This window comes from Lycium barbarum, chromosome 6 (genome assembly GCF_019175385.1).
Source record: "Lycium barbarum isolate Lr01 chromosome 6, ASM1917538v2, whole genome shotgun sequence".
Classification (NCBI taxonomy): Eukaryota; Viridiplantae; Streptophyta; class Magnoliopsida; order Solanales; family Solanaceae; genus Lycium; species Lycium barbarum.
The window spans coordinates 961,795-1,019,100 of record NC_083342.1 but is presented as its reverse complement, the minus strand read 5'-3'; the positions used below and the strand labels follow the sequence as shown (position 1 = coordinate 1,019,100).

Sequence of the window (57,306 nt, the reverse complement as noted above, 5' to 3'; positions counted from 1 at the left end):
TTCATATTCTAGTTTTTGTGTGAACCCTTTTCTAGGACATGTCTCATCCTCAGATCCTATCCAGATAGAATTCATTTTAGGCTTAGTCAATTCAATCTCTACTCTCACTTTTGCCATGCTAGGCCTTGTTCTATTCTCAGTAGCTAAGTCCAACATTAAAGGGGTTCCTAGAGGTGCAACAATCTGTTTGATGTAATGCCATGAGTGGCAATGGAAGGGCAGTTCCGGTAGCAAAACTCATATTGGGACAATCGGGGAATCTTCCTTCGGTTTAAAATCCGGTGACCACTTCTCCAACCACATCACCTGCCCTTCAATTTCGATCGACCTCTTATACCAAACCGTTTTACAATCGATCTCATTATCAAAATCTAAGAAAGCAATACGATAATCAAAGACCCCAATTTGGACCTTTCCTCGAACTGTAATCTTCTTTGAGAATCGGGTTCTGATCTTATCAATTTGAGGCCGAGTCTTAATAAATTTTCCCACAAGGGTAAGTTTACATTCTTCTGCTATGACTCCATAGAATTCCCTTGTTTTGAATAGCACAGCCGTCTTCCCGTCGTGATTTGCATATAGAGCCTTCACATCAGGGTTTCCATGCTTTTTGTTAGGGATTGGAGTGGGATTGGTTTGAATTACTTTGGCATAATTGTCTTTTTCGTGAATTGATTTGTTTTCATTACTCGCAGTGGCCATAGGATTGTGATTCTTAGTCGGACGCGCTATTTTCGGCCTCTCCGGAGTCCCCATGGGACTGAGCGTGAGCTTACGCGCCGAGAATTGTAGAGAAATGTGACCGTTATTAGTAAAACGTTCTTACTTGTACGGAGAGTGTTTAATGTAGTGTAGTGTTGTTAGCTTGATAAAGATAGTAAACCGAGACTCACGCCATAACTCTGCCATTTCCATATCCATCTCGTCAAACCTTGGCACTAGTACTAGTTGTTGGGCTAAACTAATCCAATGATATAGTTATCATAGTGTGATTTTGACTACCTTAAACCAAGTCCGTACGGTTTCTTCAAAAAGAAAAAATGTTAAAAAGAAATGGGCATGCATGGATTGACTCCTACTTTCCATGAAAATCAACTATCAGAAATTAGAATGTCAAGTTGATCAGCTAATTAAGTGCTAGCAGTGTAAAATAGAATTATCTTATATTCACCGGAAATGTAAAGAAATTTTTATACTATTAATGTATTTGAACTTATAATAGCAACAACCTACTTTATTTTCAGGTTACAAATATCATTATGAACAATTATACGTAGTTATCTTTTAGATGATAGTTATCTTTTAGATGATGTAATAGTATAAAAAATATTTTATAATTGTCACTGTATAGATGTTAAAGCACTACTACCATACAATGCAAGACAACTTTATAGAAAGCCACGATTCTTTTTAAAACGGATTAAAAAGAAATATTGTAACATAAACTAGAAAGGAGATTGTATTATAGCATGCATGTAAAAGATACAATGATAGTATAAATTCTGCGTATGAAATCGCCTTTAATTAGAGAGCGCTTTACCCCATAAGTCTTCCTCGTGCGAATTCAAATTTAATCAGATCTCAATGCGGATACCAAACACCTGATAGAAAACTAAAATATAGTAACAGAAGAATTTCCAAAGATAATTGTGGTCACTAAAAGAATTTCCAAACAACCTGTTTTAGAACTGTTGGAATTACATAAACATTGGACAAGGAAGAAGCATTCTCCATTATTGAAGAAGAAAAAGAAACTTGAACTGCTGGTCTTCATTTGTTTTAGTCTTCATTTCCTCGGAGAAAACAAGGAGTACAGACACATGGAAAGTAAAAGCACATGACTTACACATGGAAACAAGGAGTACAGACACATTTGAAGTAACATCACATGGCTTCCACAATATATTTGAAGTAACAACACATGGCTTCCACAATGTGATATGATGGGTTGTTATAAATATTTTAAGTAAATGCACATGACTTGCACAAAGTGATGGGCTGATCTAAATATTTTTATTTTAAGTACCAGTAGAATAGTGATTTGTTACAGAAAAAATTCCCTTACACTGTTATAAATAGTGGTAATGTAAATATGAAAAAAGAGCAGAAAATTTGAATCCAATCTCTTTATTTATTTCTGCAATATGGTATCAGAGCATTCAATCTGAATCCCTCTGTTTTATTTTAATTTTTTGTTTCCTTGTTTAATTTCATCTGATTCATCTCTGTTACAATGACAGAAAATGCTAATGCTGCTGTTGTAACCCAAGTTCACAATACAGCTGCCAGCAGTACACAGAATGAACTCATTGATTCCTCTCATCCATTCTTTATTTCACCATCTGATTCTCCTGGCACACTGTTAACCAATACAGTGTTTGATGGCAGGAGTTTTGGTGGATGGAAAAGAGGAATGTGGATAGCCTTAACAGCAAAAAATAAATCTGGTTTTGTTGATGGATCTGCCCAGAACCAAGTGCAGGAACTGATCTGCACGGAGCTTGGTCTAGGGCCAACAATATGGTCATTTCTTGGTTATTAAACTCTTTATCTAAGGAAATTTCAGAAAGTGTTTTATATTATTTTACTTCTAAAGATATCTGGGCAGAATTGGAGGCAAGATTTGGCCAAAGCTCAAGTGCTAGACTTTTTCAACTCCAAAAGGAGCTTAGTGACCTTACTCAAGGTGCATCTGATATTGCAACCTATTTTACCAAAATGAAACGACTCTGGGATGAGTTGGATACCTTGGATTCTTTTTCACCATGTCTTTGTATGTTCATGTGGAGCAAAAGAAAAGAATATCAAGTTTAAGCAAGATGAAAGGTTACTTAAATTTCTAATGGGTTTAAATGATACTTACTGTGGTGCAAGAGGAAACATTCTAATGATTGCACCTCTACCTACTGTGTCAAATGCTTATGCACTTTTAATTCAAGAAGAAAAACAAAGAGAAGTCCATAACACACCAAAATATCCAGGGGAATCTTCCTCTTTTGTTGCTACAAATACAAGTAATGGACAGAGGACTTTCTCTAATGAATTTAGGGGACAAAGGATTGGTTATGATAACAAGAAATCTTCTCTCATTTGCAAATATTACAAGAAAACTGGGCACTTGATTGATAAATGCTATAAGCTACATGGTTTCCCCCCTAATTTCAAGTTTACTAAGCAAAAGAATTTTCAGAACAGTGCACAAGGAAATGCAGTTTCAACAAATGATTATGGAGTGACTTTTAAAGACACAGAGGTGCAAGGAAATTTGCTTACCAATGAGCAGCTTGCCCAGGTGATGCAGATGTTACAGCATATAAACAAAAGTGAACAAGGTTCTGTTTCTGAGGCCACAGCAACTGCAAACTGTGCTGGTATAAATTTCAGTCCTAGTCCATTTTCTTTAAATTCTAAAGTCAATCAGAAGATCTTTTCTAGACACACCTGGATCATAGACTCAGGTGCAAGTAATATAAATATTTATTTCTGCAATAAGAACTCAACATTTCGCACTGTAATATAAATTTTATATAGAGTAAATGATTTGATCTGGACATCTAAACTTTGGTGTCCTCGTCAGCTTTCTCTTTTAAGCTATGCTCTCAGTTGCACCAGTGTGTTTAGCGGGTAATAAAAGCGGATTTAACTTATGTATATGTACAATGACACTAGGAAGAATTTAAACATTATCTGTGTATTTTAACAAGTTGCAACAATTACCTGCCTCATTTTCGAAGAAGCTAATTTTGATTATTTTGGACAGTTACCAATAGACGTTATATTTTAGATCACCTAATAATTAATTCTGCAGGATTAGTACAATTGCAGAAACTGATCAATCTCTCTCGTGGAAGGACCAAAAAGATAGCTACTATCTAGATGTCTCTCAAAACATTGGTCTACTTATGCAGGATTTAGGGCAGTTTTGTGAGTTTTACTGATCAATACGTCTATTAGATTTATGCATACATATATAAAAGGGCAATATGATACACAAAGTATGTGTGTTCACTTTAGATCAGACGAACAACCGCACCTCAAGTTATCGGATGTGATGTAGGCAATTTACCCCTAATGCAAACATCAGTGACTAATACTATCGCTCGAACACGTGGTCAGCAGTGGCGGAACTAGAATTTTTACTAAGGGGTGTCATAACATAAAAAAATAAATATACGATGAAATTAAGGGGGTTCAACACATAATATATATACATACAAAGTTCTTTTTTACAGTGTAATTTGTCGACGAAGAGGTGTCGGTTGACATGGCTTGGGTGCATGTGGCTTCACCACTGGTGGCCAGCTCCCCTTCTTATGCATACGTAAATTAATATATATATATATATATATATATATATATATATATATATATATATATATGGAGTAGTATTTATTTTGAATAAGGCCACTGAATATAAATTCTAAATTTGCCTTGTGCCTACATAAGAACATCACTTGGATGATTTTTCAGAAGCAGCAAGTTCCAACATAAAATGTTTCGTTGAATCAACAGACAAAAACATCACTTGGATGATTTTTCTCATAAAATACTTAATTATATTTTGAATCATTTTGTTTCTTTTCATTTTCCCCTTAAAAATCAAAGAAACTATTTAACAAGTGAAACTTCTCTGCTGTTCAGTTTTAATGTGTATATATGTCATTGAGCTCTATGAAGACAGAAAGGAAATAACGAAATAATTTTTATTTTAAAAAAGAGTAGAACCAGGTTTTCATGCTTACCTCTTATTCAGTCTTCTTCCAGGCTAGAGCTTCTTGACCTAAAATATATCAGGATAAATGGACACTTTATGGTGATATTTATATGGATTTAAGTTATATGCCTGACATAAAGGGAAAAAAAAAATTAAAGTTATATGCCTGACCGTATATTTTTGTTTACACATACTATGATTAGTATATTTAACATGTTATAGTAATAGTTTGCATACAATACTTAATTACTAGGTAATCAATCAATATTTGCAATGATTTTTGCATATTACAAACGATCTGATAGCGAAGACAACTTCTGATCTATCTGGTGGAGATACGCCAGGAGAATAATCACAGATCTAGAACAGTCCTCGTCATTTCATCTTATCTGCAGTCTTCAAAAAAAATATATAAAGAAAATCTAACTTTCACCTCTTAGAATTTGGAGAAAAAACAAAAAAATAAAAACAGATCGTAAATAAATCAAAACTGGTACATATATACCTGACAAGAACATTGATTACTGAAAATACAGTAAAAAAACAAAAATAAGGGAAATTTAATTCATTTCATCATCTTTCTCCAGGTAGAACTGAGCAACCGCACTACTACTTTTGGGGAGTACTGAATAATTTCTCCTTTTGCTAAGAGAGTGACAGCCTTAAAAGAAAATAGTAGTACTCGGCAAGGCATGCTAGAGGAACAAAAGGGGTTCATTTAAACCTTTATAATCACACCAGGTGCGGTCTGGGAAGGGTAGAGTATATGCATACCTTATCCCTATCTTTTAGATAAACTGTTTTCGATAGACCAAGCTCGCGTCAAGGACATAAAAGAAAATAAAAACAAAACTTAAAATACACTAATTAGTGAGATCTCAAGGTAAAAATTATGTCTCCGCAACTGGTGGTAGGTTAGATAGTCATTTACTGCTGATGCAGCATCATCAAGATTCCCACCTTCAAAAAAGCCATGGTCATATTCCATTTTCATTCAATCAAGTAGTTTTATCGCCTTGCACTTAATTTTCATGTGAATCTTGATGATGCTACATCTGCAAACAACGACTGCGTTGATTGTTGATCCGATGATAAGCAGATTCAAATCCAGAAACTCTATTTTCTCTGTATGTTTCAATTTTATCAGATGTTGCAGGATCACAAACCCTAATTAACCTTCAACCATTCAAGAATATTATGAATAAAATTAAATAAATGATTAGCATACATGTATTTATAAAAAGGGAAAAATCCAAAGTACATCCATATCTTGTATTAATGGACAAACACTTCTAGCTACAGTAGTACGGATTCAAACAAAGAATCTACTATTTTCACTACCAAGAAATTTCATTTTCAGACTACGAAAATTAAAAAAAAACCTTATTTGTTTAGAAGGTTAAAGTTCTAAGCTCCACACACAAAAACATAAAAATTAACAGAAAAAAACAAGAGAAATTAAAACATCAAATTCTTTTTTCCCCTCTTCCTTTGTTCTTGGGTTTTTAGATTGGATTTTGTTCACAGATTCCAGCCAAAGGCGCAGATGCAGTGTTGTGTCACCGGATTTAGTTGTAACTTGTATTGAACATAAATTTATATGTAAAAATTCACTAAAATTACAATAAATAATAGGTCTGGACCCCTAATTCTAAAAACACAATTGGTTCAATGCTAAAAACGTTAAAAGGTTGAATTTTAAATCCTAGATCCGCCTATGATTCCAGCTTAGGTTGACCGTAATCTTTCTATTGAGGAATCAGCTAAATCAATAATTAAATCAAGAAATAATGAAAACATTTTAAAAAATATATATATAACATCATATAAACATATTTCAAACTAGCAAATAAATATGGACAAAATAGCTAGAAAAAATTGGAAAATAAGATGCAAGATAAAGGGAATTAATTAACAATCCTACATAGAACCAAAAGATTTGTAGTATGTGTTTTTTTTTTTTTTTTTTTTTTTGGGTGAAAAAACCAAGAGAAGCTGCAGATGAGAAAAGAGGGGTTATAAAGCTCACGGATATGGTAACAGTGGGAAAAGGGGAATATTTATACACATAAATGATGCTATGTGTTTGTGGGGTTTCAATTTATTTTTTTGGAGGTTGTTTTTTCTAATATTATTTATGTTTTAAATTATTTTCTTGTGGAACTTTTTGGATTGGTCCATGATAGTGTGGGTTGATGCCTAGTGTGACTGCAGTGACTGCAGTAGCTACCAAACCCTAAATTTTTCCGTTCGAGAAATATTATTGGCAAAAGCACTCTCGTTACTTTAAATTATATACACTGTCAGTATTATTAGATTATCTTTACATGTTATAACAGATAACTTGTCATTCGAGAATTGTAAACAATTACTTTATTTCCTCTATTTTTTTCTTCTTTTGTAAAATGGGACTATTCTTTTCTTTATTTCTTTTTGGTCTATTAATGGCAGTGACCAACATGAAGCTAATGCTAAATTAATTATTCGACCAGTTGGTGTGATACCATAAATATGATAAAGACAACGAAAAGGAAAAAAGAAGGATTTGATAGAAATTAAGTACATAAATAATTAGGAGCGAAATTGTGGATTAGTCGCTAAACAAAATCACAACATTATCATAGTTTCATGGTTATACAAATTAAAAAAATATGAAATTCGAGGTTGGGATTAAAGGCTAACTTACTTGATGAGCTCGCTATTTTTCACATTTGAGATGGATGGTTTAGACCCCATCAATAGGGTAGAAAACTTTATTTATTTGATGTAATCATTGGAGTACAAATTAATTATCATCTCACTCTCTTTTTTAAGCAAATATTAGACGATATTTATCCCGAGTGACTTTTTCATTAATAATAAAAGAAAATGATAGCTTTGGGGTGACCCCATCAATAGCGTAGAAAACTTTATTTATTTGATGTAATCATTGGAGTACAAATTAATTATCATCTCACCCTCTTTTCTAAGCAAATATTAGACCATTTAGATATTTATCCCAAGTGACTTTTTCATTAATAATAAAAGAAAATGATAGCTTTGGGGTGTCGAAACAAGTTGAGTTTCTGAATTTTTTTAATTTGTTGCTTTGGCAATTTGTTACAACGGGAATTCTCATTCCCGTTCGTGACTTTCGATCAATTCACGGCAACTATGGTAGTCTGTCATCTACTCATCTTTTGCAAGAACCCGGAGAAAAATGATCTCTTATCTACACTTAATAGTTGCATAAAAGAAAATAATTCTATAAATTTTATATTTGTTAATAGAGCTCTGATTATTTTGTTATTCATTTCTTGTAAAAATGATTATATGGTAGACGATTAAATTTTAGGGAAAACAACACAAAATACCCTTCAAATGATAAATATTTACTCACTCATGCTTACGTCTAAACTAATTTCGCTTCTTACCCAATCGGCCGAAAATATTTACCCGAGTACTCCCTCGCGCAAAACCCTTCGTCCATGATATCATCACAGTATATTTATATATCATGATGGTATCATGGAGGACTAAGAGAAGGACTAAAACAGTCCTCCGTGATACCATCTCAGTATGTAACTATGTACCACGATGGTATCACAGAGAACTGAAGAGTGTCTCATTGAAGGACTGAAGCAGTCCTCCACGATACCATTACAGTATATTTATATAAGATGATGGCATCACGGATTTTTTTTTCATCTCACGATATTTATATATCATGTTGGTATCATAATTTTGAAGGCATTTCAGCTAAATAATTTTAGGGCATGAAAGTAAGAGGGATATGGGCGGGTAACTATTTTATTTTCAGGGGGCATCGACGTTCTTCCCCTAAATTTTAGTGAAACTTACATAAATAGCTACCTTTTATTGGCTTCTAACTAGATATAACTATAAAATGCAAAATTACCAAGCGTAGCTACTTTTCTTTAAAAACGCGTGTATTTTTTTTTTTTTTTGAAATATAGAGAAATACAGTAAACACGCTCCAGTGAAATCAGCAATGAAATACACGGAAATACAAAATCGGGTTGAGTAAAAATAGGCAATATTTTTGGAACAGATTCTTCTTTTTCTTTTTAAATGGTAAGTTAAATTAAATCAATCATATTTCACGCATTCCATAACAGCTTACGAATCTCTCTTAACTTTAATCACAATTAAAACTTTTTGAATTCAAAAACCACTAAAGATCTGAAAACTTCCAAATATAGAAAAATATACGAATACAATGAAATATGGTTGATTGTTTAAGAAATATAAAGTTGTAGTATGCGTATATACAACGAAATATATCAGAAACTATTTCATAAATTAGAAATACAAAATGGAGAAATACATTGGAATGCAACGAAATACAAAAATCGTGAAAACAAAGTGGAGTTAAAATAGGCTCTACACCAAAAAGAAGATAAATACATTTAAATACAGCGAAATAATACACTGAAATATACTGAAAAATTAGATATACTGTTTGTTGATACACAGAAATATACTGAAACATTTTATCAAACACTTGGTGGACATGAAACTCTACAACTCTAATCACTGGTGTTTCTACAACAACAACCTATTCTCTTGCTCCTAGATGATGCTACAATATCATATTGCTATAATCTATACTATTCTTCCTCACTCATAAGATAAACAACACTACATAGCAAACATAAAAAGGATTTTCCCCTTATTTTGGCCTAGCTTTTCTTGTTGCCACTGGTGTATTTTTTGTTTGGAGTCTCAATATCCGTCATTAAAATGGAGAGTTAGAGCTTGTTGAAGATACTCTAATAACGGCTAAAAAAATTTTAAAAAAAAATTCAATGAAAAGTGAAGGTAAAGACGATGAAATTTATGAACAATTGAAGAGAAATACAACAAATAACATAACGAAAAATTAGTTACTTGTAGAGATTGGGTAACTGATAAGGAAGAAGAAGAAATTGTGCTAATTATGCTTTAGAATAATGAGAGTAAAATACGGTTGTGAATTGAAAATGTGAGAGAAAAATATTTGAAAAAAAGAAGAGATTGTGGGTAACTGGGAGAGAGATACCTTATTTTTAGGGAAATACACTGCAATTACAAAAACAAGTTATAGATAGTAATTTGATAAATAATTAAGCTACCAAAAATAATTTAAAAAAAGGTAGCTATTACTAATAAATAAATTTTAGAGGTAGTTATGGGTTGTAAATTTTCCTAAATTTTATTGATAATACTATCTATAAAATAAGATATATTAAACCAAAAATATTGGGGGCTATATTTTTTTTTCTTACTTTGTGGGTTATATGTAATTGGATTAACTTATTCAATTGAGCTACAAATTATGAGCCCACTTTTTTTAAGTCCAAGATGTCATCTTATTCTAGAGGCTCAATTTTGTGTCAGGTGTCAAATGACGTGGCATGCTAAATTAAATAAAAGAGTTTATGGGATCATGTCACATGCCAAAATGACATAACATGACCAGTCAAATTAGAATGCCAATGAAAATGTGTTACGTGTACAAGTGACATGTTCGAGCCAATAAACTATGACCATGTCACTTCAAGTTGGTTGGTCGAAAAAGAGAGTTTGTCCTCAGCACAACTCTTCCCTCCGACTACTATATAGGGATTGTTATAATCCAAAAAATATACTAAACTTCGTAACAAGAAGCTAGAGACAGGTCGTGAATTTACTTCTGAAAAGAAAAACGTAAGAATTCAGGATCAAGTTTGCTCAAATACCCTTGAATTTACTTCTAAAAAGAAAATCATATGAATTATAGAGATTGTAATATTCACTATATTGAAATAAAGTACTAAACTTGTCATATTATTTTTCAATGTTACTTATGTTCTTGGCAAGGATTTTATTGTCTATACATATAACTAAGGATTGTTTGCGATGGAGGAAAGTCTTTTCTAGATTTTTTTTCTTCGACTTTTAATATTTGGATGGACAAAATATTTTGAAAGAAAAAATTTTTTTAAGAAAACAAGCTCATAAAAATCGAAAAAATAACTTTCTTATTGAAATAGGAAAAAACTTCCGTAAATAGTACTCATTCTAAGTTGATTGTCTCCCTCCTACCGCAAACACTCCGTCCCTGCCACCGCCACAGCCCCCACCCCCAACACTCCACCTCCCTCGCAGCACCCACCCCATCCCAACACCCTGGACACTTCAAAGTTTTTTTGGCTATTGGATACAAATATTGGGCTATGAGGAAAAGGTAGATGCAAGACGAAAAAGATTCTAGACCTCAATTCATTTTCACCTCGTTCTTTTTCCTTGTTTTAGGGTAATTTCACAAAAAAATAGTTGTGGTAGCTCTTCTTCTTTGTCTTTCATCCGGTTTTTTATTTTGAGGTCTAATTAATTTGGATTCACGTTAAAAAATTTCATTTTGCTTTAAAAGAAAACGCTTCCTAATAAAGGTTATTTCATTCTCAAAGATTAAATCCAAGATTAGTAATTAAGTATGGATATGTTGTATGTACTTAACATGTCTAAGTATCTCAAAAGTTGAGTCACCTAACGTATTCTACAAAAGATTAGGAAACAATTGTACTCCAAACCGATCCATTCCTTTTTTTCTTCTTCTTCTTCTTCTTCTTCTTTTTATTTTTTATTTTTTTTATAGAAATAAAAATGTACATTAATCAAATCCGCTAGTTAGATGTACAAAGCAAAAAGAAGCTTAGAGCCTGTTTGGATGGGCTTATGCCTATAAGCTGCAAACAGCTTATAAGCTAAAAAAAATAAGTTGGGATAGTCTAACTTATTTTTTTTGGCTTATAAGCTGTTTTCAGCTTATAAGCTGCTTTAGATAATCTAAGTCAAATGGGCCTAATTATTTTTTTGAGCTTATTTTAAGCACAAAATGACTTTAAGCTGGCCAGCCAAACACTCAAAAAAGCTGAAAACAGCTTATAAGCAACTTATATGCAACTTATAAGCCAATCCAAACGGGCTCTTAATTGACAACTCAAACGGGAAAAGCGTCAAATCAAGAACTTCACCAAATAGTGATAAAGAAAAGAAAACTTAGTTAACTTATGACATACAAGTATTACAGCAACCTGTTATATTTGTAATCTTTAACTAATGTTATTCTTTCTGGATTAGAACAAAGCAATAAAATCAAAAGGAAAGATTAAACAAAGCAAATAATTTCGACAGGAACCAGAAACATGGGAATATTTAAATTAGAATAAAGAATAAAGAAAGCGGATCAAATCTAAGGCAAGATATTTTTCAACAACTGGTCAGAATATTTTGATAAACAAATAAGTTGAACCACTCACTTAGTAAGCTGGTACTTTTATTTGTCTTTATCTCATAAATCTTTTGGACAGTCCCATAAAGATTATTGGATTCGAATCCTACTGTTCAGTAGTGTAAGAATGGAGAGTTCACCACTAATTAAGCTCCTATCCTATGTGATATCCACTCAGAAAGGTACTAATTAATTGGTAATCTATTTGAAGAATAATTAGAATCTTTGAACTTTTCCCTTAACAAGACTTGAAAATGGGTTGTAAATTCAAGAGATAAAATTATCACTTTTTTAGGGAATTTCACACCTCAATTATCACATATTTTTTTTTTCTACCTAAACTATCATCATTTATGTATTAAGACACACCTCAACTATCAGTTGTTCCCTTTTCCACTTGAACGATGGTGATAGATCAGGTAGGAAAAGAGAACAACCGGTAGTGTTTTAATACATAGAGATGATATATAGTTTGGATAGAAAAAAAAATAACTGATAGTTTGTGTGAAATTCTAAAAAAAATGATAATTCAAGTGTGTTTTTTATCATTAACTTTAACGTAAAAAATATATTTTTTGAAATATATGGCCAACCGCCTACTTAATTAAGAATAAAATAATGAAAAGGCATAGACACAAGATTGTGGTTTGATGGTATAACAACAGATAAAACCTGAATGCAATAGCTGGCTAGTTTGATTATGAAGTTAATATAGCTGGCTAGTTTGATTATGAAGTTAATATTTTATAATCTTTGAAGCTTTGAATTCGAGGTGACAGAGAACCTGAATGCACCATTTGCCTCTGTTACAAAAAAGCAAAGAAAAAAAAGGACAGCATCAAAATAAATTTTGGTATTCAATGTTAGATTAGGATAGATTCGGTAAAAATTTAATCACACGCGTATTTGCACTAAATTATACTACTAGCTAGTACTCTATTATAATTAAGTTAAAAAATAAGGTTAGATTTTTATTAATTAACTATTATTTATTAGCAAGCAAGTAAATTAAGATATTGCTATACATTCCTTGAGAGGTCGTTTGTGGGGTGTATTAGGTAAGAATAATGCTGCTACTAAATTTTAATATACTGTAATATTTAATTGTAAATTTAAGTCTGGTACAACTAATATCAATATTGCTTAGATCTTAACAATATCGGTACTGTTTAATATAATAAATCAAATATTCGATAAAAAATAGTGTCAGCATTATAAATCTCAAACATAACTAATCCAAACATTACTAAAATATACACCCTACCAAACGACTGTTGAATGAATGTAAACACGCGATATGGGTAAATTTTTACTTGATTCTCTATTATCAAAATTATCAGCTTTTAAGTCAAAAATAAAATAAAAAATCATCCCCCTGAAGTTAGATCCAGTTTCCGTACGATCTGATTCTGGACATAATCACATCCCCATCTTTTTAATTTAACTTTACTAGTTGCATTCCACTTTCCAATTACTGTATTTTTACTTGTCAGAAAAAGAAAAATAAGTTTATAAATTTGAAAATATTTTTTTCTTTTCCTGTACAATTATGTTCCTCAAATACGAAATAGACCTGTCATTATTATTTTAAAAATAGATCAAAACTTATATTTTAAAAGATACATAAAAGTAGTAGGGGTCATCTGATTTCATTAATAATGTAATGGTTAGCATACCCGATAATTATATCAAGCCAATGTATAGATGCATGATATGTGTTTTCATGTAGATATCTAGTACTTAATCATGGTTAATTTATAGCATGTAATATCACCTTATTAGATCACTTAACTACAATAAATTTACATAATATGATGTAAATACTTGGTGCACGTAAGTATTTAACAAATAAGTATCAATAACAAACGACAGGTAAACTGAAAATTTAAATTTCTTCAACGAAGCGATATCAGTGTTTCTTTTTTATATAGTCAGGCCTCTCTATAACTATCATCGATCCTGTAACAATCATATTTCTGTGTGATCAATCTTTCATGATATGTTATATTATATATGTGCTCTATAACAACATATCGCTATAGCATCCTAAAGATTTCGAAATTCAATTTTGACTATATTAAGGGAAAAATAAAAAGGGGGTCCATAATTTGTGAAATTTAATGTCCATCCCTCTAAATATGGTAGAAGAGGTTGTATTTTGGTCCCCAAGGGGTTGGCTGTAAGGGGAGCAAAAAAGTCATCATTTGGGTTGCATGGAATTAAGTATGTGAGGTCCAATAAAGGGGCTTGGCTAAAAGTGAAAGTGGGGACTATAAGGTACTAAAAGAATAAATACACCATTTTGTATTTTCATGATATGCTTCTTGAAAGTATGGAATTAGTAGGGTTACCTTCATGTGGGAAACACGTGAACTTGTTGGAAGAATTTAAAATTCTATATATGAGGACTAAAATCAAATTAAGCACTTGGATTACCCACCAACCCAACCCCTACTTGCTACGTATAGCAGTGTGGACACGGGGTTTTAGAAATAATTTTATTAATTTTTCGATTCAAATTTATATGACATAGTTTAATTATGCGATATTTCTTTCAATCTGGCTGTAAATTAAAGTGTTACATTTAAAACGCCCGTTAATGGCATCAACCCAATTCCTCGATGGCTCTGCTATCGATGAATCAATATATACTCCGAGCAACAATTCGGCCGGTATACACTTTACAAAGAAATGTGAGGTGAGTAATTATATATATTCAGCACTTATTTGTCAACATTGTTCCTAAGTCCAAATTTAGGTTATGTTTGGTAGGAAGGAAAATGTGTTTTCAAGAATTGTGTTCGGTATGTAACAAAAAATATTACTCCCTTCGGATAAAAGGGAGTGTCCATTTATCTATTTGCACACCACTTAACAACAACATACCCAATGAATCTCACAATGTGGGGTCTGGGGAGAGTAGAGTGTACGCAGACCTAAAGGGAGGCTGTTTTCGGAAGACCCTCGACTTGCACACCACTTAAGAAAATACTAATTCCAAGATAAAAATAAGAAATTTGACTAAATTGCCCCTAATTAAATTAGTATTGATATTTGATCACATAACACTTCATAGAGGCAAATTTGGAAAGATAAGGTTAATTCTTTCTTGATTTAATATGTGGACACTCTTTTTGACCTAAGAAAAAAAAATCTAAGTGGACACTTTTTTTAATACGAAGGGAGTATTATTAAAGAAAAAATTGTATGTAATCTAGACAAATACTATAGGAGGTGGGGGTGTGGGGTGGTGGGAATGGGGGCGAAGCTGAAGTGCGTTAGAGGGTGAAGAGAACACAATCAATATGAAATGTCATTTGTGGAACTTGTTTTCCCTACTTCTAATAGGAAAGTCATTTTCCTCATTTTTTAAGAACTTGTTTTCCTATAGAAGAAGGGGAACCTTGGCATAACTGGTAAAGTTGCGGCCATGTGACCATGAGGTCACTGGTTCAAGCTGTGGAAACAACCTCTTGCGGAAATGTAGGGTAAGGCTGCTTACAATAAATTGTTGTGATCCGGCCCTATCCCGAATCCTGCGCATAAGGGAAACTTAGTGCACCGGAGTGCTTTTTTTTTTTTCCTAGAGAAAATATTTTTCAAAATTTTTATCAATCGAACATTAAAAAAAAACTAGAAAAAATTTCCTAATATTTTCCTCCATGCATAACACACTCTTAATGACTACTATATATTGTTCACTCTCTCATCCCACAACGAAAGATGAAACGTACGCTCACACCAAGTCCACCCTCATTTTATATATAACTAGTACTAGTCAATATCTAATAACACATATACATGTCTTTCTTCCATAATGTAAACCAAGCATTCATCTTAGATTCAATTATATTCGAGAATCAAGCGTCGAAACATCTAGAAGGGTTGACTTATAGTTATTTAAGTACATATACCTCCCTCTCCTAACTGACCCTTTCTATAAATGGACAAATTGATTAGGCTGAATAATCCCTATGTATAGAAATATCAGTATTTGATTGATCTAAGTTTGTGGAACGTAACCCCATGTGGACATGGAATAAGAGTGACAGTTTCTACATTTTTTTTTCCAGTTTCTTTCCAATAAAAAACACACAAGTCCCAGTTAAAGAGTTGGTAGACAAAAATCGATGTGTGGATTACAGCGAAAATTACGTAAGATGGCTTGGACAAAGATAAAAATTAAGGAGTAAATGGTTATGCATAAACAAATTTATGATATAACTCTATTTATTATATACAGCGTAGGGTCAATGCCAAACCCTAGCACCACAAGTTAGTATAGACAGAGTGACAATTTCAGAATTATTCAACTGCGTGTATAATGTATATAACATACTTAACCAAAAAAAAAGGTATATAACATGTACTAGGTATGTAATTTTGTATGTAGATAGAATCAAAAGTAGTTTACATGTCATTAATCAGTCCATATATTTGAAGGATTAAATACTCAGCCTAATCCTCTTAAGTTAATTTTTGACAGGCCCCATTGATATTGAGTTATAATATTTTGTTTAGGAGGTGCCCGATTAGCATAGGTATTAGAATTATCAGAAGGGCTAGTATTAGAACCTAAGGAAGTATATATTAAATAGTTGATAGTCATATTTTTATAATGGTCAATTGTCGGTAGTCCTGTTTTTACAAAGCACTATACAATCAATTATTGATACAATAACTTTTTATATAAAGGAATATATATTCAATTGTTGACATAGTCCTTTTTTTATTTATTTTTTATTTTTTATAATGGTGATGATAGCTTGCCTGCGTATGTCTTGGCTATCTCATCTGATAAAATCACCTTACATTTTTTATCCTTATTAAGATTTGAAGTCTCTCTCTCTCTTTTTTTCTTCAAAAAATTCACTCACTGAATTAATCGATAGGTCATAATCTAGGTACCCTCCATATAGATATTATTGTTCTTGAAATGCTTTTTATTTCTGTTAAACCAGAACAGATGTGAAAGAGGCAAAAACGAATTAAAATAACCTTTTCCATGTGTATTTTAATTTTGTAATAAAGGGAGTATTTTTTTCGTGGAAGAAAGAAAAAAACGTTTTCTTCGTGCTTATGTATTTATGCTTTTTCTTTGCCTGTACTTGCCGACAATTCTTCTACATTTATTTTTTATTGAAAGTGTTTTTACACTCATGAATCCAATATTCTGAAATAATTTCTTATGTAATTTTGGCCCTTTTCCGTATGTGGTCAAGTATATATATAAAATACTTTTTGTTTAATATACATAAGAAATTATTTTATATATAGTATATACTAGTTAATATACATTAAAAATAATATTATATATAGTATATAATAGTGAAATATACGTAATATATAAGTACAAGAATATGGATACTTGTTCAATGAATTGTATAATATATATCATATAAACAGTAGTATACTATTTTATGGATTAAATTGCTAGCTGAGTATATTGAGATGTTTAGAAAATTAATTAATGTGTTTTGATATATATTTAATTTGGTTATCACTAATATAGGAAACTCCTTATTATTAGCCTTTTATTCATAGCAACATTTTTTTATTTATGGTATAAAATCATGCATATACCCTAAATATAGAGTATATATTGTAGATTATGTAATTTAGTTAATAGTTGTAGATTATGAAATATTTTACTTATTTACTTGTATTTATATAACTTTCCCGTTTTTAGTTTTGCCAACTTTTATGGGGCTATCTAGATTTTAGAGTAATTGGGTCGCATTTTAGAAGACAATCCAATAGCTTCTTGGCCCAATAACAGGTGAGATTGGATCCAATTATATAAGAGATCTTTAAACAAATAACCTTTTTTTGGATCCTAAACGGTAGGCCCTCCGACGGTCAATTTTCATAAATATTTGATTTTGGGACTATCATTTAAGTTATATCCGTAGTGTGTCACATTTATTTCATTCATGGTTTGACGAGTCCTTAATACTACTACTATATTTTACATTTTTTTGCGCGGATTGTCCTTCTTTTGGGTGGCCCTTAATTTTTGGCCCTCAAATTGGTGGTCTTTAATTTTTGTCCTTCGCCTAATACCTCTAGGTTCTGGGTTCGAACCCAGCTCAGTAAAAAAAAAAGAAAAGGAATTTCGCAAGGCAGAATTTTACCTTCAAAACGCTGTCTTCCGAATCCAAACCTCTGTCTTGTGATTTTTTTTTTTAATTTTTAACTGAGTGGAAGTTCGAACCCGAAACTAAGGGATTCTAATGAAAGACAAAAATTAAAGACCACCAATTTAATGGACAAAAATTAAAGACCATTCCAAATAAGGCCATTCCTGCGAATTGCCCACATTTTATAACTTGGGCCATCTGCTCTTGCTAAAGCCCATTTGTTTTACTTTTGCGTGTTCCTATTTTTCTCCTCTTTTAACACAAGTTTTATTTCTTGGATTAAATAAAAAGGAACATATTAGTATTAGACTTCATATTTTTTCCTCAAATACAATTATTATGATTTTGTAAAATTGATTCTTTAGATTCTAAGGCGGAATATTCTAGGTGAGATTCTTTTTTTCCCTTAAAACTCTTCTTTGATAAAGCTGTAATAAATAGTGTTTAGTTTTCTTTTTTTTGAGTTTCAAAACTCTTTTTTTCCTTTTTTTTTTGAGGTAAAAAATCTTTGCTTTTAGCTTCTGAGATTATTCTTTTACTCTATGTAAACTGAAATATTTAATTTTTATTTACTCCTTTTGTTATTTCTTTGTAGTTTTTGTTGAAAAAAAAAATCATTTTTACCTAATTCTTTTTGCTCTACTTTTGTGGATCAATTTGGGTTTTTTAAGTTTGGTATTAAAGTTTTAATTTTTATTGAGTTTCCAGTAATTTTTGTGCAGGTGGGTTTTTAGTTTGGTATTAAAGTTTTAATTTTTATATACTTCTTTTCCTATTTCTTTATAGTTTGTGTTGAAAAAAAAAACATTTTTACCATATTCTTGATTTTTTTTCTGCTCTACTTTTTGTGAATCAATTTGGGTTTTTAGTTTGGTATTAAAGTTTTAATTTTTATATACTTCTTTTGTTATTTCTTTGTAATTTGTGTTGAAAAAAAAGCATTTTTACCAAATTCTTGATCTTTTTTTTGCTTTGCCTGTTGTGGATTAATGTGGGTTTTTAATTTAGTATTAAAGTTTTAATTTTTATTGGGTTTCCAGTAATTTTTGTGCAAATGGGGTTTTAGTTTGGTATTAATTTTTATTAGGTTTCCAGTAATTTTTGTGGTTTTATAGTTTGGCATTAAAATTTTAATTTTTATTGGGTTTCCAGTAATTTTTTTGCAGATGATTTTTGTGGTCTGAAGGAAGCTATCATTGTATGATTGAATAGTTAGAACAAAGTTGAATCAGGTTAGTGTAGCTTGTGTAAGTTATATTAGTTCATGTTTTTTTTTTTTTTTGGTACTAATCAAAATTACATTTACAATCAATGCATGTTGATTGTGTAGATCTCCTCTGTGAATGATTGTGTTTGGTAGAGCTTTCTTGATGATTTATGTTATCTATGATGTTTTCTTTTTCTAGCTCTTTTAGGGTTTCCTTTCTTGTGTGGGGTGGGGGGTGGGGGGGGGGGGGAGGGTTTTAGAGGGGGAGCCAAGATTTTTAGTTTAGTTTATATGTGTTAAATAAAATTTTAACACAAATATAGGGGTTTGAGGCTAAGTTATTGTGTTCTGCCGAACCCGTAACCACAATGCTGCATTAACAACATGGTAAATCATGAGTTTTTTGGGTTATAATTTATTGACCTTCCTTTTTTTTATTTTTTACTTTAAAATAATAATAATTATAAATCATTCCATAGAGAACAAGAAACTCATTGCTAAAAGTCATTTGATTCTCTTCTGGAGACTTTTGATTTTTCCATTAACTCTACAACTTCTTTTTGGAGGGTGGCAAAGTAGTTGATTCTTATTTTAGAAAATAATCTTTGTTCAACACAAAGATTTTTAGAGGGGGAGCCAAGATTTTTAGTTTAGTTTATATGTGTTAAATAAAATTTTAACACAAATATAGGGGTTTGAGGCTAAGTTATTGTGTTCTGCCGAACCCGTAACCACAATGCTGCATTAACAACATGGTAAATCATGAGTTTTTTGGGTTATAATTTATTGACCTTCCTTTTTTTTATTTTTTACTTTAAAATAATAATAATTATAAATCATTCCATAGAGAACAAGAAACTCATTGCTAAAAGTCATTTGATTCTCTTCTGGAGACTTTTGATTTTTCCATTAACTCTACAACTTCTTTTTGGAGGGTGGCAAAGTAGTTGATTCTTATTTTAGAAAATAATCTTTGTTCAAGAACCCTATTAGTAATATTTCAAGTTGATAATGTGTAGTTGCCGGTAAGCTAGTTTTATCCACTTTTGGTGGGTTTCGTGATACTAGGGTTTTCCTGCACTTGGAAGAAGTAGGAAAAGGAATAAATAGTGATAATTTGATACTTCGTCAATCACCTGTTTGAAGAACTTTTAGGAATGATAAATGTGTCTCAATTTGCTCTTGGGCTAAAAAGTAATGTAATGGAATCTTGTAGGCACGTGGTGTTTTGTATGATAGATAAGTTATTAGCTCTTTACTCATGGAGAAGGAAAGAGCTTACGTAACATCTGCATTTGAGCATAGTTTCCATGCTTAAATATTCTCCCTAAACTACATGTCAACTAGGTTGATCAGACTCTTTGCAAATATGCTGCCACACCCATGTTGGATCCTCCAAAAAAGCACTATGTTTGGAGGATATAACATGCACCTGTCGACATTTTTGAAGAGTCGGAGCAACATAGCATGTCAAATTGTGGTTATATGCATCTAGTGAGTTGTGAATGTATACTTGCTTTGCATGATAGTGAAGGGTGCACTACTTATCAGGAAAGGGGAAAAAAAAAGTGCAATACTGGCACACTTGTTTCTTAATGTAGGTGGGTGCCTGCAAATTCTGTGTGAAACATACATGTGTGAGAAGGAAACTACTTTAGTGGTTGTTGCATGGGTGTTGGTGTTTTCCATATAATATCAAGATCATAAGATGCTTGGTAAATGTGGCTTTCATTGAAGCAATCAACTTATCTGCCAAGGAGATATGTTGCTCTCCGACTAGCTGTTTTTCTTGTCTGACCTTGAGTACGTGGTAGCTCAGTTATATTTCTAGAAAATTTCTGCCTTTTCATCGTTGATGAGCATACAAAACTCAAGATTTTTTCTTAACCAACTATACTAGGCCTGTTAGTGTCACGCGCATAATGTAAGTAATTCCGCTAATTAAGAACACTCATTCCTGAAATTGTCCAGTTTCTTGTCCTGCCGGTCATTTGTAGTTATACTACACTGACTGTTACTTCTATTTTTTTTCTATCTTAATAACTGCTCATAATTGAGTTTAAACCTCTGCATTATAATATGAACCAGTAATATCTACGGACTTAACATGCTGAAAGGGAGTTTTGAAAGCAACAGGTAATTGTTGTACCTCACTTCCTTTTCGATGTTTGCTTAAAAAGTGTGGATGCTTAAAGATGGAGACCAAAAGAAATAGGCTGAAAGGAGTTAAAATTTGCATCATAGATTACAAATTTTAGTCGGGGCAGGGGATTTGATGGTAACTAGTACGCACAGCTGTCATTAAGGTTAAAAGCATTTATGATAAACATATTTAGTCCTCGAGGAAAGCAGAAGTTTCTTTAATTAGATTGGTCATTTAGTTTAATTATATATGTCTCTGTGTGTTTGTGTGCACACATACAACCACCGCCTCTCGGTGAGAGCCATTATCAATTAACTTTCAGTAAGTCTTCCGTGTAACCACCTTGCTCCTGGAAGGGCATTAACAAAATGAAGAATTCTTGGAATAGTTAAGCTTTTTGTTTCATTGTAAATTAACTAGTTTTGAGATGGTGGTCAACCCACAACGCTCCTCCTTTACTGGGTTTGTGACTGGCAATTTGATAAGCTCACATGAATGGAGTTTAATATGGTCTAAGATGAGCTCCATTTTCCTGGGATTGAGGCATAGTTTTGTTGTTGTTAAGCTTTTGGTTTATAGGAATGAGTTGGAAGAGGGACGAGGGTGTTTAATTGAGTGGAAGAGCTAAACCAATAGCTAGGTGTTTCAACTTTATTAGGAAAAGCTTTTGTGTGGATAATTCTAACTATTTGACATCAATTATCAGAAATATTAGCTGAGTTTTAACTATGGAGTTGTGGTCTTATCTTTGGCAGCATTTTGAGATTGTTTCATCAATGCAATAACTACTGGTCAATCCAAGCTGGATTGCTTCACATATTTCTAGAATGATTTGAGAATATTTGGGATATTGTTGAAGTTTGAATTGCTGCCTATATGGGATTCTTTTATGGAACCGTTGAGACTGTGGTATGGAGTGCAAAAATTAATGAAAGTAGCGCGTAGAGTATGGAATAAGTATAGCTTGCGTACTTGCATACGAGCGTTCCATCTATTTATAAGTCTTGTTATTCCGGTAGCTTCTTGTTTAGAACTATATGTATTTAACCCTATTTAGCATCTCATTGTTTGTGCATGGTATAAGCCATTATGTGGTCATCGACCGATCATGAAGTCGAGATGGAATAGGTCATTGTTTCAACTTATTTTCATGCATTACTACTAGTATAGGGTAGAATAATTTTCTCCCCTAAGGTACAAAAAGTAGCCACCACATTGTGACATGCCATTCATCTAATTTAGCTCAAGACACAGAATTTTACTTGGACAAAAGTAGGATATGCATTCTAAGTTAAAATCTGGAAGATTTTGCGGGCTTCAGTTGCAACTTGGAAATTGGACCTTCTTAAGGTAAATTAAAGTTAGCAAAGTTGATGAATTAATATGGCTAATTAGTAATTTAGTATCTTCTGAACATGAAATTGGCATATAGAGACATAGTGTGCTTCACACAGATTTCTTGGACTTGTGAAGTTATCTGTGTAATTGTCGCAAAGAGGTTGACCTTTTCTCATTTGCTCAATTACTGTAAGCTACTGTAATAAGTTATATTCTCACATAAGTTCATCCTTTCCTTGTCATTATTTTATTTTTGAGAAGATTAGAGACCAGATAGAGTTAAATAAATTAGGTACTTGTGGTCATATCATAATTGGAACTTTCGGTAGACAGTTCACTATACATCGAATTGGGACCCTTTGTGGTATAACCGTTCATGGATTAGCCTTCATTTCTGTGAATTGTTTCACTCATCATTGCTTCAGTTTTGAAATTCCGTATATGTTATTACTAAATGCATGTTGAAAGGTTTATTATCAAACATGGACTATCCTTCCTTGTTGTGGAATGTTTCGTTCATCACGGTTTAGTTTAGGTTTTGGACCAACATATATATTGTTATTATTATTATTATTATTTTTTTTTTTTTTTTTTTTTAATTTTATAAAGGGTGGTCCTGAACCTTGCATGCACCTCGTCTATTCCATCGGTCACTTGCTACCCTCCACCCGCACAGACATCGGGTAACTCCACTTACCAAGGCTTAGCACCATATATTATTATTATTCAATGGATGCTGGAAGTTTCTTTTATGGTTCTCTTCAGTCGGCAATCTCTTAATTGTTTGGTTGTAGAGGAACTTTCATATTAGGATTAGATAATGTTGCTTTGAGATAGCATGAATCAGTTTCAAGGGTCATGTTGATGTTACACCTTATCTTAAGACATTGCAGTGGAAAATGCCTACTCAGGGTGGGGACCCTGGGAATCTTTTCTTTGGAACTTGGAAGGGGAAAAGTTCCCAGTGTCTCTACTTGATATAATCTCACTTGATTATGTTGTTTTAACTTCCAGATTATGTTAATAGCTATTGCAGCTTGGGCACCCAAAGGTATGGCTTAGTGGTCAATGAAAGGGTTGAGAACCATGAGGTCTCAGGTTCAAATCCTAGTAGAGACAAAAAAACTAGGTGATTTCTTTCCACCTGTCCTTAGCCTTGGTGGACAGAGTTAGCTGGTACTTTTTGCTGGTGGGAGGTGGCAGGTATCCCGTGGAATTAGTGGAGGTGCGCGCAAGCTGGCCCCGACACTAAGGACAAATGGGAAGAAATCACCTAGTGTTGTTGTCTCTGATGGGATTTGAACCTGAGACCTGATGGTTCTCAACCCCTTCATTGACCACTAGGCCACATCCTAGGATGACACCACGGTTATCAAAATAAAAAAATAGCTATTGCAACTTGAGGCGATGAAGTTTCCCCTTTTAATGGTCGGGGATTCAAAATTCTCAAGTTTTAAGCTCTAAATTTCTTATTTATGTTTCCAATATTCTGGATAGTTTGAGAATCCCAATGAAATCAATAACAAGAGAAAAACTCAATCTGGCTTGAATATGCTAATTAGTGCTCAATAACAGCATCTAGCGTTCTTTTACAATCATCTTGTTTTCCCACTATACCGGCTGATAATACTATTCACCCTCAATGACAAATATCTGCCCCTATATCAACCTAACTGAGGCCCTTCCTTGCTTGTGAAAGCAATGGAGGTGGTAATGGGATAATGGTGGTCTCTTATTCAATCATATTTTCTGATGCCTAGTGAGGGACACATAATGCTTAGATTGTAGCGAGGTGCATAATTTTTCCTGCTTTCTTTTTTTCTTTGTTTTTTAAACTGTTACTGCTAATATTTTGGGACTGGCAGAGAGGATTTCTTTAAGTGGACTGTAGTTTGCAAGTGGGCCCTACATTTTTCACACGGATTTCTTTCCTTTTTCTACTTCTAAAAATGGAGAATGCTATTGAAGCTCATGCAAATTCCATTTGTAGATTTTTATTTTTTTTTTTAAAAATTCAGATAAATCTAAGTTAAATCTGTTCTGTTCTTTCTTTTCCACCTACCCCCCCCCCCCCCCCCCCCCCCAAACCAAAGAAAAAGAAAAAGGGAAGAAAAGGAAACTTTTTTTTTTTCTCTCTTTTGTGCTAAGGAGAGAAGGTGAGGTGATTCCAAAACCTTCGGGTTTACGTTTGAACTGTTTAAACAAGATATAGTGTAGCTAAAACACCTAAGGGTGTGACCTAGTGGTCAATGAAGTGGGTTGAGAACCATGAGAACTCAGGTTCAAATTCTAGTGGAGGCAAAAAAACATATGTATAAGTCTTGGTGAAGAGAGGTATTAGGTGCTGGTGGGAGGTAGCAGGTATCTCGTGGAATTAGTCGAGGGGCGCACAAGCTGGGGTAGGGGATGGGGGTTAGTTTGTTGCCTATGTTTGGTAGAGTTCTTTGTGATGGCAGAGTTAGAAGCTATCCAATTGATGATACTCTGATTTTTGGATAGGTTGAGGTACCTAGTTGGGAAGAATTGAGTTTGATTATGTTGGAAGGGAAGTTTCCCATATTGGAGTTTAAGGTAGGAGAGTGTGAGTCCGGTGCAGCAACTTTGGTGGATAAGCACATGTCAGCTTGAAGGTTCTAGTGTCAACAAAAGGGGGTTAGTGTGCGCCATTATTTCTTATTTTCAGTGAAACTAATAGAAAGATTTATCTTGTGTAGTGTCCTGTGAAACTCTTTTTTTCTCTTTCTCAAATGTAACTATGTAAGTTCATAATTGCATCGTATGTTGCTCATTTTTACTTGACTTGTTCTTGGAGAAAGCTCGTAGATCTTGCGTGAAGGTTTGAGCCCAGGCGACTGACTACCTTCTTCGGATTCTACATATAGGATTAGGATCTTGTTATAAATATTTATGAGAAGCTTCTATAGTAGAAAAGAAATGCTAGAAACCCTGAATTTGGTCATCTTAAATTAAAAACGATCATTGAACTAGGCCATTGTCTTCCATGGCAGGTGCCATGTATAACCTGGACTGTCTTTGTTCATTTGAATAGCGTAATTCTTCTTTTTCTTGGTTTCCATTTATGACATATTTTTAAGTATCCGTTCAATGTTTTATCTGATTTGCATATATCATTATTTTGCATTTGGTGATCTTATTGTATTTAGCCTCGAGAATATGCCTCCTGCTTTAACGAGTGAATGACACCTAAATGGCTACTAATTAATGCTCTGAATCATGTGCATTAAAGAATTCCGTCTCTCTATTTCAGGTTCTCTTGTCAAGGAGGCTTCCTGTGCTCACAGCTTTTACCATCTTAGCAAGTTTGTGCTACTTGTCATTGAAGCAAACATGAATCAACAACATCAATATGGTGAAGATCAAGTATGTTGTACATTTCACGTTAGCGGCTCTCCTTTTTTTTTTTTCCTTAAACTTTGCCGTAATCTAAGTTATGCACGCAGGATGAAGCCACTGTGGTAGGTTTCGAAGTACCAAGATCACCCGATACAAGTTACAACAATGCACATCCTGGAAACGAAGATGAAGAACGAGAACCACCAATGCTTCCAACACATTTGCACCATACTGTATTAAACCACCGTGTGACTAGAGATCAACCTGCAGATCTTCCATCGCCACAAAATGTGGTTCTAAACCATCTCTATATCGAGAACAGGGAAGCCCCAAGATCTGTTTTGTCCCTCGGTGTAACCCATCGCTTTCGCTCAAAGTATGTTACGGTAGTGCTTTACAAACCAGTTCAAAGGAGAGGAAGTAGCAGCAACACTTGAAACACAAAGATGGAAACAATAGATAAGAGGTAAATACAGAGCAATTGAGCAGTGAAGAACATAGTAGGAACATTAGGATCGTGATCGTCCTTGGACTTGGATATCGAAATCAGATTGTGGTTGGTTTCGAAAAATTTACTTTGTAGTATGGAAAAAAAGTTTTCATGTGTTTTCTGTTAGTTGGGTTTAGCAGAGTCTTATGGTTGTGCATTGGATTGTTGCATATCCACTAAAATAGTGGATAACCTGTTTAGTATTCTATGGCTTAAATTTGGCAACCTCATATTCAACATGTATGATGCCCTTTACAATTATATACTCTTTCATTCGATGATGGAGCTGGGAATTCTAACAAGGTACAACAACATACCCAGTGTAATCCCACAAGTGGGGCCTGGGAGGGTGGTTTGTACGCAGTCTGACCCCTACCTTGTGAAGGTAGAGAAGTTTCCGATAGAGCCTCGACTCAAGTAAAGGATATCAAATCAGGTATGAAAATGAAATAATATGATAACCGAAGCAAAGAAAATAATAGGATATAATAAAATCAAAGAATAGGATAGTAGGAGAGTAATAACAATAATACGACAATTAGACAATGCTCTACTACCTATTATCCTTTCTATCTTGAAATAATTTTGAGCAAACTTTTTTGTTAAACAAGAAGTTTTGCCTATCGAGGAGATTCAAAAATTTATATATATAGAAAAAGAATTCTTTAAAGGAGAGTGAATTAGATAATTGAAAAGTTTGAAGGAAACTGATACTACTTTGTCTTGGATGATGAAAAGGCTCGTAAAGAGGTTTGTTTATACTTTATGCTTTAGAAGTCTTAGATAGATTGGCTTTGAGTTGCAGTTGAAGCTTTTGCAACTATTCACCAAAGGCAAAGAAACATGTGATGATGCCTGCTTTGTGGATGAAGCTATTTTTAACATGATAGCACAACCAGAAATTGTACTTGCAACCGAAAACTGGAGGAGCCATGACTTTAGACAAAGTTTTATTCTTTTAATCAATTTACTGGAAGAAATGAAAATGGCTGCATCCCTTTGACAGAAACTATTTTCTTCCTCCCATTTTTGGTCTCAAATCTGATTAATTAAAAATGGCCACAATTCTTGAACAAAGGCTGGCTCAAGAATGATACAGGGTTCACGAATTTCTTTTTCTGCTTCTTCCCAATATGAACAGCAAAATGTCCCCTTGCAACATATCCTGATGTTGAGGACTTCTGGAGAACTCACTTAGTATTAGCATTACAAGATATGTGGATAGCCATGATTCTATACACTACTTTTATCTGTCAAGTAGAGTGACGAAAGAAGAATTTTTTTCGATAAATTGGATGTGTTTATATAGTGAATAGTAAGTCGGAAGACATCCTGATATTTACTGGTGAATGATTAGAAAAGCATTTATAAGCCATACTAGAACAACAACAATAGCACATGGAATTGCTTTTATACCGACTGACAAGCATTTGGTGATTTTACTTATCAAGCCAAATATTTTGAGAGACTCAAGGCCCTACCTTTTCACATAACCTTAGGTATTAGCTCTTCCTAATTTCTTTTCCAAAAGAGTTGAATTTTGACCAATCAATGAGGTTGAGCATTCTTCTATCTTAACTAATGGCAACGTTGAGGGTCTCATCTATTTAAAAATGTCTTGTTTCTACCAAAAATAAGATAGGAAGAAACCTATCATCTTCCATAACTTCAAACTATAGGTTCATCCACAAATTTAAGGCCCCATATCAAGATGACCAACAGGCAGCAACACATGGCTTTGCCTTCAGTAGTTAGTGGCAAATATTTAAGCTCCAACCTCTTGTATAAATTATCCCCTTTCCATGAGCCATTTCATCATCAACCATAAGCATTTACTACTCAGATTTCAAAGGTCTCTTACTTTATTGTTGTTTCCAATCTTCAAGAGAAAAACAATGCTAAGTGCTAAGAAGCTCATCAAGATGGCTAGGAAATGGCAGAAGTTCGTAGCCATGCAGAGGAAGAGGATTTCACTTTCAAGAAATGGAAATGATGCAGTCAGTTGTAGTACATCTTCATCATTTGTAGCCGGAAAAGGCAAGTTTGTAGTGTATACAACTGATCAAAGGCGCTTTATGATTCCATTGGCTTATCTGGAAAATGAGCTCATTTTGCAACTTTTAAACATGTCGGAAGAAGAGTTTGGTCTGCCAAGTGGCGGCCCTATTACATTGCCATGTAATTCAGCTTTCATGGACTATATTGTTTCACTAATCAAGAAAGGTGCAACTGCTGAAGATCTTCACAGAGCATTGTTTCTCTTAATTAGTTCAAGTTGCTCTTCAACTTCTTCTTTGCACCAAGAATGGAGAAATCAGCAACTCCTTGTTTGTTGAGTCATGTTCATTATATTTAGTAAATGGTAGCTCAAACGTAGGTAGTTGAAACTGTGTATACAAATGGAATCGAGATTTATATGAAATTTAACCAGATTGAAATCTTTCATTTCTCAATTGGTGATTGAAAACTTCTAGCATTCTCATCTTGGGCTGGCACTATATACAGGGAAAAAAAACTTGTTTTTATCCGAGTAGTCAACTTCGTCGATCAAAACTTACAGATATACAAATCATGCCCAGAAAAGTCATATTGACATGAAATTCAACTCTGAAAAGTTCAAATAAAATCATAAAAAGTAGTATTCCCCTTTGACTACTGTTAATGTCATATTTGATGAATCTAGATTGGACTACTGGTGACACAGCCAAAAATATATCAAGATATTGTGCAATTCTAGTAAGCTCATAACTATGTCTGGACCCGTTGTCAGAGAAACCACCTGGCAGAAACAAGTGGTCTTAGTGAGTTAGACTCTGTAATGAAATCAAGTATAATAGCTTGGAATGGCAACCTTCTGTAGACTCACAAGACCATAGTTATATATATATGCATAGATGGAAATGAATACAGAAAGCCTCAATTTCAAATAAATTATGAACCACCTGTACTAAGATGGGTTCTAAGTTACTAAACATTTGTCCATTTGGGTACTTTTGTGAAATGAGCATTTAACTACAGTAACTAGTTTGAAGGAGGGGAAATTGACAAATCTTGAGAAAATCTAGTTTATGTCCTGGAAGCATGACTGTTGCCAAGTTATTAAAATACTAGCGTATATTTTTTTCCACGAACAATGAAATCTTGAAAATATATGAATCATCGTTCATTAGCCATTTACATTTCTTCTAGTTGGAAACTTATTCTGGTATTTCAGCACACAAACAGGAGAAAAGAGACTAAACGTGACCACCATACTGTTACTAATTTATACATATATTTACAGCATTACTTTTAATTGTGTAGAAGTAAACAAGACTGACTCGTGAAATAGAAATTTTGAACAAACACTAACATAGATTTTTCTGTCTCATTTTGGCATCCGACGCTGGAATTGCATGCATTCTCAGGAGTCAGTTAGCCTGAATTTCAATGGACTCGGATAGGCATTATCCTATAGGGTTCTTTTTTCATTTTCAGGCTAGAAATGCTGTATTATTAGACTCTTTAAGGATAGTGAAACACAACTCTTTCTATTTCTGTGCTGACATTTGAGTTGTCTCCCTTCTTCTCTCAATCGAAATACTAGACCTAGATAACTCGTGGGCCCCTCTCTTCTGCCTCTATCAGGGGGCGAGAAGAGGTAAAGAGATTTTAGTTTATGTGGAGACTTGTACTTTTGTAGACATCTTTGATAGGAGTATATTATATTAGGTGAAAGATAAGTCATAAAGCACATTGATGTTCAATAGCGAAGGGTAGACAATACCATATGAAGTATAACATGGTATTGTCCTTTAAATTTTTGACAAGAATTTAAACTGTTAGGCCATATTTGTGGAAGACCAGGAGGTCCTGTAGTTTTCCAGTCCTACTTACCATTATTAATATGTTTGTTCTGTTGTTGAACAAAGTGAAGAAAGGAAGAAACTTATCATCTTCCATATATTCAAACTTAGCTTCATCCACAAATTTAAGGCCCCGTACAAACATGACCAACAGACATCAGCACATGGCTTTGCCTAATTGGCTAGTGGCAAAAATTTCAACTCCAACTCAAAGCCTTCTCCAACCTCTTGTATAAATAATCCCCCTTCCATAAGCTTTTTCATCATCAACCACAAGCATTATCTATTCAGCTATCAAACATCTCTTTCTTGTTTCCAAACTTCAAGAGAAAAAAACAATGCTAAGTGCTAAGAAGCTCATCAAGATGGCTAGGAAATGGCAGAAGTTTGCAGCCATGCAGAGGAAGAGGATTTCACTTCCAAGAAATGGAAATGATGCAGACAGTTGGAGTACGTCGTCATCATTCATAGCCGGAAAAGGAAAGTTTGTAGTTTATACAACTGATCAAAAGCGCTTTGTAATTCCATTGGCTTGTCTGGAAAATGAGCTCATTTTGCAACTCTTAAACCTGTCTGAAGAAGTGTTTGGTCTGCCAAGTGGCGGTCCTATTGCATTACCGTGTGATTCGGCTTTCATGGACTATGTTGTTTCACTAATCAAGAAAGGTACAGCTGTCGGAGATCTTCACAAAGCATTGCTCCTCTCAATTACTAATTCAAGTTGCTCTTCAACTTCTTCTTTGCACCAAGAATGGGGGAACCAACAACTCCTTGTTTATTAGTCATGATCATTATCCTTAGTGTATGATAGCTCAGAATAGATTGTATAGCATATGAAAAGTACGCAATTAAAGATGTTTATTTCTGATGGAATAGAGATATATCTGAAATTTCACCCGATGCAAATCTTTCAATTTACAATTTAGAGATTCAGAACTTCTAGCATTCTGGGATGGCATTTGGGACCTTTTTTTATGCCAGTAGTCAACTTAGTTGATCAAAACCAACAGATATATGAATCATGCAAATACAAGTCTTGATGTCATGAAAATTAACTCTAACGAGTTCAAAATGAAGTGAAATCATAACAGGTATTCCTCTTTACAGGATATAGTTGTTTTTGTCCGAGTAGTCAACTTTACTTACAGATATATAAATCATGTCAGAAAAGTCTTAATGACATGAAAATCAACTCTGAAGAGTTCATATGAAATGAAATCATAAAAGGTATTACTCTTTCACTGCAGTTAAATATCAAACTTGATCAATCTCGATTGGATAAGAAGCCACAGATACAAGAATATAATCATTTTGGAATGTAAATAAAAATCTCAAGAGTTCACTCTGCGGCATCTTACCCCATCCAATCTTTCAGGCACAGATACTCTAATCCAGTTAGCCACTGCGTTTATGTTTAAGAATATAGATGAACCCCTTAAGTCTTCCTCATCCTTCAAAACCAAAGTCCATATTCTTGGTATGAAGAAACTAGAAACTTGAAATTTACTGGTGACACAGCCAAAAATAAATAATATGAACGAACAAGTCTTTAGGATTCTACGAAGGGAAAAGTTATGCAATCCAAAGAAAATAATCCTTCCTTCCTGCACTGAACAATCTTGTATCAAGAGAACAAGTGAAAATCCTTCTTATAACTTGCATTTTTAACTCTGCTTTTGATTTGCTTGGCTTCATTTCCTGATATACTTGTATATATTGACCAATGTTGATTAGACCAGCTATAACGGCTAGCTTTGCAAATATCCTAAGCTAGTTTGGTGTTGATGGGCTAATTTCGCCGATGGTCAGTAAACTTACTCTTTGTAACAACATAGTTACTAAACTAACTATAGTAATTATAATACTGAAGTCACAAAACTAACTACTTATAATACTAAAGTGACAAAACTAGTTTTGAAATTAAATGCAGTGTCGAGTGATGACTACAAACAATGAATATAGAACTTGAGAAATGCACAGAAAATGAAAGCTTTGGAGACTCTATGTGTATATGTATAAGCTAATGGCAAGTTTCATATCTTGATGTTTAGTGGTGAAGAGGAATTTCGTGATAGCTGGTGAGAAACATTGGCACATGGAATTCCACATGGGTTTGCCTTCTCTATATAAATTTGTTGAAGAACAAAAGCTAGGCCCCAATGCTTCTCATGACTTGTGACAGTGACCTCCTTAATTTTTGTAAGCAACAAGAATGGATAAAGTTGGTGACTTAGAAGGGTGAAATTTGACATATAAGAACTTTATCCCTATTTGTTGTTATTCCACAGAGAAAATGGAAGAAATGCATCAACCTCTTTGCCTAAAACTAGACAACCAGCCATATCCACAATTCCAAAGCTCCCAATTAGACAGCAGCACATGATTTTGCTTTGCCTACCTAACTGAGTGTGGAAACTTTGGAAATAAATCAACCAGACAGCAATTAATCAAACATTTTAAAAGGTAACAAATACAGTCAATCTAGATTCATCCACAAACTTGAGGCCCCATATCAACATGGCCAACAGGCAGGCATCAGCATATGGCTTTGCCTAATTTGTAGGAAAGAATAGGAAGAGAATATTTTTCTTAGAGAATGCTCAAGTTTTATTAGGCTACTTAAGGCCACTTGAGATGATTATAATCATCAATTACATCTCTATTTATACTACTCAAAAAACCAATTCAAAAGTCTTGCACAAATAATTAGATACATGTATCACAATTCACTAGATACATGTATCACAAACTTTTAAAAGATTTCTTGAAAAACTAAGAGATAATATTGAAAGACTAAATGATATTCTTGAAACAATAAAGAACTCCTAGAAAACATAAAAGTCCTTGTGAATGCATTAATTCCAACATAATTGTGGTTAGTGGCAAAACTTTTAGCTCCAACCCAAAGCCTCTTGTATAAATAATCCCCTTCAATAAGCTTTTTCATCATCGACCACAAGCATTATCTATTCAGCTATCAAACGTCTCTAACTTTCTTGTTTCCAATCTTCAACAGAAAAATCACTGCTTAGTGCTAACAAACTCATCAAGATGGCTAGGAAATGGCAGAAGTTTGCAGCCATGCAGAGGAAGAGAATTTCACTTCCAAGAAATAGAAACGATGCAGAGAGTTGTAGTACATCTTCATCATTTATGGCTGGAAAAGGCCAGTTTGTAGTGTATACAACTGATCAAAAACGCTTTGTGATACCATTGGCTTATTGTTACGTCCCGTATTTTTATACATTGGGACAACCGGATTAACTATGATAATTTGAGGCCAAGACTATTCCGGGATTTGAAGTCGGGACTTTTTACCATTCGATTTTATTTTGAGACATAAGTTGAATATGAAATTGATGGCATCGAACACTTAGGAAAAATTGGGACCACAATTCATAAAATTGGAATTAAAAAAATCTTGCCCAAAAATGGCCTTGTAGCCGTGTGGTCCACAAAAAGGTCCCACACATTGTGTGGCCAATTTTAATTGGTCCAACACATGTGTGGGCATAAACTAGTAGAGATATTTTGTGGACTTAAAAAGATGACTTCAAGTCATCTTTCTATCATTTTACACTTAGACAAAAATAACAAAAGTTGAAGAGCTCCAACAAGGAGGCTCACGGCTAGAGCCATGGAAAATCAAGTCTCATTTTTGCCTCTCTAAAAATTATTTCTTTGGTATAAACCCACTATTTGGAGGTCCCTAAGTGGCGTGGAAGTATCGTTTGGGTCATCTAACCATCCGTTGTGTCAAATAGCAAACCCTAGCCATTTGTGAAATTGAAGAAGGAAAGGTAAGTTTTGCTCTTGTTTATGTGTTATGGACGTTTAATTCATGTTATGGTATGTTAATATGGATGAAAATCATGAAATATAGTATGTTGGAAGTGGGGTGTGTGATGGGTGTGTTAGCCGTGTGTATGGGTGTGGTTATGTAAATGGGTGTTGTGACAAAATTGATGAATTAAATTCCTTGTAGCATGTTTGATTGTCGTAGAGCGAAGAAATAAATTAGAACCATCTATATGTATATATGTGGGCGTGACCGTGCATGGTCCCAAATGTTTGGCAAAAATCGCATTAATATCGCTTAGTGTTTTAGTTGTCGTCGTTATGAATTCTAGTTGGAATTGAGCATTTAATGACTCAAGAATGATGTTGAGATTTTGTGGGATGATTTGGGTCCTATTATGCTGTCACGACCCAGCCCCGTGGGCCGCGACTGGTGCCCTACTTGGGCACCCAAACGGACATACAAACTAAATCATCATTTTTAAACAAAGTTGAGAACGAATATTATCTTGCGCGATTGCGCATACAAAACATTATATCAGAATCAGAAGAGGCGGCAGAATATATATCGCCGAACATATGCACATATATCAAAAAGCCGGCAAGGCTATCGAATGTATCAAAAGCCGACAAGGCTATCAAATGGCACAACGGCCCAAAACATGTACAAAATGCACGCCGACAAGGCTGCCATAGCGAATAGGATCATACAAACACATCTGAACAGAAGTAGGCACACACACCCACAAATATGTCTACAGACCTCTAAACAGACAAACCAAATCATATGGCGGGATAGGGCCCCGCCGTGCCCCTGAACAAATACATATATACATAGCGAACGAATATATACCAAAATGTGTGCTCTGAAATGAGAAGAGCACTCCAAACAGCAGAAGAGGGTGTCCTAAATGGGTAGATCATCAAACTGTGCGTCTGTACCTGCGGGCATGAAACGCAGCCCCCCGAAGAAAGGGGGTCAGTACGAAATATGTAATGAGTATGCAAAGCAGAATATACAGAAAGCAAATCTGAGACATAAACGAAATGGAAGTACCAAACATAAGTGCAAATCCAACATATCAAAATTTGCTTACTTTCAAAAATATGTAAGTAATGCATAGGGTACAGAAGAATATGGTCGCCCACCCGTCGATGGCGCCATAACACAGCATAACACCAGAAAGTTTCAAATCTCCGTATCCCCGTCACATATCACATCACAACATAACGCCATACACAGCATAACACCAAATATAGGTGGAACCCGACCCTCTTTTGCGAGTAGCTCGGTGAACCATAAACACAACATAACTCCGGAGTATATCAAAATGCGCACGACAACAGAACCGGCCCGGGACTCGGCGAAAGGAATAACAGAATGCACGAGTAGAGTCGTGAGTAGTCATATGCATAAAATCATTATCATAAATTCAAACATAAGTAAAATGATCATATTTGAAATCGGAATAATAATCATACCAAATTCTTTCAAAGATTCTCTGAATTACATAAAGGAAAGTCGCGGGACCCACGGACGGGTATTTACCCAAGCCGGGCCCGCCTATGGAAAACATACGTATCATACATAATGCAAACTTTTATAAAAATATTGGAGCAATCCGAGCATTTATGTGAAATGTATGGCATTCAAAAATTTCGAAGTTCTTTAAAGTGAAACCTTTTTGCGCAAAGTTCGGAAAGCGATTATTTCAAATACATAAAGGTTCATATTTCATCAAATCATACATACTCTCCAAGGAACATATATAGATCATATCATGCTCGGATTTCGGATTTGGAATTTCCTTAAGGCTCTAATCTAGCCTATGTAAAACTAAGACATGCCAAAAAGAAGGGAGGTTGTTTTACATACCTCGTACGCACTCCAAGATGACCAATCTAAAGTAAATTACAATCTACGCCTCGGGCTCCCCAAGGTCTACAAATATGCCAACGAATATCCAATATTAAACATAGGCACTTAAGCCATTTATTCCAACTAACATTAAATTCTACAGAAAATTCGACAGCATTTCCCCTGTAAATAGGTCATCCCGAGAATTTAACTCGCTCAAAATCAACAACAACAACCACAATAACCAACCTAGCAACATCGATAATCAATTCGAAAGGCAAAATAATAATAGTAGCTCTCTTTTACACCATTCGACAACTTTCCAATTATTCAATTCAATGGCTTACTTTCAAGCCACAATATCGTTCGTACATTCGATTATTAACCCAAACCCATACTAACAACATTCAAGAACATTCTAAACAATTCACATAATTTTTCCAACAATCCACAATTTCTCCAAATTTTTGGCCGAAAACAGCCCCTACCCGTGAGCAGCCCACTAGGCACACTTCCGACTTTCAATTCATGTTTTGTATCACAATTCACAATATAACGATACCATTTTCATAAAATATACAAATTACATCAACGCACAATAACCCTCAAATCAGCCCGTACAATCTCAACATCAATCTTAAGTCATTAAATGCTCAATTCCAAACTAGAATTCGTAACGACGACACGAAAGCGCTTAAGCGATAATAATGCGATATTCGGCATAATCTATGACTCACATTCGTTCACACTACACATATTCATATGTTAATGGTTCTCATATATAAGGATTGCATTAAATGCACAAAGTTCCCCAAATCAGTCCGCAACGCTTACTATATCAATTCGGGACATTTAACTCTCATTTCCAACATACAAATCATCACAACAACCATAACGACGCTAAGCGATATTAATTCATTCTTTGCTACCATTTGGAGGCTATATACACGGCTACACTACACATATACATGTATCGATGATTTTTATTCTCTTCTCCACTCTACGACAATCAATATGCTACAAGCAATTAATTCATCAACCCAATACCACACCACACACATATACTTCACACGGTCAACACACCCAACACAAGACCCAACTTCAACATTCCATATTTCATGATTTTTATCCATTTTAGCATACTACAATATGCATACAACATTTATAACTCCAAAAACAAGATTAGAACTCACCTTTATTCTTCAATCCACCAATAGGCTAGGGTTTGCAAATGGGCAAAATGAGTGGTTGAATGACCCAAACAATACTTCCACGCTACTTAGGGACCTCCAAATAGTGGGTTTATACCAAAGAAATAATTTTAGAGAGGCAAAAATGGGACTTGATTTTTCTTGGTTGTGGCCGAGAACCATGGGGGAGTGGAGGCTCTCCAAGTCTTGTTATTTTTCTCTAAGTGTAGAAGTGGGAAATGAGAAAGATGACTTAGTCTTTTTTTTTTTTAAGTATCCACAAATATCTCCCTTTGTTTATGGCCCACACATGTGTTGGACCAATTAAAATTGGCCACACAATGTGTGGGACCATTTCAAGTCCACACGGCCACCATGGCTTTTGGTGCAAGATTTTTAAATTCCAATTTTATGAATTGTGGTCCCAATTTTTCCTAAGTGTCCAATGCCATCAATTTCATATTCAACTTATGTCTCAAAATAAAATCAAATGGTCAAAAGTCCCGACTTCAAATCCCGGAATAGTCTTGGCCCTTAATTGTCATAGTTAATCCGGGTTGTCCCAATGTATAAAAATACGGGACGTAACATATGCGTTTTATGTAAGTCGTATATTTGTGAAAATGACATCGATATATTGTGGATTGTGATACAAAACATGACTTGAAAATGAAGAAAGAAAATAGGGGGCTGCTCTCGGCTAAGGGGACTGTTTTCGGCCACTTGGAGAAAAATTATTGGCTTGTTGGAAAAATTATGTGAATTGTTTAGAGTGTTCTTGAATGTTGTTAGTATGGATTTGGGTTAATAATCAAATGTACGAACGATATTGTGGCTTGAAAGTAAGCCATTGAATTCAATAATTGGAAAGTTGTCGAATGATGAAAAAGAGAGCTATTAATGTTATTTTGCCTTCCGAATTTATTATTGATGTTGCTAGGTTGGTTATTGTGGTTGTTGTTATTGATTTTGAGCGAGTTAAATTCTCGGGATGACCTATTTACAGGGGAAATGTTGCCGAATTTTCTGTAGAATTTAATGAGTAGTTGGAATGAATGGCTTAAGTGCCCTTAGCTAATGTTTGGTATTCGTTGGCCTATTTGTAGACCTTGGGGAGCCCGAGGCGTAGATTGAAATTTACTTTAGATCGGCTAGCTTGGAGTGCGTACGAGGTATGTAAAGCTTAGCCCTTCTTTCGTTTGGCATGCTCTAGTTGTAAATAGGCTAGACTACTAGCCTTAAGGAAATCCTAAATTCGAAATCCGATTTCGCTATGATCTTTACATATATTCTTTGGCATTCCTATGTATGATATGATGAAATATGAACTATTATGCCTTTGAAGAAATTGATTTCCAAACTTTGCACAATAAGTTGTTTTAAAGAATTCCGAGCTATAAACGCCATATCTTCCTCCGAAAGGTTCGGATTACTTTAATATTTTGGTAAGAGTTTATATAGCATATGATGAATATATTTTCTATAGGCGGGCCCGACTCAGGTCAATACCCGTCCGTGGGTCCCGCGACTTTCCTTTATGTAATTCGGAAATTTTTTGAAAGAATTTGTTATGATTATTATTTCGAATTTCAAGTATGATCATTTTGCTTATGTTTGAATTTATGATTTTATGCATATGACTACTCACGACTCTACTCGTGCATTCTGTTATTCCTTCGCCGAGTCCCGGGCCGGTTCTGTTATCGTGCGCACTTTGATATACTCCGGAGTTATGCTGTGTTTATGGTTCACCGAGCTACTCACAAAAGAGGGTCGGGTTCCACTTATATTTGGTGTTATGTTGGGTATGGCGTTATGCTGTGATGTGATATGTGACGGAGATACGGAGATTTGAGACTTTCCGGTGTTATGCTGTGTTATGGCGCCATCGACGGGCGGGCGACCATATTCTTCTGTACCCTATGCATGACTTGTATTTTTTTTAACCTAAACATTTGGATATGATTGGGTTTGTACTTATGTTCGGCACTTCTGTTTCGTCTATGCCTCAGGTTTGTTTTCTGTATATTCTGCTTTGCATACTCAGTACATATTTCGTACTGACCCCCCTTTCTTCGGGGGGCTGCGTTTCATGCCCGCAGGTACAGACGCACAGTTTGGTGATCTACCCATTTAGGACACCCTCTTCTGCTGTTTGGAGTGCTCTTCTTATTTCAGAGCGCAAATTTTGGTATATATATTTGTTCGCTATGTATATATGTATTTTTTCAGGGGTACGGCGGGGTCCTGTCCCGCCATATGATTCGGTTTGTCTGTTTAGAGGTCTGTAGACGTATTGTGGGTGTGTGTGCCTACTTCTGTACAAGTGTGTTTGTATGATCTCATTTGTTATGGCAGCCTCGTCGGCGTGCATTTTGTGTATGTTTATGGCAGCCTTGTCAGCGTGCATCCTGTATGTGTTTTGGGCCGTTGTGCCATTTGACAGCCTTGTCGGCTTTTGATACATTTGACAGCCTTGCCGGCTTATTGATATATGTGCATATGTTCGGCGATGTATATTCCGCCGCCTCTTCTGATTCTGATATGATGTTTTGTACGCGCAAGATAATATTCGTTCTCAACTCTGTTTTAAAAAATGATGAATATGAAATCCGTGTTAAGCTTTGCTATGATGATTTAGTTTGTATGTCCGTTTGGGTGCCCAAGTAGGGCACCAGTCGCGGCCCACGGGGCTGGGTCGTGACACTTATCTGGAAAATGAGCTCATTGTGCAACTTTTAAGTATGTCTGAAGAAGAGTTTGGTCTGCCAAGCGGTGCCCTATTACATCACCGCGTGCTTCAGCTTTCTTGAAATACATTGTTTCACTAATCAAGAAAGGTGCAACTGCTGAAGATCTTCACAAAGCATTGCTCCTCTTGATTAGTTCAAGTTGTCGTTCAACTTCTTCTTTGCACCAAGAGAGGAGGAACTGGCAAATTCTTGTTTATTGAGTCATGATCATTATCTTTAGTAGATGATAGCTCAAAATAGATTTTATATCAGATTAAAAGTAGGTAATTGAAAGTGTGTATACAGATGGAATCAAGATTTATCTGAAATTTAACCAGTTAAAGCTTTGAATTCTCAATTCAGTGATTGACAACTTCTAGTATTCTCGTCTTGGGCTGGCACTGTTTACACGGAAAACTTATTTTTATCCAAGTAGTCAACTTTGGGGAATCACGCCCGCACAAGTCTTAATGTCACGAAAATTAATTCTAAAAAGTTTAAATGAAGTGAAATCATAAGTTTTCCCCTGGCGCAACAGTTGAATCTCATACTTGATCGATATGGAGTGAAAATGAAGCTGCAGATTAGACAATCATTATGATGGTAATAACAAAGCTCAATGGTATTCATATCCTAGACTGTCATCATCATGCTCTCTGAGTCCAGTGGTGCTTTTCTATTAAGTATATAGATGAATTCTACAAGTTATTCTTCTGCCTATAAAATCAAAGGGAAGTCTTAGATATACTGGTGACATAGCCAAAAAATAGATCAAGACATTGCATGTGCACTTCCAGTAACTCATGACTCTGATGTAAATAAGCCATCATCTGGACCCATTGTCAGAGAAACAACTAGCAAGTGGTCTTAGTAAGTTGGACTAAGTAATTAAATCAAGTATTTATACATGAGGCTGGACAGAAGCTTTGAGTCGGAGCTGAAGAATTTGCCACTAACCACCAAAGGCAAATCCATGTGCTGTTTCTGTTGGTCATGTTGATATGGGGCCTTAAATTTGTGGATGAAGCTGGATTGACTGTATTGGTGACTTTTCAAAACGTTTGATTTTTAATTGATATCTGGTTGATGATTGAAGTGGCTCACGGAAGAAGTTTATTGATAATGGCTTTGAGATTGTAGCTAAAGTTGAGATACTCAGTTAGGTAGGCAAAGCAAAATCATGTGCTGCTGTTTAATATGGGACCTTTGGAATTGTGAACATGGATGGTTGTCTAGTTCTAGGCAAAGAGGTTGATGCATCTCTTCCATTTTGATGTGTGGAATAAAAAAGAAAAAGGGCTAATGTCATGTCATCAAGACTTGTATGGACATGATTCATATATCTGTTTGTTTTCATCAACAGATTTGATTATGGGCATCAAAAATAAGTTTCATGTAAATAGTGCCAGATGAGAATGCTAGAAGTTCTCAGTCACTAAATTGAAATTTGAATGTATGGACAATGATAAATTTTGTAACTCTTCAGTGTAAAATTTCAGATAAAGCTTTATTCCATCTGATACTACACAACTACAATTGCCTACTTTTCATCTGCTAGTCAATCTATTTGGAACTATCATTTACTAAGTTAATGATCATGACTAAAAAACAAGGAGATGTTGGTTCCCCAATTCTTGGTTCAAAGAATAAGTTGAACAACAACATGAATTAATCGATTGGAGCAATGCTTTGTGAAGATCTCCAGCAGCTGCACCTTTCTTGATTAGTGAAACAATGTAGTCGATGAAAGCTGAATCACACGGTAATTTAATAGGGCCGCCACTTGGCAGACCAAACTCTTCTTCCGACATGTTTAAAAGTTGCAAAATGAGCTCATTTTCCAGATAAGCCAATGGAATCACAAAGCACCTTTGATCTGTAGTATATACTACAAACTGGCCTTTTCCAGCTACAAATGATGAAGAAGTACTAGAACTGTCTGCATCATTTCCATTTCTTGGAATTGAAATCCTCTTCCTCTGCATGGCTGCAAACTTCTGCCATTTCTTAGCCATCTTGATGAGCTTCTTAGCACTGAGCATTGTCTTTTTCTTTTGAAGATTGGTTACAAGAAAGTTGGAGACGTTTGATAGCTGAAAGGATAATGCTTGTGATTGATGACGAGAAGTCTTATGGAAGGGGGATTATTTATACAAGAGGCTGGACTGAGGCTTTGAGTTGTAGCTGAATTTTTGCCTCTAACAACCGAAGGCAAATCCATGTGCTGTTTCTGTTGGATATGTTGATATGGGGCCTTAAATTGTGGATGAAGCTTGTTCGAATGTATGGAAGATGATAAGTTTCTTCCTTTCTTCACTTTGTTCGTCAACAGCACAGACGTATTAGTTGTGATGTCAATGGTTTGGGACCTGTAAATGAAGAATTGATTTTATAGGGATAAGATAATGTTTTGCTGGTAAAAGGCAAAACCATGTGGTGCTGCCTGTTTGTCATATATATTCAAAGATGCTTATAAATGTAGAGTTCTCCACATGAACTAAAATCTCTTTACCTCTTCTTTAGTTTCACAACCCTAGAGCTTAATCATCTAGCAGTTCTAGCCCGAAATTGAAAAAAAGAAGCCTATACGAAAATGCCCACCCAAGTCCATTGTACTATTCAGGCTAACTGACTCCAAAGTATGCATACAATTCCAATGTCTGATGCCAAAATGACAGAAAAATCTTTGTTTTCAAGTAATAGTTTGGATATCACCTTTGTCTTTTTTCTCCTATTTGCGTGTGGAAATACCAGGATATGTTCCAATCAAAAGACATGTAATGGCTAATATGTTACACGAGAATTCATATTGTTTCAAGATTTCACTGTTCATGGAAAAATTATACCCTAGTATTTCAATGGCTTGGCAACAATCATGCTTCCAGGACAAAAACTAAATTTTAATGATTTGTCAAATTCCTCTACTTCATACTAGTTTCAGTAGTTATATATAATGATGTTCATTTCATAGAGTACCCAAATGAATGTAAAGTAAATTCAAACCGTGCTTCTGTTGAGCTGAATCCTCTATGTCTAGTAGATATGAGTGCAATGTGAGAAAATGGCTTGTTCCGTATAGTTTCTAGACCTGAATTACTAGAAGCTAAGATGGTTATCAGAATTTAATATTATCAAAACAATAGAAGCACTGTTCACATTTGTTGACTCTAAATCCACCATCTCATATCTCTATTTATTGCTTTTTTTCTCGTACAGTTTCCATTAAAAGAACTAGACCTGAGCGCGAGATAAATTTTTAAAAAGTTGCACACAGGTATAACTGTCAAAAACAGACAAAACACAAGAGAAATTGAAGAATGACTATCTCAATTACTTGATCCCCTTATATCAGAATACATTGGTATTTATATATACAAGAGAAATAAGAGAGGAAAGGAAGTAAAATATCCTACACTAAATGTAAATCCTACAAAATATTCTTCCACTAATGTTACATAATATTCTACACTAAATGTAGAATATCCTTAATAATATTTCATATATTCATAATATCTCTTCATATTCACCATATCGAGAATATCTTAATGTAGATATTCTACAATCTCTCCATTATGCTAACATCCCCTCTCAAATTGATGCCGGTGGATCAATAATGTTATGTCCCGTATTTTTATACATTGGGACAACCTGGATTAACTATGATAATTTAAGGCCAAGACCATTCCGGGATTTGAAGTCGGGACTTTTGACCTTTGATTGTATTTTGAGACATAAGTTGTACATGAAATTGTTGGCATTGAACACTTAGGAAAAATTTGGGACCACAATTTTTAAATTTGGAATTAAAAATCTTGCACAAAATGGGCCCTTGGTCGTGTGGACTTGGAATGGTCCCACACATTGTTGTGGCCAATTTTAATTGGTCCAACACATGTGTGGGCCATATACAAGTGGAGATATTTTTGTAGGACTAAAAGATGACTTTCAAGTCATCTTTCCTCATTTCTATACTTAGCAAAATAAAGCCACAAGTTGAAGAGCTTCTCCAAGAAGCTCACGGCCAAGCTCCATGGAAAATCAAATCCAACTTCAAGCCTTCCAAAATTATTTCCTTGGTATAAATCAATTATTTTGAGGTCCCTAAGTAACGTGGAAGCGTGGTTGGAGCGATCAAGCCATCAATTTTGTAGATTTCAAACCCTAGCCTAATTGTGGAGTAAAGAAGAAAGGTAAGAATTTCTCTTGTTTTATGAGTTGTGAATGTTTTGTGCACATTGTAGTATGTTAATATGGATGAAAATCATGAGATATAGTATGTTGGAAGTGGGTTGTGTGATAGGTGTGCTAGCCGTGTAAATGGGTATTGTGATTGGGTTATTGAATAAATTCCTTGTAGCATGTTAAATTGTTGTAGTGTGTAGGATGACTAAGAATCATCAATATATGTATATGTGTAGTGATAGATGAATATGGGTCATGCTATATGCCAAAGAACACACTAATGTCGCTTAGCGTTTTAATGGTTGTTGTGATGACTTCTAGTTTGGAAATGAAAGTTTAATGTCCCAAAGTGATATGGTGAATTGCTGCGGGCTGATTTGAGGCTTATTGTGCGTTTGGCGTAATTTGTATATCCATGAAAATGATATCGTTATATTGTAAATTGTCGATACAAATCATGAATTGAAAATGAGGAATGTGTTAAAAAGGGGCTGTTCTTGGTTGGGACTGTTTTCGGCCAACTTGGAGAAGTTGTTGGATTATTGGAAATATTATGTGAATCGTTTAAAATGTTCTTGAATGTTGTAGTATGGGTTTGGGTTAATAATCGAATGTACGAACGATATTATGGCTTTAAAGTAAGCCATTAAATTGAATAATTGGAAAGTCGTCGAATGGTGTAAAAGAGGGCTACTAATGTTGTTTTGCTTTTCGGATTGATTATTGATGATACTAGGTTGGTTATTGTGGTTGTTGTTGTTGATTTTGAGCGAGTTAAATTCTCGGGATGGCCTATTTACAGGGGAAATGCTGCCGAATTTTCTGTAGAATTGAGAGTTAGTTTGGAATGAATAATTACTTAAGTGCCTATGGTTAACACTGGATATTCATTGGCATATTTGTAGACCTTGGGGAGCCCGAGGCATAGATTTGGATTAGCGTTAGATTGGCTAGCTTGGAGTGCGTACAAGGTATGTAAGGCAACCTTCTTTCTTTTGGCATGCCTTAGGTTGTATAGGCTAAATTATAAGCTTTAAGGAAATTCTAAATTCGAAATCCGAGCATCTCACGATCCGTATATGTTCCTTGGCACTCTTATGTATGATTTGATGAAATATGAACCTTTATGTATTTGAAAAATCGCTTTCCGAACTTTGCGCAAAAAGATTCACTTTAAAGAACTTCGAAATTTTTGAAAGCCATACCTTTCACATAAATGCTCGGATTGCTCCAATATTTTTTTATAAAGGTTTGCATTATGTATAATGAGTACGTTTCTCCATGAGCGGGCCCGACTTGGGTAAATTCCCGCCCGCGGGTCCCGCGACTTTCCTTTATGTAATTCGGGAACTTTTGAAAGGAATTGTTAAGACTATTATTTCGATTTTCAAATATGATCATTTTACTTATGTTTGAATTTGTGATAACGATTGTAACACCCCGCATTTTGGGACTGAGTTTAAGCTCATATCATTAGAGTTCTAGTGGAAACATGGAAGGTTTGAACGTTTTGCGAAAATGGTTGATAGGCCTATTTCGGGCAGCGATAACTCCTTGATCGGTTTGGAATTTGGGAAAGTAACCCCAATGAGGTTGTAGTATGTAGAAATACCTTTCTAATGATATAAGGATCAAGCCAATCAGAGATCGGAGCAAGGAGATATGATCGTCTCAATATGGCTAATAGTAAGGCACTTGAAATCCTATAGAATCGGCTAAGTTTTCGATACGTCTTCCTTCCCGTCAAATTTCATGCAAATACGTTGGGAATTTGAGAAAACTTCCTTGATAAAAGTTGTAGCCCTTTGAAATAGCTTTCCAACGGTATCTTACGGGAGTCAAACGGACATCGGTGCAAAGAGTTATGCCCATTTTACTGAAGCATGTTCGCTGGAAATTTCTGTCAGCGTAACGGTGACGTTACGGACCGTAACACGTGTTACGGGCCGTAACAGTGGACCGTAACGTCCCGAAAATTTCCAGAACCTCACTGGAAATTTTCACCAAGGTATGGTACCAAGTTACGGTCCGTCCTTTGTGTTACGGGACCGTAACAGTGACCGTATCTTGGTCCGTATGTACGTTTCGGGTCACCTGACTTCGGGAGGCCATAACCCTATCATAACTTGGGAATTTGGGAAAACTCAAAGAACGAAAGTTGTAGATAATTGAAATACATTTCCAACCATAGGTTGTGGGTTCACAGGCAACGTCGGGATAGGGAGATATGGACGTTTTAAGACAGAAAGGTCCCAACCCGTTTTCAAGTTGGGTCAAACCCATTTCCCCTTGGTATATAAGGGAAATATTACCCTAGCAGCCCATTTGTTTCTCCAAATTCATATTTTAGAGAGAGGAAGTGAGAGAGAGGGGAAATTAGAGAGAGAAAGTAGAAAATCAACCAAGTTTAAGGCCCCGAATCCCAAAGCTCGTGAAGGATAAATTGTAGTACAAGTGGTGGTCGTCATTTTGAGCTAAAGATCGGACTTAGGGGTGTTGATTTCGTGATTACTACTCTTGAAAGGTAATTTTTCTACTCCCTAATCATTTATGGTTGTGAATTGATGAATTCTTGGGAGAATAATAATTGGGTTTGATGAAGAGAATTATATGAACTATGTTAGAGTTGTTGGATTGTTGACTTGGGATTGTTGTATTCATATGGTTGATGAAGAATGATGTTAATTACATCTAATTGAGATTGTAGAATTAGCTAGGAGTAATAGAATGGGGATTGGGTGAAGAAAACACCATTAATGAGGGTTATAGAGCTTCATGCCCACTAAGTGTTTGATAAAATGCTTAGATGAACAAAACATGGATATTGTTGCTAATATAGAATCCCTATGGCTTGTATTGCTATAGATTGAAGTTGAAGGGATTGAAGGACATTGTGATACGCTCAAAAGCGGGAAGTTAAGGTATGTAGAACTTCCATCCACATGTGGGAATCTCTACGTTCTTCCCCATGATCCGTTTCGTAAAAATCTATGAAGTTCAAATCCTAGGGCATTAAATCCAACATATTGGTAGCCCGTAATTATGTATGTATGTACACAAATTTCGTATCTATGTTCGTTATTGTATTCCTAATCTTCCATTATTGATATTAGGAATCCTAGCTTAATCCATGAATCATGAATTCCTCCTCATGTGTTCTCATTATGTTCATATGAAACTTTATGATTTTATCTAGCGAGTTACAAGCATGTTTTCAAGTCAATTATATATATGATTTCGAAATATTCTTATTACTCATGAATCAAGAACATGTTTGCAAGATTATGACAAGTTATCTTATGAAACTATTTTACAAGTTATTTCATGAAACCATATTTACAAGATTATTTCATGAAACCATGTTTACAAAATTATTGCATGAAACCATGTTTACAAGTTATTTCGTGAAATCATGATTACAAGACAAGTACAAGTTAATTCACGAAACCATGTTACAAGTTATTTCGTGGAATCATGATTACAAGTTAATTCACGAAAATCATGGGCTTCTTAGCCAATTATATTATGTTCATGTTTTTGGGAGTTGCACGAATTACCGAGAAGGCTCAGATAGCCTGAAACTATGTAGCCACCATAGGACAAGGATCGCTCCGCCCAGTTAGGACGATACCTTAATTTCACATTGAATGGTTCCATCAGGTACGTTATTACCTTATACCCTGGCAAGGTATAGGGGCTCTGCTGGTCCGGCGAGGTACCAGACTCCACGTATCCACGTGGTGATATCATGTGTCGGTTTATGAAATGCTCTCCCTACTTATCATGTTTTACTCATGTTATATATATATATATATATATATATATATATATATATATATATATATATATATATATATATATATATATATATATATACTCATGCTCATGCTCATGTTCATGTCCAAGTATTCAGTTTCAGTTCTTATCATGTTATTCCATGTCCCATGTTGCTTCTTCCGGTTGCTTTACATACCAGTACATTCAATGTGCTGACGTCCCCTTTTTATTGCCCGGGGGCCTGTATTTCACGATGCAGGTACGGATTTACAGGACGATGCTTCTGATCATTAGGATTTGCTCGTATCAGCTTATTGGTGAGCCCCATCTCATTCGGGGTTTAGTCAACTTTTACTTTATGATTAATTATGCATCTAAAGGTATGCTGGGGGCCTTGTCCCAGTAAGTATGTTTTCCAGTCAGACTCATGATAGAGGTTTCATAGACTAGACAAGTCAGTTATGCTATGTCAGACATTCGGAATCGTATAGCCATTTTTGGCTCATTCGTGTTATTTCCGCACTCATGTTTAAACAAGTGTTTTTATTAAGTATTATGACTTACTACATTTTATAAAGGCTCATCATGCATTCACGTTATATTTCCGCTCATGTATGCCTCATGATAGTTCAGCAGGCCATGTGGTTCGCTCGGTCACATGCAGTCAGGCACCGAGTGCCGTGTTACGTCCAGGCCATGGTTCGGGGCGTGACAAAGCTTGGTATCAGAGCCTAGGTTCAAGTGTCTTAGGGAGTCTATGAAACCGTGTCCAGTGGGGTCACTTTTATATGTGTGTGCGCGCCACACATATAAACAGTTGACCACCAAGACATTCAGGATTGTCTCATTTCTTTCTACTCTAGATCGTGCCATGAAGCTTAGAGCAATAAGAAACTTCTCTTCCTATCGAATTACGTAAGTTTCGAATGCGCAGGAGATGAACAGAAAATTCAAGGTCCAAGTAAGGATGTTTACCCATAGGGGGTACAATTGTGCAGTACTTACTGGTAACAAATGAGACTTCAAGTGCTATTGAAAGTGGAATACAATGTAAGTTGCCCGAGAAGGGGTGTAGTGGAATGAATGGTATGTTGAATGATAATGATGTTCTTGAGAAAGGAGAATGGAATACAAGAGGAAAAAGGTAAATCATGGAGGATCTCAAGGGAGTGGTGGTAGACAGTTTTCTACCGGAGGTCATCAGGACCCACTCCATCCGCAGTTAAAGATTGAAAGGGAAATTAAACAGGAAAGTGTAACAGGTACAGTTTCAGTTGGACATATGAGGTAAGTTCATCATTTTTATACTGTTTTCGAAATTGGGAGCCTTGTGTGGCTACGATATGATATGATATATGTATATATGTTGGCCTTGTGAGGCATTGTTGGTATTTCCTGCGTGCAGGTTTTGGGATAGTAAGAAATACAGAGGAAACTCTGCCAAATTTTTCCTAGAAATAGAAGGAGAATAAGATATAAGTTCGTAATATGTCTGGAAAAGCCATGTCAACAGTAATGATAAGATTTGATGAAGTTACGAGTACGGCTGACCTTGAGAAATATAATTTGATTTCCTATTCAGATGAACACCTTGAGTGGGTGACAGTTCGGATACATCCGAATGTGTGTTAGAAACCAAGGGCTTAAGTTAAGTTCAGAGTAGAGTGATTAGTGGAAGAAGAAATCAGCTAAGCCGTAAAAGACCAAACTACAGAAGAATAGACTTTAAGATTTGTCAAAAAGGGGTTGTCCTAATATTTACAGTGTGAGCAGAGTTAAGTCGTTAAGATAGAGTATGTCAGTTATGAATATAGTAGCAATCCGTTCATGTAAGTAAATTTAGTTTTTCCCCATGAGAAATTGCTCAGATGTGAGTCAAAAAAAATCGTCAGTGTTGTAGAGTACAAAGAAATTACAGAAGATAAGGAATGTTAATTGCAATCCCATCAGAAGAGAAGAATTTATAAGTATAAGATGTTAGCCTTGGTCTAAGGGGGAGATGCATAAATCGCTAGTAAGTCCAGCGAGATAATTGAAGACCTGAATGGTTAGTATGAGACATGAAGAACCTCAGTTCAGTTAAGTTGGCATAATGAGATAGTCTCCATAAGAAATATGCCTCATCTTAGAGGAAATCCGAATTGAGCAGAATGATCGTCGAACGAATATTGTCAAGTTCAATTACTATCGATTAGGCGATCACAGAAAAGCTATAAGATCATGCCCAGTTATGTGTCATACGGGTAGTGCCATTGCATAAGACTCTAATCTTTAAGGTGCTAGTGAAAGACTTAGCGTACAACAGTACTATGAGTATTTTAGGAAGTATCTCAAAAAAAAAAAAAATCAAGTATGGGAAGTACAACTCATGATTTAGGCAGACAAGAGAACTAAGGTGAAAGAATTTCACTACTTCTCCCAGCTAGGAATTCGACTTTCAGACTCCGAAGTGGGTGGAGTTATTGCCCAGAACATGGCATTCCTGCTTGGTCATTTAAGTTAGAGAGAAGCAGTTTGGTGATTCCTACTTGCTGCAGATGAAAGAGGGGATTCACGAATAGAAAGCCTTAGCTTTTGAACAGGAGGGAGATAATGGTACCTTGAGATATCGAGGCAGATTATGCGTTCCAGATGTTGATGGACTCAGAGATCGAATCATGTTAGAAGCTCACAACTCTAGGTATTCCATTTACCCAGGTTCCACTAAGGTGTATCATGATATCAAGGAGATTTACTGGTGGAACGATATGAAGAAGGATGTGGCAGATTTTGTAGCTAAGTGCCCGAATTGTCAGCAAGTGAAAGCCGAACACCAGAGGCCTGGTGGCTTGGCTCAGGGTGCTGATATTCCTGTCTGGAAATAGGAAATAATCAAAATGGGCTTTGTATCAGGTCTACCTCGTTCAACTAGGAGGCATGATTTAATTTGGGTAATTGTGGACAGACATACGAAGTCAGCGCACTTCTTGCCAGCTAAGACCACAGATTGAACAAGAAGATTATGCCAAGTCATATGTTAATGAAATTTCCGGATTGTATGGGACCTTAGTGTCCATTATTTCAGATTTTGGTGCTCAGTTCACAGCGAACTTCTGAAAATCCTTTCAGAAAGGATTTGGGTACGGAGGTGAACCTTAGCACAACTTTTCATCCTCAGACAAATGGTCAGACAGATACGCTATTCAGATCTCATGTTATGATACTCATGTTAGTTCAATACTCAGATATTTATGTCAGCTTAGTACTCAGGTATCAGTCCAGTACTCACGTATTCATGCCAGCTCAGTATTCAGTTAGCTCAGTATTCAGTCAGCCAGTCTTCAGTCAGTTCAATAGACATTCAATTTAGTATCTCAACAGTTTAGTAGTCATGTATTCATTTAGTTCAGTAACCATGTGTCCTTGATTTCAATGGTAATTGGGATGATCACCTATCTCTCATTGAGTTTTCGTATAATAATAATTATCAAGCTAGTATTGGGATGGCTCCATTTGAAGCTCTGTATGGGCGAAGGTGTAGATCACCAATTGGTTGGTTAGAAATTGGTGAAGCAGAGTTGCTAGGACCAGGTTTGGTTTATCAAGCTATGGAGAAAGTCAAGTTGATACAGAAACGTTTGAAAATGACGCAGAATTTCCAGAAATTTTACACAAATGTGAGATAGAAGAGATTTATGATGAAGCACCAAGATTTTGAGGTATGTAAGCTTTCTTTTCATGCTTTTGGTCGTGTGTGGCCAATTTATAATGCTATTGTGATGTAGCCCTGTGAGGCAATGATATTATGGGCTGTTGTGACAGGTTGGTAGTGCCATATTACAGGGGAAACTCTGGCGAAATTTCTGTAGAACCCTGAATGTTATCCTTTGAGGACGTATGTTCCAACAGAGGGGGAGAATGTTACACCTAGGAAATTTCTCCGTTAGCATACCGCGAATAGACCCACGAAGGGTATGACGTATACGACATGTTGATGAGTAAGGAGTAATATTTAATGATTCTATATGAGATTTCAAAGACATTTGAGGTAGGAGACGAAAGTTGTTAAGGAAAGCAAGGTATATGTTGTGTGTCGGGCAAGGATTACGAGTATCGACATAATGATGGCTTAATGACATTTTGGAGAAGAGTTATAATGTCCCTTATGTATTCCTGCCTCACGTTTCACGATCGAGTTCATGTATTCGTTATTCATGTCTCATGTTTAGGCATTGATGTTTTCATGAAACTATGTCATGTCAGTTTCCATGCCCCATGTCATGTTATGTCTCATGTTCCACGCTCATGTCATCTATCCAGTGCCCATGTTCATGTCTCAGTATTCACGTTTCCATGTAACCATGTCATGTTAATTCAGTCTCCATGTTTCATGTCACGTTTCCTTCACGTTCATGTAATCAAGCCATGTCTAGCCATATTCTTAACCATGAACCATCATTCGAGGACGAATGATCCCAAGGGGGAGATATTGTAACACCCCGCATTTTGGGACTGAGTTTAAGCTCATATCATTAGAGTTCTAGTGGAAACATGGAAGGTTTGAACGTTTTGCGAAAATGGTTGATAGGCCTATTTCGGGCAGCGATAACTCCTTGATCGGTTTGGAATTTGGGAAAGTAACCCCAATGAGGTTGTAGTATGTAGAAATACCTTTCTAATGATATAAGGATCAAGCCAATCAGAGATCGGAGCAAGGAGATATGATCGTCTCAATATGGCTAATAGTAAGGCACTTGAAATCCTATAGAATCGGCTAAGTTTTCGATACGTCTTCCTTCCCGTCAAATTTCATGCAAATACGTTGGGAATTTGAGAAAACTTCCTTGATGAAAGTTGTAGCCCTTTGAAATAGCTTTCCAACGGTATCTTACGGGAGTCAAACGGACATCGGTGCAAAGAGTTATGCCCATTTTACTGAAGCATGTTCGCTGGAAATTTCTGTCAGCGTAACGGTGACGTTACGGACCGTAACACGTGTTACGGGCCGTAACAGTGGACTGTAACGTCCCGAAAATTTCCAGAACCTCACTGGAAATTTTCACCAAGGTATGGTACCAAGTTACGGTCCGTCCTTTGTGTTACGGGACCGTAACAGTGACCGTATCTTGGTCCGTATGTACGTTTCGGGTCACCTGACTTCGGGAGGCCATAACCCTATCATAACTTGGGAATTTGGGAAAACTCAAAGAACGAAAGTTGTAGATAATTGAAATACATTTCCAACCATAGGTTGTGGGTTCACAGGCGACGTCGGGATAGGGAGATATGGACGTTTTAAGACAGAAAGGTCCCAACCCGTTTTCAAGTTGGGTCAAACCCATTTCCCCTTGGTATATAAGGGAAATATTACCCTAGCAGCCCATTTGTTTCTCCAAATTCATATTTTAGAGAGAGGAAGTGAGAGAGAGGGGAAATTAGAGAGAGAAAGTAGAAAATCAACCAAGTTTAAGGCCCCGAATCCCAAAGCTCGTGAAGGATAAATTGTAGTACAAGTGGTGGTCGTCATTTTGAGCTAAAGATCGGACTTGGGGGTGTTGATTTCGTGATTACTACTCTTGAAAGGTAATTTTTCTACTCCCTAATCATTTATGGTTGTGAATTGATGAATTCTTGGGAGAATAATAATTGGGTTTGATGAAGAGAATTATATGAACTATGTTAGAGTTGTTGGATTGTTGACTTGGGATTGTTGTATTCATATGGTTGATGAAGAATGATGTTAATTACATCTAATTGAGATTGTAGAATTAGCTAGGAGTAATAGAATGGGGATTGGGTGAAGAAAACACCATTAATGAGGGTTATAGAGCTTCATGCCCACTAAGTGTTTGATAAAATGCTTAGATGAACAAAACATGGATATTGTTGCTAATATAGAATCCCTATGGCTTGTATTGCTATAGATTGAAGTTGAAGGGATTGAAGGACATTGTGATACGCTCAAAAGCGGGAAGTTAAGGTATGTAGAACTTCCATCCACATGTGGGAATCTCTACGTTCTTCCCCATGATCCGTTTCGTAAAAATCTATGAAGTTCAAATCCTAGGGCATTAAATCCAACATATTGGTAGCCCGTAATTATGTATGTATGTACACAAATTTCGTATCTATGTTCGTTATTGTATTCCTAATCTTCCATTATTGATATTAGGAATCCTAGCTTAATCCATGAATCATGAATTCCTCCTCATGTGTTCTCATTATGTTCATATGAAACTTTATGATTTTATCTAGCGAGTTACAAGCATGTTTTCAAGTCAATTATATATATGATTTCGAAATATTCTTATTACTCATGAATCAAGAACATGTTTGCAAGATTATGACAAGTTATCTTATGAAACTATTTTACAAGTTATTTCATGAAACCATATTTACAAGATTATTTCATGAAACCATGTTTACAAAATTATTGCATGAAACCATGTTTACAAGTTATTTCGTGAAATCATGATTACAAGACAAGTACAAGTTAATTCACGAAACCATGTTACAAGTTATTTCGTGGAATCATGATTACAAGTTAATTCACGAAAATCATGGGCTTCTTAGCCAATTATATTATGTTCATGTTTTTGGGAGTTGCACGAATTACCGAGAAGGCTCAGATAGCCTGAAACTATGTAGCCACCATAGGACAAGGATCGCTCCGCCCAGTTAGGACGATACCTTAATTTCACACTGAATGGTTCCATCAGGTACGTTATTACCTTATACCCTGGCAAGGTATAGGGGCTCTGCTGGTCCGGCGAGGTACCAGACTCCACGTATCCACGTGGTGATATCATGTGTCGGTTTATGAAATGCTCTCCCTACTTATCATGTTTTACTCATGTTATATATATATATATATATATATATATATATATATATATATATATATATATATATACTCATGCTCATGCTCATGTTCATGTCCAAGTATTCAGTTTCAGTTCTTATCATGTTATTCCATGTCCCATGTTGCTTCTTCCGGTTGCTTTACATACCAGTACATTCAATGTGCTGACGTCCCCTTTTTATTGCCCGGGGGCCTGTATTTCACGATGCAGGTACGGATTTACAGGACGATGCTTCTGATCATTAGGATTTGCTCGTATCAGCTTATTGGTGAGCCCCATCTCATTCGGGGTTTAGTCAACTTTTACTTTATGATTAATTATGCATCTAAAGGTATGCTGGGGGCCTTGTCCCAGTAAGTATGTTTTCCAGTCAGACTCATGATAGAGGTTTCATAGACTAGACAAGTCAGTTATGCTATGTCAGACATTCGGAATCGTATAGCCATTTTTGGCTCATTCGTGTTATTTCCGCACTCATGTTTAAACAAGTGTTTTTATTAAGTATTATGACTTACTACATTTTATAAAGGCTCATCATGCATTCACGTTATATTTCCGCTCATGTATGCCTCATGATAGTTCAGCAGGCCATGTGGTTCGCTCGGTCACATGCAGTCAGGCACCGAGTGCCGTGTTACGTCCAGGCCATGGTTCGGGGCGTGACAACGATGTTATGCATATGACTACTCACGACTCTATTCGTGCATTTTGTTATTCCCTTCGCTGAGTCCCGGGCCGGTTCTGTTATCGTGCGCATTTTGATATACTCCGGAGTTATGCTGTGTTTTTGGTTCACCGAGCTACTCGCAAAAGAGGGTCGGGTTCCACCTATACTTGGTGTTATGCTGTGTATGGCGTTATGTTGTGATGTGATATGTGACGGGGATACGGAGATTTGAGACTTTCTGGTGTTATGCTGTGTTATGGCGCCATCGACGGGCGGGCGACCATATTCTTCTGTACCCGATGCATGACTTGCATATTTTTGAAAGCAAACAAATTTTGATATGTTGGATTTGCACTTATGTTTGATACTTCCATTTCGTTTATGTCTCAGATTTACTTTCTGTACATTTTGCTTTGCATACTCAGTACATATTTCGTACTAACCCCCTTTCTTCGGGGGGCTGCGTTTCATGCCCGCAGGTACAGACGCACAGTTTGGTGATCCACCGGTTTAGGACATCCCCTTTTTGCTGTTGGAGTGCTCTTCTCCTTTCAGAGCATATCTTTTGGTATATATTTTGTTCGCTATGTATGTATATATTCGTTCAGGGGTACGGCGGGGCCCTGTCCCGCCATATGATTCGTTTGGTCTGTTTAGAGGTCTGTAGACGTATTCGTGGGTGTGTGTGCCTACCTCTGCTCAGATGCGTTAGTATGAGCCTATTCGTTATGGCAGCCTCGTCGGCGTGCATTTTGTATATGTTTTGGTTATGGCAGCCTTGTCAGCGTGCACTTGGTATATGTTTTGGGGCCGTCGTGCCATTTGATAGCCTTGCCGGCTTTTGATATATGTATACGCCTATGGTTATGTTAAAAATGTGTTTGCAGCAGTTTGATATAATTTGAGACGACAGATAGTATTTATGGCCGTATATGTTATTTGTATGTGATTCGATATGGATAAGTATGTCAGGGTGCCCAATTAGGGCACCAGTCACGGCTTACGGGGTTGGGTCGTGACAAATAAGCATCAATTTGCCTACTAGAAACCGATGACGTTGTCGTGCCATTGATTTTGTAAACACATCAGCTATCTGAAGATCACTGGATACATGTGGAAGAGTAATAACTCTTCTATGTACAGCTTCTCTGATAAAATGACAGTCCACTTCAATATGCTTGGTTCTTTCGTGATAAACTGGATTGGTTGCAATCTGAATGGCACTTGTGTTGTCAGCATGGAGAGGAGTAGGACTAGATTGAGGAGATCCTATTTCTGCAAGTAAACCACGAAGCCAAATAATCTCGGAACAAGCAGTAGACATTGCTCGATATTCAGCCTCCGTTGAAGATTTTGAAACACAATCTTGCTTCTTGCTCTTCCAAGATATCAAAGAATCTCCGAGAAACATGCACCATCCCGTGACGAAGCGGCGAGTATCAAAACATCCAGCTCAATTAGAATCACTAAACGCTTTAAGCTGAATAGGAGAGCCACTAGGAAAAAATAATCCACAAGTAGATGTTCCTGAGAGATATCGAATGATGCGACGAATAGCCACTAAATGTAGATGACGGGGAGTCTGCATAAGTAGACTGACTTGTTGAACCACAAAAGAGATATCAGGCCTAGTAATAGTAAGATAATTTAGGCTCCCAACTAATTATCGAAACAAAGTTGGATCAGGAATAAGATCTCATTCATCACGACGATACTTTACATTCAATTCCAATGGAGTATCAACAGACGATGATTCTTGAAGACCAGCCAAAGC

The 57,306-nt window shown here is 35.5% G+C and overlaps 4 protein-coding genes, 1 long non-coding RNA gene and 1 pseudogene across 8 annotated transcripts; 5 read left to right on the top strand and 1 right to left on the bottom strand.

The window, feature by feature from the left end:
• The first annotated feature begins 18,368 nt into the window (after positions 1–18,368).
• LOC132600378 (SNF1-related protein kinase regulatory subunit beta-3) lies at positions 18,369–26,922 on the top strand. Of its 4 annotated transcripts, XM_060313489.1 has the most exons (5): positions 18,369–18,496; positions 19,262–19,341; positions 23,407–23,480; positions 26,066–26,178; positions 26,259–26,922. In XM_060313489.1, exons 4-5 carry the CDS (start codon positions 26,146–26,148, stop codon positions 26,586–26,588), a joined length of 363 nt encoding a protein of 120 aa, XP_060169472.1. In that variant the 5' UTR covers positions 18,369–18,496; positions 19,262–19,341; positions 23,407–23,480; positions 26,066–26,145; the 3' UTR covers positions 26,589–26,922. The 4 variants fall into 4 exon arrangements, with proteins under 4 accessions (XP_060169472.1, XP_060169469.1, XP_060169471.1 ...); XM_060313486.1 differs by lacking the exon at positions 23,407–23,480 and having other exon boundaries at positions 18,370–18,496; XM_060313488.1 differs by lacking the exon at positions 23,407–23,480 and having other exon boundaries at positions 18,438–18,496; positions 19,276–19,341.
• A 1,364-nt stretch (positions 26,923–28,286) lies between these two features.
• LOC132599440 (auxin-responsive protein SAUR68-like) lies at positions 28,287–29,086 on the top strand. Its single transcript, XM_060312816.1, has one exon. It carries the CDS (start codon positions 28,444–28,446, stop codon positions 28,975–28,977), a length of 534 nt encoding a protein of 177 aa, XP_060168799.1. The 5' UTR covers positions 28,287–28,443; the 3' UTR covers positions 28,978–29,086.
• Positions 29,087–30,740: 1,654 nt separating this feature from the next.
• On the top strand, positions 30,741–31,431 carry LOC132599439 (auxin-responsive protein SAUR64-like). Its single transcript, XM_060312814.1, has one exon. The coding sequence runs from the start codon at positions 30,825–30,827 to the stop codon at positions 31,266–31,268; it is 444 nt and encodes a 147-aa protein (XP_060168797.1). The 5' UTR covers positions 30,741–30,824; the 3' UTR covers positions 31,269–31,431.
• Positions 31,432–33,489: 2,058 nt separating this feature from the next.
• LOC132600073 (auxin-responsive protein SAUR64-like) lies at positions 33,490–40,285 on the top strand (annotated as a pseudogene).
• On the top strand, positions 38,447–39,720 carry LOC132600377 (uncharacterized). The gene is made up of 2 exons (XR_009567185.1): positions 38,447–39,344; positions 39,435–39,720. It is a non-coding gene; the product is annotated as an uncharacterized LOC132600377 (long non-coding RNA).
• Positions 40,286–41,532: 1,247 nt separating the features above from the next.
• On the bottom strand, positions 41,533–42,380 carry LOC132599438 (auxin-responsive protein SAUR68-like). The gene has a single exon (XM_060312813.1). It carries the CDS (start codon positions 42,104–42,106, stop codon positions 41,666–41,668), a length of 441 nt encoding a protein of 146 aa, XP_060168796.1. The 5' UTR covers positions 42,107–42,380; the 3' UTR covers positions 41,533–41,665.
• Positions 42,381–57,306: the final 14,926 nt, after the last annotated feature.

Bases quoted from the DNA above. Each gene is read 5' to 3' on its own strand.
- LOC132600378 (XM_060313489.1), top strand. From the start codon at position 26,146: ATGAATCAACAACATCAATATGGTGAAGATCAA. The intron at 26,179-26,258 runs GTATGTTGTACA...TTATGCACGCAG, and splicing joins ATCAATATGGTGAAGATCAA to GATGAAGCCACTGTGGTAGG.
- LOC132599440 (XM_060312816.1), top strand. From the start codon at position 28,444: ATGAGCCATTTCATCATCAACCATAAGCATTTACTACTCAGATTTCAA.
- LOC132599439 (XM_060312814.1), top strand. From the start codon at position 30,825: ATGCTAAGTGCTAAGAAGCTCATCAAGATGGCTAGGAAATGGCAGAAG.
- LOC132599438 (XM_060312813.1), bottom strand. From the start codon at position 42,106: ATGCTCAGTGCTAAGAAGCTCATCAAGATGGCTAAGAAATGGCAGAAG.